The sequence below is a fragment of the Cyprinus carpio genome, chromosome B2, assembly GCF_018340385.1.
Source record: "Cyprinus carpio isolate SPL01 chromosome B2, ASM1834038v1, whole genome shotgun sequence".
Taxonomy (NCBI): Eukaryota; Metazoa; Chordata; class Actinopteri; order Cypriniformes; family Cyprinidae; genus Cyprinus; species Cyprinus carpio.
In genome coordinates this window covers 9,698,254-9,770,342 of record NC_056598.1, presented here as the reverse complement: position 1 = coordinate 9,770,342, position 72,089 = coordinate 9,698,254, and the positions used below count along the sequence as shown (strand labels likewise).

Sequence of the window (72,089 nt, the reverse complement as noted above, 5' to 3'; positions counted from 1 at the left end):
TCCCATGTTTACCAAAGTAAGAGATGCGAAAACAGTGATTAAAAGTGAAAAATAATAAAATAAACCTGCGAAATTAGAGGGTTAGACTGTGAAGATTTAGGAAAAGAAACAATGCCTATATGTTATTGAATTTGTGGAAATTCGTGACCAACTGGCAAACCAGAACAAAGCCGCGTAAATGAAGGCTATGGGCTGTAACGGCATCCAGAGGCATGCTCGCAATCTAACATTTCCTATTTTTCCTCTAATAAACAAAGCTTTTATACCACACTTGTCATAACCAGAGCTTATAATTTGTAAATGTGTTAATAGGCGCTGTGTGACAGACACAATACGTTTTCCCGGAGCATTCAGTGATGTCACTAAACGGTGACGCCGAGCATCGTTCACAAGTTTCTGCATGGACCTACAGTAACTAGGGCACATTCTCAAGCCCTGGGACAAAATGGAATGCTTTAAAGAAAATTTATAGCCTATGTAGCCTAAGTAATAGGCCCAACATAAAAATAACAATTTGTTTTCATAATTGTTTTAATATGCGAAATTTTTTTTTAAATGCGAAATATATCTGACTTAAATAATTAAGATAACGGATTTAAAACAGAATCCATAATGTGTTCACGGAAAGAAAAGAAAAAGGATGACAACGCATTCTGTTTGTTTCCTTTATTTTAAAAGAGCACAAACCTTCTGTTTTTATTGTGTGTGCGCACAAATGAAAGGAAACACTTTTGCGGAAAAGGTTTTTTTTAATGTCTCAGCTGTTTCGATCGCGCCGGAGCCTGCTGCACACGTATATTCTAGCGATTCGAACTTACATCGCAGTCTGTTCATTATCAAAATAAAATAGTCCACTAAAGATTTAAAGGGTTAGGTACACTTGTCAGTTTAAATAGACCGTGGTATACCGGTCCACTCTGCTGTTATGCCAAAGACGTTTTTGCTCATGTGAAGAGGATGATCTTTTCCGTCTATATGCGAATACGTGTAAAGTACAAGCCTAGTTTACATGATAAATAATAGTTTAACATTCAAATACATTGCGAATATAGAAACATTTGGATTTGTCCCGAATGAGACGTGAGCAATAACCTCCAAATAAATCTAGCCAAAGCCGCGCTCGCTCGTCCTCATGCACGCATGCACTGTCACGATCTAATGCACTGTATGTCGGATTATTAAAAACAAATAGCCTAACGGAACGCAAAAAATAAAAATCTGACATTTTCTAGGACAGAATCCAGCAGGATCGAATTCATGTGAGCAACAGTGTGTTTTGGTGCAGCAGCGCCGATGTAGTTCACTTAATTAATGTGCAGCGCAGTCACACGCGCGCCACAGTTACGTTTGGGATAATTTTATTTTAAATACCATAATGTCAGTTGAAAACATTGCAATTGTGTTTTAAAATACAACAACGAGCACCACAAAACCATTTAAAGAGGCGCGTTCAGCGGTCTCCGTGCGGGATAGAAAACAGTCAACAAACTAAAATGACCTCAAACGTATGGCGCGCTCTCTTCGTTTAATCAAATACTCATAATCACATCTATTCATTTTATAATCCTGCTACTAGCATTTTATTCAGACTAAAACCCATTTAATTCAAGTGAGAAAGCCTTTTGTGTGTGTGTGGCTTTTGCACATCCTGTCATGTCGGTGACTGCGTGCCTGCAATAGAGCGTTTTGCAGCATTATGGTTAACGATTAATCGATTAATTGATCGTTAATTTAAACGACGATCGATCATGGAAATAATCGAAATTTGACATCCCTAGTTTGCTGAAATAAATACCGGAAAAGACTGATTCGCAGCTTTTGAGAATCGATATCAAATCGATGTCATTTAAAAAAATTATTAATCGAAAAATCAGCTCTCAATAATTAATTTTTTCCCAGCCCTAGTTATTTGATTAAGAAATATGAATTGTACCTCACCTTCAGCATTATAATTATTTCACCCATGCCAGACAGAGACTGAGACGGCACCTGCTACATGTCATGCCAAACCTCTCACGGCAGGCACGACATCAGCTTGAGATCGGTTTATGCGATCGGTCTTTATAGAGACGGCCGATCAAACTCCCCAGAGTGATTATCGAATGATAGTAATCGGTAGCCGATCAATCAGAGCACCCCTACCTTCCAGGATAAACATTTCCTGATCATTTACTCACCCACATGTCATCCAACATGTTCATGTCTTTCTTTCTTCAGTCGCAAAGAAATTACATTTTTTTTTGAGGAAAACATTCCAGGATTTTTGTCCATACATGGACTTCAATGTGGCCAATGATTTGAAAGTTCAAAATGCAATTTCAACGATCCCAGCCGAGGAATAAGGGTTTTATCTAGCGAAACAATCAGTCATTTTCTGAAGAAAAAACAAACAAACAAAAAAAAAAATTAGCCTATATAAGGCTAAATGTATATTTATTCATTTTTTAACCACAAATGTTTGGCTTGCTCTCTGTGATGTGCAACGCATTAACCAATTTCATGCAAATCAATGTATTTATGTAATTAATGATGATTACATCTATTACGTTAGAGCATCTTGTATATATTCATAGACTGATGAACAGCAGTAGTATAAAATGCCAGTTATGTCAAACCACATTGTACAGACACCCCTTGTGATGAAAGCTAAGCACCAATACTGCTAATATCTGTGATACTCTTCGTACACACCATCCTTTTGTTCTGGATTAGTAAGGAGCTGCAGTTCTTCCAGGGTATGCAATAAGCCTGTAAATAATTTATGATGAGCGCAGATGCACCTGGGCAATGTGTTGTGCTCCTGGAGGTGTGTGGAGGGTGGTTGGGCTCGCATCAGAAAGCTGAAGGGTTCTGTTATTAGAAAGCAACAGTTGGATAAGCTATAATTTCCACAAGCTCATTCTCCAGGCTCCTGTCCTTCCAGAAATTTAGAATTATAGTCATGTAATGATAGCAGTGTGTTCAGCTGGACACGTCGCACAAGAGGTGCATCCAGAGGATAAGCATGAATACAAGCAGCACCTATAGGCTTGAAACAAGGGACTGGGTGACATCAGCAATGACAACCACTCAGAAAACTCAAACTAGAATGTCTGACATTCTCACACCAAACTGTTTAACATAGTAAAATATAGTATAATTTTAACATAATAAAAATAGTATAATTTTTACACAGTATACTTTTCCTATAATGTATTTTCTGTCATTACATGAGTCAGTGCTTATTCTTCCTAAATAAATAAACTCTAAATTAACTAAGAATGTCTGGCATGCTGTTCCTTTAAGGCATGAAGTGGTAGCTGGAACCAATTTGTCTTTCTCTATTGAATTGAGAATCTATTTTGCCTTCTGGCCGATGAGTTAATCATATGAAGATCTGTAACGGCTGTGAAATGGGAATAATCCAAAAGCTAAGAATGCTAAAACAAATACATATGACTTACTTCCATGTACATTCAGGTCAAGACTCAAACAATCTTGAAATATATAATCCAGAACATGCTCAGTATGAAGTGTTTATTGCTGGAACACTCATCCATTGTTTCTTGTAAATGAGTAAGTCATCCAGTAAAATTAAAGGATAGTCCACCCAAAAATAAAAATTCTTTCATCAAGATTACTCACCCTAAAGACCTTTTCACACTGAATGCGAAAATTCGCCGCAGGATTTTTTCATCCTGTGTGTAGATTTTATCCACGCTCCGTGACTAAACAGGCCGTCCAATTTATAAGTTTTGAAAACCAGTGAAAACAAACACTGAAGAAGAGTATCCCGAGAGTGATGATGTGTTCTTGTTATCATTGGTATCTGAGAACAGATTTATTCTCACAAGTTCTTTTTCAGAATATCATTTGTATTAATTCACCACTGAATTTGATCTGAAGAGCACTGTCCGTTTTCTTCCAGATGCTTGAGTGTTATGAGTCAGAGCGCTTTCACTCAAGATCTGCCAATCACGGGATAATATCTCCTGCCATTACATATGAAAAAATGAGAGAATAATTTTTCTATACATGAAATATGAAAGCAAATAGACCTATGATTATGAAGAAATGTTTTCTGTATGTGTTTTATGCAGCTCATGATATTTTTTATAACAATAAAGGATGTTAATGACGAATGAGAAGCAGGTGTCACATTCAATCCATTATAAAACATTCAGTCGGCGCCGATGACCTCGTGGGCAGTGCGCCAACATGTAGCACTGTTGCGCTTCAGGCATCCCGAGTTTGAGTCCCGGCTTGTGGACCTTTCCTGATCCCACCCCCCTCTCTCTCACCCACTTCACTTCCTGTCAACCTACTGTCCTATCTAAATAAAATGGCATAAAACGCCAAAAAATAAATAAATAAAAACACAGTACATGAGTACATATCTACCTATTATAGAATAAAAGTCCACTTAAGATCACAAACGGAAGTTATTACAAGCACTCGATGACGGTTTTAAAGTGGGTTTTAAGCAAAAACATAAATAATCACATGCATTTTCAAATGTAGCTTGATGCTAATTTTACCTCTATTTATATTTTAAGATGTATACTTGTAAGCATTATAGATAGCTTGTGTTTCTGGTGTAGAACCAAACTTTATTTGCCTTAATTTAGAGCTGTATATTGAGCAGCGGACCACATACAAGATACATATCGGAGGACAAATGCATTGCTGGTTGGTGCCACCTAGCGTGCAGGTGTGAATTAGCAGAAGCCGATCAATTGGTTCACACTCGGTGTGAAAGCACCGTCTGTCAGCAATTCACCTCACTTTTCTGCATCGCGCTCAGTGTGAAACAGCCGTAATACAGTTCCAAACTACATACATTTTCTTCAAAAATACATAAAAAAAAGGTTGTCCATATTATAAAAGTCATAGGTCACAAATTGTTTGGCTACCAACATTCTTCAAAATATCTTCTTAGTCCTGCAGACGAAAATTTTGGAACAACATAAGGGTGAGTAAATGAGGACACAATTTTCATTTGGATCAGCTAATCCTTTAATCCAGATTATGCTTAAATCAATTTTAATCAATGATACTTTTACACTAATAAACGCATTAAAATTAGTTATCCAATAGTGAAGTAGTAGGACTAGGAGGAAGCATTAGTCAAGCCCTCCAGTGTCGTTTTATTCAATGAGGAAACTGTGGTCAACCAGAAAATCAAGAAATGCCCGAAGCACCAAAACAGAATTTATAAACACATAAAGTGAGTTAGAGACCAGCTCCGCCTCCACCCAGCTCATTAATCTACTCAAAAATGCATTTCACAAGGAAATGGTCTTAACATTCGACAACAACAGGATGATGCCTATTAAAATATTTTTGTAAGAGTAAGTACTGAACCATCTACTCATTCTACTCAATTCTAGAAATGCAGAAAGACTCAACATTACTTTTTCACAAAAATGTATTCCCCATGTCCAGTAAATTCTGAGTTGGAAAGAGATGGGGATTTCCAGAGTTTCAAAAACAAACATTCTGTCAACATTTACTCACCTTTTTGTTATTCCAAACCTGTATGACTTTCATTGTTCCATGGAACACAACAAGAGAGGTTTTAATGAACCTCCTGGCTGAAGATTGTTTTCCATACAATAAAAACTATATCAAGACAACAGACTCAGTTTCCAAAACAACAGTCCAATTTACTGAAGCCTTGCCACATTTATATGTGAAACTAGGGCTGGGCGATATATTGCATGCGATTGTCACGCGCATTTCGTCAGTAAAGCCGGTTCCCTGATTACCGCTAAATCTCCATCACCTGCTTTCAAATGGAGCGGCATTTAATAGACAGAGCCGTAGATCACTGACAAGCAATATCGTGTTCATTATCGCAGATGAATCGCCTTCGATAATAAACGCGATATTGCGTAGCTTATCAGTGATCTACGGTGCAACATTAATTTCAACACCCCTAATGATGAGCTTTAAAACTCTGAAAATGAGTAACGGAGCACTGCAGGCCAATCACAATGAGGTAATATTATTTACACAGAGGACTGTCAATATAAAATGTGTCACTTGTGTAACAACCTAAACAGGAAAAAAGTTACTATTCAAAAAACAGTGTTACCACAGAGTTCCACATTTTAGTCTTCTATCAACATAGGTTCAGCTGAGCCATGTAAAACAAGCACTAAGCTAAACAAAAGACTTAAATCTTCCCATTCACACATTAAATCTTCAGCTCATCTAATCAACATGCAAGCAACAGGTTTCCTTTCCTCATCACGCAGTATGAAACTCCTAATGAAGACAGACCTACCACTGGCAGAAGAGAGACATCCTGTCCCTCTATTTCAGCAGAAAAACAGAGACAGTGCTGAATATTAGATTAAAGGGGAGGGCTGATGTGAGCACAAATCAGCAGATGCTATAAATAGATGACCTTCAACCCGCCTTGAATGCGTACAGAGGTCTATACAAAGGTCTTCATTCAGAAGGCCAGTGGAAAGATTCGGCAGGCTGAGCACAAAAATGTTGATTCATGGGAGTGAACTAATATCACAGCAGGATATCGATACCAGACATAAATCACTAGGACTTGCGTACCTTTTTTTCATTTAGCCCACTTCACTTTCTTCGGGGGCAGCCGTGGCCTAATGGTTAGAGATTTGGACTTGTAACCAGAAGGTCGCAGGTTCGAGTCTCGGTGCTGGCAGGAGTTGTAGGTGGGAGGGAGTGAATGAACAGCGCTCCCTTCCCACCCTCTACCCATGGCTGAAGTGCCCTTGAGCAAGGCACTGAACCCCCAATTGCTCCCCGGGCGCTGGATATATAGCTGCCCACTGCTCCGGGTGTGTGTTCACGGTGTGTTCACTTCTCACTGCTCTGTGTGTGCACTTGGATGGGTTAAATGCAGAGCACCAATTTCGAGTATGGGTTACCATACTTGACAAATGTCACGACTTTCACTTTTTCACTTTCACTTTCACTTTCTTTTTAAATGGGAAAACCCTGCTTATATGAGCAATACAAACTGAAATGAAAAACGAAACCAAATCACTGACCACATTCACGCCTGCAGGAAAAGATCCAGACCATGCCTGACTGCTCAAACTGAGAGCAAGACAAAAGAGGGTCAGTGTTACTACTTAACTTACAAAAAAAAAAAAACTAAACAAATCTTACTATTCAAGGTCAAGTCGGCACAACCCACGCTGAAAGCCATAAGTTAATACCCAACTACACAGCAAAAGAAATATTGCACATATTATTTGACAGAGTCAGCATTCAGATGGTCCCCACATTGACCATGTGTTTAAAGGAAGAGGTTTCACACCAGCTGTTTGCGTTGTAGCTGCACTGCGATCTGACTGTGTGGTTCAGACTGTTTAGAAAAGCTTCCCCCACAGCTCGCGCGCAGATAAACGGATGCTCCTCGCCTGCCAGGGAATTTCCTTCAAGAGCATCCAAAGAATTTCATTTCTTCTGAGGCACACACTTGTGATTACAGATTACAGTCCTTCATGTTTCTCTTGAAGTACAAAGGAATCTCAGACAGCAAATAAACTCCAGGCTGTGAAAAAGTATGGAAAAATCCAGCCTGGTTTCATGCCGAAATGCACATGCATCACATGGGTCCTGTTTGCAGAACAACAATGTTCATCATGAGTCAAAACATTAATGGAAATTAAAAACCTTCTAGACAAACTCCAGTCTGGACTTAAAAATAAAAAATTGATATACAAAGTCACCACATAAGAAAACAGGTTTAGCACACTTGGCTATGAACAAAACCTCAGTGATATATCCATCAAACAAAGTAGCTACTGCAATGCATGGATAATACCACATAACATAACTCTGGAAAAAAAGATAATTTCTTCAATTTGAGAGAAGAGGTAAGGCATTACTTTCACAGCTGGCATTCAGGAATAATGAGCAGATCTGGATGAGGAAGCAGCACAGCTCGTGCAGGCCGCACAACAGCACAACTTAATTCAATCTTATGACCCTAATAACATGTTGCTGCTAGGATTCTTCCAATTGAACTCTGTTAGTCAGAACAGTGTTTCCCATTAATTCCACTTTGGCGGACATTTTCATAATAAACCCGAAAATATATTTACCTTACACTTCTCATAAAAACATAAAAGACCTACGTTGCATTTGTTCAGTTGCTTTGGCTATGAACTAAAATCAAACTTAAGATATGGTTGTTTGCACTTGTTTAATCAAAAAGGCAGTGATTTAACTAGGTATATTGTCTGCTGCGCTGCACGTTTCACAGTGAATCAAGGCACTGTGTTCAGATGATTACAGAATTTCAAAATAGTAGTAATAATACTATAAAATAATTAGTTCTGTTATTATTTGTATTATTACATTCAAACTGTTTGAATTGCTAAAAACACCAATGTGAATGTGATGTGTACTGACAATTAAAAAGAGCTTTAGCTTTGAAGTCCAGGTACAAGTCATTGAATATTTACTCTGTTCACTTTCGGGGCTTGGAGGGGCTCTTAATTTTGCTTCCACAATGTGCATCAGATTGATGCCTGAAATCCCCTAGAAAGAACAAAGTCCATGACCAAAAGTCTCACAGAAGGGAAACAGAAGTAGAAATTCATCGTCTGTTTACATCTAAAATCATCTCACACCATACCTCATTTATGGCAAACTTCTGATGAATGACAGGGTGTGTTTCACTGAGGTTAATGACCTTTTAATAGTGTTTTTCCTGTACTCACTATATGACTAAAGTGAAGTCACACTCACTACAGATAATGTACACTCACTGATGTAAATCCAAATCAAAGACAAACTGTCTATTAAATAAAAACATCTTCTGTGTAACACAGGTCCTCTAACAACTTTTATGCCTATGACACTCCAGTTTCATAAAGTTTTTCTCCTCCAAACCAGTGCTACACGCGCCAACATAAGTGTGAAATATGGCTCCAACAAAAAAATAAATCCTACTTCTCTATTTAAGAAACATTAATGGATGGTAGATCACACAATTGGTATTAGCCCTATGTTCACAGTGGCAGATCTGGGCTGGTAACCCAAAGGATTATGATGATGATCCATGATCCATCACCACTGTGACCCTCCAGCAGGGATTTTTCTTCAATAAGCATCCAGTAGGATAAACCACGGGTCTCACCTCACAGTGCGGAGATGCGGCAGCATAATCCAGCTCTTCCTCATCACCTGAATTCCTCCAATGTGTTGCCATCATTTCACCGCTGCAGCCCACATCTAGAGAAATCTCCTCATATCAGCTCCAAGATCACACTTCAATATCCAACTGGATTTGGATTTCCACATGTTTGGGTAAAAGACCCTAGAGGATCAAATTTAAACACACACACACATTAAACATTTATTTACTTAAAAAAAAAATACTATTTGCCATTATCATACTATAGCACATTAATTTAATGTTTATATTTTTGACAGCAACTTTTACTTTACTTTTTTTTTTTTTTTTTTTTTTTTAGTTTTTAATCTTCAGAGTGAAAATTACATTATATCTGTAATCAATTCACAGTTCTCTGCACACTTTAAGATATCTAAAGACGTTCCGACGCGATTTCCGATTTGTTTTGGTTTATTTTTTTTGACAGGTGCCTTAAAGTAACCCCGTTAACCAATAGAATTCGGCCAATAAAAACACCCTAAAAATCACTTATTCCAGCAAAACGTGAGTCTTTCCCGTCTGCCACATTGTTACATGCGCCTCACATTTTCTTTATTCAAATCTCAGAGGTATCAAACTGTGAGGTATCGCGCACACGAGCTAATTAAACAAGTTTAATCTTGTTAAAAAATAAAATGATAACCCTGGGCAGAGAGTCTAATCGGATTGTAAGCGGAGACGTTTGATGTGGTGTGGTCAGACTCAACTGGTGTGTGTGTGAGCGGCTAACAGCCCAGGAAACTTTCTGCTGTGAATTGATGTCGTGTATTCAAACACGACCGACTCTTTTTATATACACTTTAAAAGTGTCGAACTTGATTTTAACGAGCGAACACATGAAGTCCGTCGCGTGTTGGGCGAAGTTTGAGTGTTTTGAGGAATATAAAAACCTTGGGCTCTGGTTAGCATGAGTAGCTAGCAAAACAAAGTAAAGGCTAACTGGTATTGTAATGGCTAGCCAGCACCTACCTGTTGGGAATAAAGCGCTGATGTAACGCCGTAAACGCCCATTGCGCACCAAAAAACTCATTAAGTCGTCAGAACTGTCAAAGCGACAGGATAGGTCCGTGTCTTGTCCTCAGTCCGAGTGTTTTTGGTGGATAAAAACTGTACGAAAGTTTCCCTGTTCCCCGGTCCAACTCGACGCACACGCGCGCGGCACTCGTTGGATGGGGCTTGAGCGCACTCGGAATCCTTGGAAACGCCACCCTTCTCTAGCTGAGGGAGCCCACGTCCAATCAGGTTCTTCCTAACACTTCACGTTTAAATTTCAGCCAATCATTTGCGTTGTTACAAATTCTATTTTCTTTAAACAATCTGTTATCGCTATCAAGACAATAAAAAAAAAATACAGTTTTCCTTTTATTTCTCACTTCTCAGTGTTTTTTTTTCCTTAACACATCTAGCGTTTTTATGAACAATACTGTTTTATAATTTTTGAAGTGCTTATTTGCAACAAAATAGGGACTTTTTGGAAATGTAACTGTAATGTTATCCATTCAGTATTATTTTAGGCCTATATATGATTTTCACAAATAATTTGAATTAAATTTTATTAGGTTTTATTTTAATTTCAGCTAATGTTTTAGCAAATTTGTTGTGTTTTGTCCATTTATTTATCCATTCATTCATTCGTTCATTTTGAATATGTCTTAGTTATAGTAATAGTTTTTATTCTTTTTTTCTTCTTCAGCTTTTTAATTATTTTTACTATATCAAGTTGAACCAGATAAAAAAAAATAGAAATGGAAATTAAAGTTTTTTATTTGTTTGTTTGTTTTAATGTTTTTAGTATTAGCAAAATAATAAATCTGTATCCATTATAGCAAGTTTTCAGTTTAGAGCTAATTTGGTCCCCAACAAAACACATTGCAGACAAAATAAAATAAAATAAAAATAAAAATAAAATAATAACTGAAACTGGACCACGACACTGTGTACACAAAACAAGAGAATCTTAGTAGAAATTCATAGCAATTTATTCATGTTTATTTGGGGTCTCTGAAACACTTGCTACATACTGGATGCATGTTATGAAATTGAAAGTTTGTTTAGAATCATTTCTCGTATAGGATTAGTAAAAGTCATGAAGTATCAACCCAGTACTTTATATATTAAATATGTTTTAGAATCAGACACTATACAGAAGATGAGGGTTAAAGTCGACAGACTCTATGCCTGTGGGGATGTGTTCTCCTCCCATCTTTGTTTAGTTGTCATATGCTACCAGTACAAATGGAGCAATGGTGTGGGATGGAACATCTTGTTAGGACGTTTTGTCTCCAAACACACACACACACACACACACACAAAAATGGACAGTGCTGCTGTTTATATCTCACCCTGTGACACAGTTTGACCAGACAATACAAAGAAACTGTTTGTGGTATCCTACTCTTCCCCCAAAACTAACCTAAATTACTGGACACTGTTAAATATTTGCTATTTATACTTGATATCCTATATTGGTTTTCATAAAGTCATAGATATAGATATTTTATGTATAGACTCCCAAGTCAGTCGGCTTTCATTCTATATAGAGCATTTTTCGATTCTATACATCTGTCAACAATTACATGGACAATGACAGTCTAGAATAATTATATACTTCTGTTCATGGACAAAATCCCTCAAATTCTTGCTCGCTCTCTCTCAAATACAACTGTTTGTCTGGATTACTGGAGTCACATGTTGGCCCGGTTCAAAGCAGGGTCGGGCAGTTTTGGCATGCGATTGGCAGTGGCTGTGGAATGTCTGCGCACACACACTGTGTCTCGCAAAGCAGACGCAAGAGGAGCGGCTGCTATGCTCACAATCTCACAGAGCTTCACCACACTGCATCCATCATCTAATTAAAATCCCAGTACACTTAAGTCAGTGTCAGTATTTAGCAGATTATAAGTGACATGCACAATTCATCTTGTAATATCGTACTACAATATTATTTTAAGAAGCATTTTTTTTAAGTATATAGATTAATACTTCTAAATATTAAACTATATATGGGTTTTAAAGAGTATTATAGTATAAACTACTAAAATACTATATATATATATATATATATATATATATATATATATATATATATATATATATATATATATATATATATATATATATATATATATATATATATATATATTATACACACACACATACTTCCAGCCAAAAGTTTTTGAACAGTAGGATACTTCATGCTTTTTAAAGAATTCTCTTCTGCTCACCAAGCCTGCATTTATTTGATCCAAAACATGGGGGGGGGGGTATTAAAGTATTAATTTCTAGTTATAGAAATTAATACTTTTATTTAGTAAGGATGCTGTAAATTGATCAAAAGGCATGTTAAAAGACATATATAATTTTACAAAAGATGTTCTTATGAACATTTTATTCATCAAAGAAACTTGAAAAAATTATACTCAGTTGTTTTCAACAATAATAATAAATGTTATTTTGAGCAGCAAATCAGAATATTAGAATGATTTCTGAAGGATCATGTGACTGGAGTAATGATGCTAAAAATTCAGCTTTGAAATCACAGGAATTACATTTTAAAATATATTCAACTGTAGTAAACATTCAAAGTCAAAAAAGTCTATAAAAGTTGTCCTAAGACAAGAACACATTTTGTTTTAGGTTTTAGGACAACTTTGATGAAAGGTTTAGATCCACTTCAAATGTTGACTACTGTGTATATATACTGAACTGAAGAAATTACAAATTTAGTATGGTACCACTTTTGTTTATATGATTTTACGAAAGTATAAAGATGAACAGACAGACAGACAGACAGACAAATGATAGATAGATAGATAGATAGATAGATAGATAGATAGATAGATAGATAGATAGATAGATAGATAGATAGATAGATAGATAGATAGATAGATAGATAGATAGATAGATAGATAGATAGATAGATAGATAGATAGATCACAAAGCGAGAAAGAGAGAGCGGGCGACAACTTGAAAAGAGAGGCCTGTGAAAAAGTGTTTAGTTTCTAGAGGCATGCACAAAAGTTCCTTTCATTCATGGCCAGCCGAAGGGGCCACCTGTTTCAGGGATTGGGTGGCCTTTGTTCCTGACCAGGGACTTTCACAATACTTCCCAGCCCAGGGAATTCCTCTCTCTCTGCAGTCGGATCTGAAATGGAGCCCGAGCCGTGGCAGACACTCTCTCGGGAAGCAGCCATCCCAGGAAGAATGTCAGTCAGCTGCATGTCCTCCTTATGACCAACTTGGATATACGCCTGCCAGTTATAACCGGAAAACAGAAACAGTGTCCATCTTTGTTTAGATGAAGTCTGTTCTAATTCATTGCATAAAAAGCAAGATTGTGTGCTTGGGAAGGTCTTTTTAGACATACGTGACTCCCACAGAGATTATATTACTAATATCATACTCAGATTAGCCTGCCTTTATTATAATGTGGAAGGTCACAGCTTTGTTTACTACAGATTTTTTTTGAGGCTGTGCACACAACATAACACAACATACACACCACAGACACCCCCTGCGCTGGGAAATAGTGAACAAACCCAACAAAAACTGTGGTTAAACAACCCAACAGAGAGAGGGACGCTTTGTTTTCACAGCACACTGAAACTCCCTCTTGCTATTTAAATGCTGGAGTCATATGTCAGGTGTATGAATCAGGCTCGACGGTGCCACCCATCTTCTATTGTGAATGTCCACTCACTCTACCAATGCCCCATTTTTATTTATCTGGCAAATCATGAGAACAAAACTAAAACATCAGGACAGCAGCTTCATGTTGCCTTTGTGTGCTCCTTTTTTCCTTTCTTGGTTTTGTGAAAGCCACGTAAATGAGGGTCCATATAAACTAGATTTTACAGTGTGAGTGGGGCTTGCTTGCCATGTGGCATTGCCATCGGCCATATGGTTGCTAAGGTATTGTGAGTGGTTTTTAGTGAGTTGCTATGCAGCTGTCTGACCGGCCCAGGTCAAAAGAGCCTGAAAAATATATGTATGTGTATTAATACTTTTATTCAGAAAAGATGCATTAAACCGATCAAAGGTGTCAGTAAAGACTTACGAAAATGTGCCACCCCTGCACTATGCTTTTTATTGTATTGAAATAAGCATATTTAAAATGAATGTTTAGTTGATCATTATTACTAATTACACTGTAATAAAGACTACAATGCTTTAGAAGCCTAATACTTCTGAGGTATTATTGCCTATATTGTCAGTGTGTGTTATTTGAGTAGTAAAGCATCTTTTTGTAGGGGGACTATATTTTAAAATAAATGTTGTCTATATGTTACTAATGTGAAGCCTAGTTTTGGATCTACATTCTTTTTTAATGTCCTTGCATACGCAAACAGGTTTGCTGGTTTTACATAATCACAGCAGGAGTTATTTGCACAGACAAGAGTGATTTTAGGGTGAAGGAAAATACATATTTATAGTCTGTTTGTTGAGTTTCGGCCTCTTCTTTTGTCTGTGCATCTCTCTGCGTAGCTATCAGACATTCAAGGAGGCAACATGAATTACTTTTGTCATTTCCTGAAGTATCCAGTCTAGACAGAGAACCTTCCAACCTCCAGCAGAGTCAGTCGAATACACAATACACTGTCTATCTTTAACTAGAGGCCAGAACTGACACATTACAGAAATGCACCACTTCTACACCACTGTAACAGGAAGCTCACAGGCTTAAACATATGCCATGACTCAATTCCTTGAAACCAACTTTACAGATGGTGGTAGTGTACTTTAATTTGGGTGGAAACTCAACACAAAGTAGGAGTTGACCTTAAATGCTTATTTGAGCTTTAACTAGTTCCACATGGTCACATAACAGATAGTAACATTGCCTGATACTGTAGTAACTCTATAGGGTAAAAGATGTGAGAGATTCATTGTATGAAACTCTGGGCCAAAAGAAAGTGTCTTAGAAGTCTGCACAATTTTGTGCATCTGTGCTTTTTGGCACAGTTTTTGTGACCCGAATATGCCTATGATGCCCTGAAATGTAGGCAGTTCATTAAACTTTGCTCGATTTGAATCCATTTTTAGCTTATTCTATAGATTTTGGATCAGGTATTGTAGGCCCTGATTTACAGTTGCTCTGCAATAGGAACATCGACATCAACACATTTTTCACCGGCACTGAACACGAGCAGCAGTCAGACGAGCAGAAGAGGCTAGGCAGAGAAAACAATGAGCAACAGACGCGCTTACATAACACACACCCAGGCAAACTTTGTTCCACTTCATCCCATTGTGTGTGTGTGTACAGGTGTGTGGCATGTTTGAGTCGTCTTCTGAAGTAACAATACCACAGAAAGTGATCCATAACCAAACAAGCAGTCTTTCATCACTATTGTTCAAAACAGATCAACGAAAAATTATGTAAGTGATGAATACAAATGCATAAAATTTTAATGTCGTTACATGGAAATATTATAAAATGTATAAAATTCACATAAATGTAAACTTCCACAAAAGTTGCCCAACAGTTTCTTAAGCTGTAGTTCATATTTAGCTTCTGCTGGTGAATAATCAGTGTAAACAGCTTTCCATTACTGAATGGAACACAATTCATATTTGCATTAAAACAACACCCTATTATGATGGCCACTTGTTAAAATGAGACACATTTAGTCTTAAAGGGACAGTTTACTCAAAAATGTTCATTCTGTTATCATTCACTCACCCTCATGTCATTCCAAACCTATAAAACTTCTGGTCAACTATCCCTTTAATGTCTAAATAGCTTACATATATATATATGTATATATATATATATATATATATATATATATATATATATATATATATATATATTACAGCGAGAGTATGTTAGGATGTTATGTACTGTTTACTTCTGCATACAGAGAGATCATGTAACCCAGTACTTAATTTCTAACCAGTGAAACCGTTCCATATTGAACGTAAGGAGAACAGGAGATATTCTTTTGATAAAGGTGCTTGATAACACATATGTGAGATCCACGGATATCTTCCATCCTCCAGTCAGCCTTCAGACACTCATATACGAGTGAGATCATCTTCTTCAGATCTCGTATTTCTGTTTCCCTCTCGTAGTAAGCTCTCAATAGAACCACTGCACACTAAACACATCACAAGCGCAACAATGGACAAAGATAGCTAGATGAAAACAGAAATTAAACAGAAATCCATTAAACAAATATTCCAAGCAGGCTTGGTTATCAGGGGAAAGACAGTCTCTACAGACATCAGTTCTGTCTCACACAAAAAGCACTCCTCACATGAAGATCCTCCACTCTTGGTTGATTTTTTTTGTCACCTGAACCCCTTTGACCTAACATATTTACTTGAAGTTCCCCCTGAGAAATATTTCCATAATTGAACACATCTGTTGTCAGTTAATGGTCAAATGACGCAGTTAAACAAATAAAAAAATTATATTATTAAACTAATAAAATATTCCACTTCTTCACCAAGTGTTTTATTTTGATTATTTTTTATTTTAAAATGAATTTACATTTTAAAGTTTGCAGTCAGTAAGGTTTTTCCCCCCTTTTTAATGATAATCTAGTATTTAAATATACATAAGGCCCATTTTTAATATATTTTTTGTGCATTTTATTACATGCCAAGTATGTATTTATTTAATTTTTTAAATAAATGATTTATTAGAAATTATTAGCAAAATCTATTTTAATTGAAAAACTGTTCTTTTGAACATTCCATTTGTGCACAACATTGATAATGATCAACAATGTTCTTGAGCAGCAAATCAGCATATTGGAATGACTTTTTTGAACAATCATGTGACATATGCTAAAAATTCAAATGGTGACATCAAAATATAAATAACATTTTAAAATACATTAAAATAATTAAGTTATTGTAATAATATTTCATAATATTACTGGATTCACTTCGAAAATACATTATGTTGTGAGTGTGCCTATGATGCCTGAAAATGCTGTCTATGTAGGCAGCTCACTAGATTTCAGAGCGGCACTACTGTCTGTGACGTACGCATGTGAGAGATAGATTCTAGATTGTTGGATAATTGAGTTGAACAGCCCAGGGCATTCTCTGAAGTGGGTGTCATTTTTCACAACAGCTCACTTACCCCTAGCAACCAGGCCTCCAAATGGAGACAGATGGACAACTGTGCAGCTGCAGAGAGACTTTTCTTCCCTAATTCTCACAGTGCTAATGCTGTCTGTCATTTCACGCTTTGAGTAGACATTACAGGCTCGGCTCAGTAATACGTCACCGCAGTTCAAGCAAACAAACTAGAGAAGTTCTGCACACGCTGATCTCACAGCAGTTGTCACGTCCAGACTGTGGAATATGTTGACACAAGGGGCGAGTCCTTCATCTGGGGATATTCTCACATTAAGCTTCATAAAGCTCTTTGACAGAAGTGACTAACAACATTTGCGTACACTTTTACAGCCCGAATGAAGCCATCAAGGTGTCAATTTCAGTCAGTGTAACAGTTTAAATGTTCATAAACAGGCTCTTACATTGATATCTCTGAAGTATTCGTTTTAATCCAAAGCATAGCCGACCACAAAACAATTGGGGATCTCAAATCCAACATCTGGAACAAATATGACATATGAATGAAATGGATATGTTCATCTGTGTTTGGGACATCTTGGTGTTTCAGACTATTGTTTTCGAGGGAAAAATCAGACAACAGGGCTCTTAACCCTGTAAAGCCTGAAATATGAAATAATAGTAAAAAAAAATCACTTTTTTTTTTAAATGGAACAGTCTACTGAACCTGTAAAAAAAAGTGTTGAATATCATATCTGATACATCCGTCTTTTACAGCTCATACAGAGAGAATATGGAGCTGAAACTGGAGGAGGATAAACCCTCAGTTGTATACAGATATTGATTTAAAAATATGCCGTTTGGGACAGTTGTTGATATTTACATGAACAAAAACAAAGTGAGATTAATTTCTGAGTGTAGTGTAAATTAAGGAGATCTTATTACAGTATGGCAGAATACTTCTATAAAATGCATATTAATATCAGTTGTCACTCTATATCTCCTAATCAAATGTCTTAGTTAGAGGATATGAGCAAAAAACATATTATGTAATGAGATAAAATGACGATTAAGAGATGAACAAATAAATGTTTCTCAAAAGCCTGATGGATCATATTTGATACTTGCATTTTAATATGATTTTCTAAAAAAATATATATGGATATTAAAGTAAATGTAAGTTGCTTCAATCCAGTAATTTTCTTTCTGAAATATATTAACAATATAAAAGTTATTATGCTTACTTTATAACAATTAGTAAAGATTTCACAGCAGGTGGACATTTTTACAATTATTCTAAAATTCTTTAGTATAGGGACCAATTCTCACTATTAACTAGTCGCTTATTAGAATGCCTATTATCAACATATTGGCTGTTTATTAATATTTGTGACCCTGGAGCACAAAAGCAGTCTTAAGTCTCTGGGGTATATTTGTAGCAATGGCCAAAAAAACATTGTATGGGTCAAAATTACCGAGTTTCTTTAATTCCATAAATCACTAGTATATTAAGTAAAGATCATGTTCCATGAAGATATTTTGTAAATTTCCTACCGTAAATATATCAAAACTTCATTTATGATTAGTAATATGCATTGCTAAGAATTCATTTGAACAATTTTAAAGGTGATTTTCTCGGTATTTTTATTTTTTTGCACCCTCAGATTCCAGATTTTCAAATAGTTGTATCTCGGCCAAATATTGTCCTATATTGCTTTCAGCTTTCAGATGATGTATAAATCTCAATTTCCAAAAATTGACACTTAAGTCCAGGGTTACATTTATAAAGCACATATTCTGCATGACCATATTCTACATCCTTAATCCTACACAATACCTAAACTACAACTACCTTACTAACTACCTTACAGGGTTAAAAGTATATTATCCATTTTATTAATACAATATTATTCACATACATTTGCATTAGTTTAGATGATGTATGTAATCATCACTTACAGTCTGGCAGATATCCGGTCCCACTGGGCACCCGTTTGACCAGCAAACTGTGACAGACACAAAATGAGCCCCACAAAAACACTAGTTGTGTTGGTAATATGTGCAAGTTTTCTGCAAACAATATTCATACACTCCTGCACTGACTGGCTAAAGAAGGTGAGCTCAGGCCTGTACTGGTCTATCTCTCTGTGGACTCACCCAGCTACTTTGATCATCTTGGGCCTGAAGGCTTCAACGTGATCCAGCAGAGTCTTCATGGTCTTTCATGTGGGAGGCTGTCGCTCACTTTCAGCTTAAGAAGCACACTTGACAGGACTTCAGTCATCTTGGTATTGCATGAAATCATCATATCTCAGAGGCACAAAATAAACACTAAAATGCATGAGTTAGCTGTTATGTACTGCAATGTGTCTTATCAAATATTACTGTACTCCATAAGAAAATCATCATCATTTATAAATCACAAACAAGTTTAATTCATTGATATAATAGCAAACATATTATATTATATTATATTATATTATATTATATTATATTATATTATATTATATTATATTATATTATATTATATTATATTATATTATATTATATTATATTATATTATATTATATTGTGTTGTATTGTATTGTGTTGTTACATTATATTATGTTATATTGTAATTATATTATATTATATTATATTATATTATATTATATTATATTATATTATATTATATTATATTATATTATATTATTCAAAAGTTTGGGCTCGGTAAGGTTTAAAATTCTCTTTTGCTCACCCATGTTGGATTTTATTCAAAAAGAATAGTGATATTTCACAATTCTTATTATATTGTTGGTGAAAATAATTTTGATGCTAAAATATTTAATATTTAAATTTTTTCCGGATCCTCAAAAGAACAGCATTTATTTGAAATAAAAATCCTTTGTAACACAGAGTCTTTACTGTCACTTTGGATCAATTTACTGCATAAAAGTTTTATTTCTTTAGTTACACTTTTTAAGGTTCAATTCCTGTTATTAACAAACCATTAACTACAACTTTTCCCTCAGACTCCTAATTGGCTGCTTATTAATAGTTAGTAAGGTAGTTGTAGTTTAGGTATTGTGTAGTATTGGGGTGTAGAATATGTGCTTTATAAATACTAATAAACAGCCAATATGTTAATAACAGGCATGCTAGCTAATAGTGCGAATCGGTCTGTATACTAAAGTGTTACCATTTCCTTTAACAAATAATAAAAAATAAGTAAGTAATAATGCACACTTTTGAACAGTATTATATGTTTACAAATACAAACATAATTGATTTAATGTAAGCCCCTGATTTTGCAGAACTTTTGCACTTGTATCAGACTGTGTACAAAGAAAATCAAATGCATTAAAAACAAATGTAGAAAAGAAAATGTAGGGCACGTATGGCATCATTAAAAGCAGCAAGTTAGCAAAAATAGACATTAAGACTAAAAACAATCCTCTGGCTTCTTGCTGCTTCTTGATGCAGTTTTCTTGCTTGAATAAACAGGGGCACAAAATGGTACATGATTGACTGACCTCTAAAATGTTCAAGCATATTGAGAGAGAGGGGCAGTAAGCGGAGGAATCTTCTATAAAGCATCTGAAAGGCCTTTCTTCATTTGAAAGGTTATTAAAGTGACTGAGAGAGTGAGTTTATCCAGACAGACAGCAGATGTACCTCCACAATCAGGATGTTCTTCAGGACATGTGAAGAAAGACAAAACGCTCCGAATATATATAACAGAATACTAACTATAAAAATAACTCACATAGACAAACAACAACAAAATCAGCACTGTACTCAGACTAGGTCAGTATAATTGTGGGAAAATACAAAAACAACTCGGAAGTAAACCATCCGGATGCACTGCGCTAATGAGAATTTGTGGGATTGTGCTTAAATATTTTTTAAATAATTTATTTTGGGGTAAAACATTCCCTGTTTCCAGTAGATTTAACCATGGGCTAGGTTAGAGACTTTTTTTAACAACATGTAACTTTAAAAAAAAAAATGATAATAATGAAAATTTATAAATTTAAATTATTATAAATTCTAAAATCTTTATTATGGTGTGTATCCCATCACATGAGCAAAAAAAAAAAAAAAAAAAAAATTATTGACTATGATTATTTCCCAGGATTCAATTTCCAAGTTAAAACAGAGGGAACTCATATTCAGGGAAGAATAAAAAGACAAAAGACGCTTTAATGAACTGTGTCTGTATCACAATCCTGAGCTCTGCTGGGAAATCCAATTACCTGAGCATCTGAGCAGATCAATCCTCTTACTGAAGATTATACATCATAAAACGATGACAAACTCTCTCAGTCATGTCTATCACAAGACACACGCACACATCTCTCAGTGCTCCTAACTAACACATTTGGCCTAGTTAAATTAAATTAACTTCAAAAGGTGAATCTTAAAAAACATGTCCAGGTCAAATTTCACATGAAAAAAACATGATATTTCTCATAAAGAAATTAATGTCACTTTTTGCATAGTGACATTAATTGGCCAGTTTTCATGTGAAGTTTGTTTTTACTTTATCACTCAGCACAGACAGGTTTTCCACTCCTTCTATGTGAAGAACTTGAGCTGACTGGTCATACTTGTGTGAAAACAGAAGTCAAATATTATTAGTATTTCATTTAATATTTCATTAAAAGGGAAAAACAAATCAACACACACACACACATGTTGGTATATGTGGTTTATGGGGACTCTCCATAGGCGTAATGGTTTTTATTCTGTACAAACTGTATTTTCTATTGCCCTACCCCAACCCTACACCTAACTCTACCCCTCACAGGAAACTTTGTGCATTTTTGGATTTTTAAAAAAAACTCATTCTGAATGACTTATAAGCCTTTTGAATTACGGGGACACTGGAAATGTCCTCATAAATCACCTCCTCATTGTAATACCTATGTCATAACCATGTCATTATACAAATTTGTGTCCTCATAAACCACATAAACACACTCACTCACACACACACACACACACACACACACACACACACACACACACACACACACACACACACACACACACACACACACAAAAACATTTAGTTCATATTTACTGGGACCAATGTGTCTGAAAAGATTATTACCATTTACTATAAAAGAGTTAAGACATCAGATCAAGTTAGTGTCATAAGTTAGTGTCTGTTATTATTAAATTAAGTGGATGCTTTCCAGACAAAGTGATTTAGTAAATGACAGTTAACCTAGATTCACATGGGTTCAACAAACATAGGCTTTATTTGAAAAATGTCAGCAGAGCTGGAAAAAAAGCCCTCAAAGCTGATATGGAAATCAACTGACTTCACAGTCTGAGATACAGAGCATGCCAAATATAAAGTCATGACGCCCTCTGTTGACTAAATACATACAATACACTCAAACAAAGTGGCATTTGTAAAAGAAAATCTTTGTGTCCACATGCACGATCGCCTGGTCGAAGCAGTTTCATGCTGTTTCAGCGTGTAAAACGCTTAGGAAAAACATTTTCAATTCACTCTACATTCAAATTCGGAGGAAAATGGAAAAACAGCATCTATGGAACAAGATATCAAAGAAACAAAGAAACTCCATGCGTGCTCACCTGGTAGCTCTTGAGCCAGATGGAGTCCACCCCACATGGGAAGGGTCTTGTTGGAGCTTCGGCACTAGACTTTGATGGAGTCCAGCAGGTCAGCGCAGAGCTGATAGCCTCCCTGCACACAGCACCACGATGTCATGATCGCCAAGATCATCCATGATATTTCTGGCCAGTCTCTCTGTCCTGAAAAATCCCAAGACAGCACAAAAAAGTCTAACTGTCCACTTTGTTCCAAAAAGTGAAAACATTAACACTATATCTACATGCTTCATAGTCATACCGGTAAAACAATCCTTCTTGTCATCATAAATTAAAAATATTATTTACAAACCCGATTCCAAAAAAGTTGGGACACTGTACAAATTGTGAATAAAAACAGAATGCAATGATGTGGAAGTTTCAAATTTCAATATTTTATTCAGAATACAACATAGATGACATATCAAATGATTAAACTGAGAAAATGTATAATTTTAAGAGAAAAATAAGTTGATTTTAAATTTCATGGCATCAACACATCTCAAAAAAGTTGGGACAAGGCCATGTTTACCACTGTGTGGCATCCCCTCTTCTTTTTATAACAGTCTGCAAACGTCTGGGGATTGAGGAGACAAGTTGCTCAAGTTTAGGAATAGGAATGTTGTCCCATTCTTGTCCAATACAGACTTCTAGTTGCTCAACTGTCTTAGGTCTTCTTTGTCACATCTTCCTCTTTATGATGCGCCAAATGTTTTCTATGGATGAAAGATCTGGACTGCAGGCTGGACATTTCAGTACCCGGATCCTTCTTCTACGCAGCCATGATGTTGTAATTGATGCAGTATGTGGTCTGGCATTGTCATGTTTGAAAATGCAAGTTCTTCCCTTACAGAGACGACGTCTGGATGGGAGCATATGTTGTTCTAGAACTTGGATATACCTTTCAGCATTGATGGTGCCTTTCCAGATGTGTAAGCTGCCCATGCCACACGCACTCATGCAACCCCATACCATCAGAGATGCAGGCTTCTGAACTGAGCGCTGATAACAACTTGGGATGTCCTTGTCCTCTTTAGTCTGGATGACATGGCGTCTCAGTTTACCAAAAAGAACTTAAAATTTTGATTCGTCTGACCACAGAACAGTTTTCCACTTTGCCACAGTCCATTTTAAATGAGCCTTGGCCCAGAGAAAACGCCTGCGCTTCTGGATCATGTTTAGATATGGCTTCTTTTTTGACCTATAGAATTTTAGCCGGCAACAGCTAATGACACGGTGGATTGTGTTCACCGACAATGTTTTCTGGAAGTATTCCTGAGCCCATGTTGTGATTTCCATTACAGTAGCATTCCTGTATGTGATGCAGTGCTGTCTAAGGGCCCGAAGATCACGGGCATCCAGTATGGTTTTCTGGCCTTGACCCTTACCCACAGAGATTGTTCCAGATTCTCTGAATCTTTGGATGATATTATACACTGTAGGTGATGATAACTTCAAACTCTTTGCAATTTTTCTCTGAGAAACTCCTTTCTGATATTGCTCCACTATTTTTCGCCACAGCATTGGGGGAATTGGTGATCCTCTGCCCATCTTGACTTCTGAGAGACACTGCCACTCTGAGAGGCTCTTTTTATACCTAATCATGTTGCCAATTGATCCTCCAGCTGTTCAATATGTGATATGTTATCTATATTCTATTGTGAATAAAATATAAGTTTATGAGATTTGTAAATTATTCCATTCCTTTTTTACTCACAATTTGTACAGTGTCCCAACTTTTTTGGAATCGGGTTTGTACTATCATTTCCTGTGAGATGTAATTTAACTGCAGTACAAAGACATTATTCCTACAGAACAAGTATTGGCACTAGGCTAATAAAGATTCACTGGTAAATCCTAAAGTGGCATCTAACTCGTCTCATATAATTATGATCTTTTAATATGGGTATCAAATTCTGATAGAAATTCCATCTATAAAGCTGATTTTTCATTTCACTGTTAAAACTGATCAATACTAAAAACAAGAAGCTAACAAGCGTGTTATGTAAACACATCCAAAGTCAGTGATAATTGTAGTGTCATTTCAAAATGAATCCACATGCAAATTGATTGCCATTAACTTCTCAAAAGGAAAGGCAATTCATTGCATTGCTCGCATATATACATTTCCCACACAATTTAGCATAAATTTGCTTGCATAAAAATAAAAAGATGTTAATCTCAAAACTACTTTAGCAGGTCCAGGAAACATCGTTTTCAGTATAAATTAGGCACTATGCTGTAAATGACTGTATTGCTGATAAAGTATTTAAAATCTAAAAAAGTACATCTTTACAAACTCAAATGCATTGCTGATTTTTTAAAAATAGATTATATGAATATACAGTACAAAATAAAGTGAGTTTATATTACTATAATAAAATATGCATTTACTTTTGTTCATATGCAATGGGGTCCTAAAATCACATGCAAACCTGTATAAGCATAATGATCTAGTCAGTCTGCATGGTGGACGTCATCACTGAGTGGTTCGATGACTCTTTAATTTAATTTGGGCTCAAGTGAGAAAGTTTGGGTTCAGTGCATTCCCTAGCACTTGTTCATTACATGTCTATCTGTAGTTAAATTATTTCCCCAACAATACCAATAATATTCTCGGCTGCAAAAGGTTTGTTTTTTTTCTTTTTTTTTTTTTTTGCCTGTTGACTGTCTCAACTTCACTGTTCAGCTTAAGCTCTGCAAAATCCCACATGAAAAGTCGTGCAATACAGATGAGATGCGTGTAATGAATGCAATCCACTTTAAAACATAATATACATCATATCATTTATTATAGACAACTTATTGTTGATGTTTTTTTTTACTTTCCATAATAAAATAAAGGCTCTATTGCTTGACTGCTAAAATTTGTCTTCAACAAAAATGACTAGAAGCCGAACCTGCAAAGTTACACATACTTCTGGCCATACATATTATAAAAATTAAATAATATGTTAATAAATATATGCATTAGTAATCAAAATTGTAGTAACAGATTTCACAAGCAATTACAAAGCAATAGCACGTAATACACTGAATTAAACTTGAAATTTTAAAGTAAAAAAAAAAAAATATTTATAATGAAATGCAATCCAATAATCTTTTTTTTAACAACTTAGAAAAACAACATTTATTTACAGATTTACAGTACTTATAGGTTTTAGTTGTATGATCACATGAAAAGTTTTTTTTTTTATTTTGTTATGCAATTGCATGTCTATTTAAACAGTTATAGATTTTTCATTAAAAATCATCAACTTGCAAATAATAAGAACGTAATGATTTAAGTATTGGGTTTGGATGTTCAAAACATGACAACAAAACCTTTTTAGTGTTAGTGTATATGCTTGTAATCTTTGTTGTAATGTAGATTGTTGTGTTTCTGTTTTGGTTTGCAATAAATTTCTTTAGACAATAACTTTTCCTCCATGATCAGAACCACAACACCTCCTCCACCTTGGTTTTTCAGTTGAGATTCTTTTTCTCAAATGTTTGGTTTTAATCATGAGGTTTTTTGAGGACCATTGTAGACCAAATCTGTAGGTGAGTTTTAAACAGCTTGAAATTGATTCGACAGACTTATAAGTCTCAATAACCCTTCTTCTGAGGGGCTCTGATCTTGGCTTGGTACCATGTACTCCAATGCTTATGACGAAATCAGACCAATTTACTCAGATTTACATTAGGCCTATAAGTGTAGCCTTAATCATAATTTGCAGTTAGCTCAAATTTTAGGCACTTTGTGTAGTGATAAATGTAGCGTGTACAAAAAATGTCCATTTCTGCTTATTAAAGCTGTACAAAACACTAGTGTCATTTGTTATTCCCTTTATTTTTGTTTTATTTATTTATTTATTTATTTTTTTTTGTGGTAAAATACCAGTCTCAAATAAGTGTCATAATGTGCTCAAAAAACAAAACAAAAAACTGCAGTATACATAAGGGTGTACTACATTCACATTATTGTATGTATAGTTAATAATATATGACTTCTGTTGCATTTATCCTGAGCCAATGCTATTTTTTAAAGATACTGTTTAGTGTCTAATAAGCCATTTTCCTCACTGAGATCATTTACTGGTCCTGGTAATAGATGATTTCAGATTGTACAGTCCTTGTGGGATTATTTTGGTATCTTTTAATATCCCACAATAAAGACATAAATACCAGAACAGAGTTGAAGAAGTGTAGCATTGCATCACTTGCTCACCAACAGATCCTCTGCAGTGAATGGGTTCCGTCAGAATGAGAGTCCAAACAGCTGATAAACACATCACAATAATCTACAAATAATCCACACCACTCCAGTCCATCAGTTAACATTTTGAAGTGAAAAACTGAATGCTTGTAGAAACAATTGCATTAAGACATTTCAACTTTAAACCTTTGCTTGAGTCTTTAATCTATAATAACACTTCCTTCAGTAAAAACAAAACAAACAAACAAACAAACAAACAAAACAACCTCTGTTGTCCCCTAACATCAAAACCACTTATTTGTTTAGCACTCTTTTATTTTTTAACAGTGCTTGATCTGTCATTTCTTTCCTGATTCAGACAAGAAGACTTTTTCAAAGAAGGCAACAGATAAAGGACTCAATGATTTGAGAATTGAGCTGAATAATGCCAATTGACACTATTCTCTTCTGTAGAGCTGCTTTACAATTCAAATTTAATGTTTCATAACTGATGAATATTTAAGAAATGAACAGTTATTTTCTGCATATTATCATGAAGCTGATTTAAAACAAATGTTATGCAACAAACAAAATGCCACATAAACATCTCAACGCACATATCAGATAAAAAGAATAAATCCACATACAAGTCCATTTGTTCTTTACTTTCTATTCAGAAAAATATATTTTTAACAATAGTCATATTGTACAGAAAAGGTGTTTTAATTATTCGTCTGTTATAAAATTATAAACGTTTTTGTAGTACAACATTTTTCAGGTGCATTTTTTTTTTTTACAGTGCAGCTTCATAAAGGGTTAATGTTACCCTAATAATGTAACATTTAGCATAGCAAACAATGCATCTTTAATATCAATGAGATTATGGAGGAGAAGAATGGACAAGGAGTGCTTAATATGCCCATGAGAACATCCCGTCCCAACATCCCTTGTCTGTTGTCTCTCTTCACCCCACCCAAGTACCAAAGACTGACAGGAGCGATGGCCATTCACAAGTCTCCAGTACAGTAACGAGGGAAAGATGCTTTTGGAAACAATCAGCCCCCCGCCAGCTCCGAGCGAGCATTCGTTACTGATGGGAGCAGTGAACGCTGCAGTAACCCACAGCAGAAACGATGCGGTAGATATTTGCCACAGTCGCTCCAAGATCTACGAGGCTTGACGCGTCAGATCCACAGATGTGGGTGTTGTGGTCGGTGTGTGGATGTGTCTGATTGAACCATTAGGTTTGAGTAACTTTTGACAATGCACGTCTGTTTACGTTGAGCTGAGGAATGGACGCACTTAGGAAGTGAATGTCAATGGAGAACGTTCACGGTCCTCGTTGGCGTCGAGGCATGGATGCATTCCTGCTCTACCTTCTTCTGCTAATGGGAATTTCGAAGGGATCAAACTATGGCTACGTGGAATGGTCCGAAAACGACAAAGATCCTGAAATCAAGGCTAAATATCCGCTTTACAGCACCATGGAGACGATGCACCAGGAGCCGACCATCTCCAGCACCGAGCGGACGGCGGTGGCGCATAAGCTCGAGGAGGATCTGCCGCGGGTGGTCACCGCTTTCCTGCACACGGGGGACTCGTCCACCCTGGAGCATGTCAACTGCTCTCGGAGGTACGAGCTGAGCAGCCTCCGCGGTGGAGCTCACGCCGCTTCGCACTCCTCCCTCCACGCCGTCCTCGACACCATGGCGCACGCCACCAACTTCCTAAACATGCTCCTGCAGTCCAACAGCTCCAGGGAGCAGCACCTGAGGAGGGATGTCCAGTGGTACCACGCGCTGGTGACGAGCATGTTGGAAGGGAATCCTAAAATCCACCGGGCGGTGCTCACATTTCACACGGAGTCTCCCGAGGCGCCCGGTCCGCAGGTGTTCCTTCAGGCGACCAGAGGCGAGGAGCGCATAGTGCTTCAAGATCTGTCCAACACCGCGCGCCATCGCCTTAAAAACAGGACGCATGAGTCCGACTGGTACAACGAGTTCCGGGACCGCAAGAGACCCCAGAGGCTGGCCAAAAGTCGAGGGTTTCCAGCAGCGCAGGGCGGATATTTTCTGGACAGAAGTCGTGTCAAGTGGTCTGCGCCCTATCTAGAGTGCGAGCGCGGCAGTTTTGTGCCGCACTGGCTGCTGACGCTCTCCGCCGGTTTCTATGGTTTGAAGAATACCACGGCGCCGGAGTTCAGGTAAGACACTCTTAATGCAGAACTTTAGAAGAAGTCAACACAGACTGAACAAGAATTAAACTGAACTCACAATCTCCAAATTCATGTTTTTGTAAGACAAGCACGTTTTAGTTTGAACACTATGAAGTAGCTTATATGTTTAACGCGAGATCAGTTGTTCACGTACTCGATATGATTGTAGGGGAGACCGGGGCAAGTTGTCACTCACATTTGTAAGGCCAAAACTGTTAGAACACTAGTATTTCAGTCAGTGTTGCCAACTTCTTTCAATGGAAAGTAGCTAAACCCCGCCTGAAAAGTCGCTAAATGTCGATAGATGACGTCATACGTTAATTAGCATATTCATGACGTAAGTGCGTCGTATTTTCTTGCCTCCCTGTGCTTACATACTGCATTTTAATGCAGCCAAATTCGCAATAAAACTGTTTTTATTATTATATTTTAATGTTTCTGTTTACAAACAACGGAATTAATATTATAATGACTGAAACGCGGTCCATTAACAACACATAACCCACTCTTAAAGATATTAATCTGCACTAAAATCCTATTCACGACATTGTCTAATGAAATCAAATACACATATGATTAAGACAATGGTTGTGCTGTGATTTCGGCTATACTCGCATGTAAAAGAGTTAGAAGCAACAGTATATATTTTTTTAACTGAAAGTGCTGCTCCTCTCTGCGCTCGCTGAACAGAGCAAATGAAGAGAGAGAGGCGCGCGCTGGGAAAGAGAGACCTCGCGCTCGTGCGGCAGTACCAGACAGTCTCAGAGACTAAATAAGATTTGTCCAAGAAAGTCGCTAGATTTGTCGCTAGTCGCTTTTTCCGAAAAATGTCGCTAAGGGGGTCTGAAAAGTCGCTAAATCTAGCGACAAAGTCGCTAAGTTGGCAACACTGATTTCAGTGTGTGTCAGTGTGTCAAATGTAACCTGATAATTCTGACTCACTAAAGCAAAAGATAGAAATGACTGACTTAAATCCATTTTTAGCTGGTGAAAATACTACTGTTGTAATAATTTTAATGATCTATTTCAGAATTATTTGTAAAAGTCCATTTCTGTTGGTACGTATCTTAAAGGTTTGGCTACAAAAACATATAAACATTTCCTTAAGAATGAACGATTAGTTTAGTGAACACATGCCAAGTTGTTATGTGGGGTCAGTTGTCATAAAACAGGAATACCATTAATTAGTCTTTTATAAAGGCAGCAAAATTTAAACAGTAAAACAATGAAACACAAAACATAGTAGTTAAGCAGCGAGTTACATTGTTGTATGGGAAACACATCCTAAGTCTAAAACAACTTGAAAGTAGGTAAATGATGACAAAATTGTCCTCTTTAATTTTCAGGTCATTGTGCAGCTCTTCTTTAGTTGTATTCCCTTTCTTTCATTTTTTAGAAGCACATTACATAAAGACAATGAAGCAAATTAAGTGTTTTACATAAGGTCTGTATAGCCTACTTAGACTTATATGGTTAGTGCTGTTTTATTTAATGGTCTGCTGCATAAATTGGCATGCTTCAGTGGTGGATATTTTAGTCTAGCGCCAGACATGTGGGGTTCATTGCTGTCAATCAAACTGAAAACAAACCAACTCCTTCCAAAGCTATATTTTTGTCTCCTTTGGAAAAAGCATGCTGACCCTCCTGGAACAAAACATTCAGCTGAAAATTCATGCAGCTGTTTGCCAAAACCTGGTAAAACTCTTATATGTGAGCTGTTAAATGGATAGTTCACCCAAAATGAAAATTCATGTCATCATTTACTCACTTTCATGTTGTTCCAAACCTATAAGACATTTATGCAAGAATTCAGTATCTTTATTTGTGTTCCAGAAGTCTCAACAGCTTAGAACAACCGAGGATGTGTAAATGATGACAGAATCGTCATTTTGTAAATCATTTTAAGTCTTGAAGTGTTAAAAGTGCTTGTTGTTCCTGGTCAAAGATAGCTTGTAAATTTCACCAAATATCGGATTCAGTCTTTTTGTCAACTTGTTTTCTTTGAATTATCACCGGTATTGTATTTGGAAATGAGTGATCTGAGCTGATGCACCTCAATTTTTGAGTCAAAAAAACATTATTTTGAATAATTTTGGCATTAAATTTTCAGGAAAAAAAAAATCCTCTCTGGGTCAAATTTACTGGAACGCAACACAAGGATTAAAACAACAACATGGCAACATTTTCCTCCCTACTCTTCAGGTTATTGACCACTAAGTAATTGGGATTGAAAACTTTGTAAGCTTTCAACATTAGCTGAATGTAGCTGATACTTCTGCAGCAAAACTCAAAGCTGAGAATAGTGTGGCTAAGAATGGTCTTATTTTATGATGGGATGTCATTTTTATGTCAGAATATTGTGAGGATTTCCAATCTGTCAACAATCCGGATTTTCAAGCCTCTGAAATTAAAAACATATTTGGCTGGCAATGCATTGTATGTTATAAATAGCTATAACTGTCAGTGAAATGCAAAATAGTTTTGTAAATTGCAAGCATAATGCTTTTGTTTGGAGCTTTGTTACTTGCAGTATGCATCACGTCAGAGTAGATTTTGGTTTGTCATTGTGTTTTAATGTGAAAACCTATGATTGCTGTTCTCATTTTTCTTGCAGTATGTTTCACATCAGTTTTTTTATCCTTATGTAAGTTATTTATACATTTGATCATCAAGACATTGTAATAGAGTTTGAGAACAGGATTGTAAACATAGTTAACAATCCCCCGACTTGAAAGAGCAGTGCGTTGGGCAGATAATTCTCACATTTCTCTGTGACTCTTTCTCTTTCTCTTTCTCTCTCTCGCGCTCATGCTCCATTTTCTTTGCCTAAAGATAAGAGAGAGAGCGCTGGCAGCTCCAGCTATCTGCAGGTGTTTGTTTCATATCTCAGCAGACAGATGGCTTCTGCCTTTGGGCCTTCGCTGGAGTCGAAAATGAAACGGGAAGAAATGAGCAGAGAGGAGTGATTTGGGGGCTCATGCACATAACAATCAGTGTCATTCCCCTGCGGCTCCAGACTCTGCCACCAAATGAAAAGAAAATCAAAAAATAGAACTAGGAACAAATGTATCCATTCATAAGAATGAAACCTTTAATTAAAGCCTGCAGTGTGAAACTGTTGTTGAAGTTTCAGAGGAACAAGCACATAAACTGTTCAAAATAACACCAGAAAATTAATAACAATATTTACTGTATATAAAAAGTTTGAAATATGTAAAATTGTTTAATTTATTGAAGACTCTTATGCTCACTAAGCCTGCAATTATTTGATCAAAAATGCAATAGAAACAGAATATTGTGAAAGATTATTACAATTTCAAATAACTGTTTTCTATTTGAATATACAGGTGCATCTAAATAAATTAGAATGTCATGGAAAATTTCATCACTTTCTGAACTTGTCTTCAGTGTCACATGATCCTTCAGAAATCATTCTTATTGCAGCTCAAGAAACATTTCTGATTATTATCAATGTTTAACATAGTTGTGCTGCTTAGTATTTTTGAGAAAACCAAGAAACATTGAATTTTGACATTCGGTGCATCCTTGCAGAACAGAAGTATCTTATGCTGTGTTCCAGGCAGGCTTTTGAGCCCGTAAATCACAACTTCAAACCACTACTCACGACTTTGTTGCGTTCCAGGCAAGTCACGCCAAACTGCCTGAGCGCAAGGAATTGTAGCTACTGTAGATTATTAAATTTATTGCAACGTTATATTGTCCTAAAGTCTATTTCTCAGCGTGTACCACTTGCATAAACACCACATCCGTAGGCAATATTATCCGTAGGGGCTGGCATAGTTGTTTCAGGGGCTATGTGACGGAGCCCGGAACTGGGAGTACATCGATCTAGTACGAGTTCACGGGTGGGAAGTGACGGGTTTGACTGCCCATCTGGTGCACTTTCACAGGTAGAAGGTTGGTAAAACACGGGTTATGGGTTGCCTGGAACACGGCATAACTTGCTGAAACTTTCAAACTTTTCAGTGGTTGTGTTCTATACATAAATAGTGCTTAAATGTCTAGACCGGATGTCATAATAAAGAGAACACACAAATATTTTATGAATATGTTTAAAACTACAAATTGTATTGTCATTCATTAGGCAAATAATACAGTAAATGGGGTTATTTTCTTACAATCTCTATATTTCATAATTCTTTATTGATTGAATACATTGATAATGTCAATCTAAATTCTTTAACTCGAAATTGCATGTTTACATCTCACAATTCTTATTTTCAGAATTGTGAGATATAAACTCACAATTGCGAGAGAAAAAGCAGATCTGCGAGTTAATATCTTGCATTTCTGACTTCATAACACACACTTGCACGTTTATGTCTCACAATTCTGAGAAAAAAGTCAGAATACCTTTTTTATTTATTATTCAGCTTCGGAAACAGACATGTGTTGTGCTGTCTCTCATTTTGCGGCACATACTCTTCAGGTCTCATCTTTCATGCTGTTGTCAGGCAGGAAATGGAAAGGAGAGGTTCATTTACAGCAACGCATTGATTCTAGAGTTAGTTGAATTAGATGCTGGAGACTGATGTGGTTCTTCATTCATTTCAACAGGGACATAGAAAGTATGTTAGTTTTGTGTTACATTGTGCCTTTATAACAGACACCACCATCTTTGTGATATAAAAAAGTGGTAAGATTATGAGAGAACATCGATATGGAACAGCCTGGTCCACGGGTCTCAGATAACATGGCTTATGGGATGTTGAAAGAGAAGCCCCTCTAATGGACCTCTATCTGGAGTAAAAGCCAACAACTCTCATTTTCACGTAATGAACCGGAGGGCTGGCTTTTCCCTCCAAATCAGAAAGTGAGAATGCTTACATGAAAATCTTACATCATATAACCAGCTGCATTTGCAAATCAGATTGAATATGGCCTCGCAGAGTTTATAAAAACACTTTTCTTTTTGCAATCTAAAAAGTGGGATTCTGTTCAGTCTAATGATGTCATTCCCTGGGGAAGAGCAATTGAAATGCCCTTGCAAAGTGTAGCGTGCAGCTCATAATGAGACTGTGTTTTGCACCAAAGAAAAGTGAAACTGCAGAAGCTATTGGATGCATTGAGGTTTGTTTTGTATCTAGAAATTGCTGTAGATTTCAAATTTTCTGAAGAATGTTTTCATAACATCCTGAGAAGCATTAAAAAAAGCTTCTTTTTTAACATTACATTGTTTGGAGCATTATAAACAAATAGTAGGGAAAAAATGTCTTTTTAAATTCATATTTTATGATATTTTCTATGTAGAGGACACCAAGAAACTGCAAACAAGACTCTATTGCAAAACCCCCCCCCAAATTTTTTTTAAATTTTTTTTTTAATGTTCTATTTTTAGTCAATATACTAGTCAATTTGTAGGTTAAAAAAAGGTAAAAAAAAAAAAAACAAGTAGTAACCTGCAATTATTTCAAGGACCTATTTATACTGATCTTTTTTTTTTTTTTTTTACTATTTCCTGTGATTGTAAATATGCAGTAATTATTCTATGAAATGTGTATTTTGATTTCAGACCATATTTGACACTTCAGCTTCATTCCTCTGTGTGTTGAAAAAATTATATATTTATAAGTTATGATATTATAATATTTATTATAATAAAGACAGTGTAGTTATGGTAAACTAAAAAAATTGTGTAGGATTTACTTTAAAAAAAAGATTTTTTATTTTTTCAAATTTACTTTGGAAAATGTTGTTTAATTTTAAATTGTGAATACATTTCTGAAATTATTACAAAGAATTGGTAGGTAACACTTTTAATTAAACAGAATTTTCAAGTAGAAAGTAGAAAATATTTTATTGTAAAACGCACTCCAATAGTGTTTGTTTCATTTACTCCTTTGCTACTATATACACACACTCTAGAAACTGCTGGGTTTAAAACAACCCAATTTGGGTTATTTTGGCAACCCAGCGCTGGGTCAAAAAGGGTTGGTAGCGCTGGTAGCTTTTTTATGGTTTAAAATTACTACATTGCGAGGCTGAAATGAGCCCAAATCGAGCTAGGAATTAAACCTACAAATCTTTTTAATTTTAAAATCACTTTTACACACAAATAATAACTATCAAAAGGTAAATATTTATTAAAAACAAGAAAAAGCAGTTAAAAAGTAACATGAATGCAAGATGAAATGCGGAAAAGTATGGCATTAACAGCTACAGAGTTTATAAATAAAGCATTGAACATTTGTTGAATATAACTTTTAAGATCAAATTGGACTTCTCTTGTAAATTTGATATATTGTATAAAAATATACAAAAACACTATTATACAATAATTGTACAATTAGTTAAGTTCTTTACAAACTATTCTGGCATGGCAGTATACACAAATAAACCACAACATTAACACTGATATTATAACATTTAACAGACGCATGTGTGTGTGAAAGAAATTTATAATAAACATGAATGACAGAGTGTAAACTCCATTTCTACTAAAAAACACAGAACAAGTATTTAACATTTTGTTTTTACAAATTATACACTTACAGTTTAATTCATAGTCCATGGATACAGATCATGCATCAATGTGACTACTTTCACGATCTCTTTAGCATAATTGATGTAGTCATGAAGAAGCCCCATCAGCACATGTGACATCTTTTACATCATCCAGGGCAGCGTCCTCCTTTAAAACCACTGCTGCATCAGTTTAGAGGAAATAACATTCTCTTCTTTGACCAGCATTCATCCCAGTCACCGCCTGTTCTTCATCAGTGGCCTAAAAAGAGAAAAACATTTGAAAAAATAAAACATTTAATTAAACTATCCATTTTCAGGTATTCACATCTGTAAGGATAGGTAAATAATCTGCTTTATAATTTCAACACTTTGTGTGGTTGTTTAATGTCTCTGTCTACCACAGCGCTCCAGAATGCTATAATGGCAGCACTAGTGTGAGGGCATGTGATATTGTTTGAATAAATATATTGCTTTCAGAAAGCTAATTCTTTACTGAAACATTCAAACAGACATGACATTCACATACCTCATGAATGTTCATGTACATGCAGGGCTGCTCTTCAAAGGGTTAGTTCACCAAAAAATTAAAATGGTCATAATTTACTCTCCCCCATGTTGTTCCAGACCCATACAAACTCTGCTTATTTTTGGAACACAAATAAATATATTTAATATTCTCTTAATATTTGTCCTCCAATGCTAGTCTGGGAGACCAATATTTACTTTTGAACAGACATGTTCACATATAATTTAAGATTTATTCATATATAAATATTGGAATGGATTACTTCTAAAATACCATAGAGTGTATTATTACCAACATTAGAAAATACCAATTATCTTGACTCTCAATGGATTACCAAAAAATTGTGAGAAAATTTAAAATATATTCATTTGTGTTGTAAAGACAGACAAAAGTCTTAAAGGTTTGGAATGACATGAGGGCAAGCAAATGTGTTTTTTGTTTCTTAGTAAAAAAACAACAAAAAAACAAAAAACAAAATTGATAACATGGAATTATGATTTACGCGCCTTAAACTGTATTTCCCTCTCTTCCAAAGAAGCTGAGAAAACCGCCTCCTCCTCACACAAGCAGACTTCTAAGTGTCCTTAACTCCAAAGTTAGTTTCATTCTCAAAAGAATGAAGTTATCTTGTCTCTGGCTTTCAACATCTACAAAAACTAACATTCTTTTAGTCTTAGTAAAAAAAGAAATTATAACATGATGGAATTATGAAGTTTAATGTTACTTGCCTTAAACCCGTCTTTCCCTCTCTTCTGAAGAAGCTGAGAAAACCGCCTCCTCCTCACAGAAGCAGGACTCCCGGCGCGGGCACAATGAAGACACAAGCTCAACAAGTCTGAAATATTACATGCAAAACATTACTTTTAACAATTAACACTTCAACAGCCTCAAAATAATTATGCTAGTCTTTATTATATAACGCCGTTTCCTTTAGGAAACTAACCTACATTCAGTTTAACCGCGAAAAATAAGATAACAAATTAACACGAGTGTAACCGTAACCATAACCGTCTATTAACACCTCAAAAAGTGCAGATATTGTAAAATCTTATGTAAATATGACATAAGACACTCACAGACATTATATTAAAAGTACCTCTTCCGTTCAGTAAAGACCTCCGTTTCTGAGACGAAAACCTTGTCTGCGTATTTTTCAAAATAAGCTCTTTTATTTCTGTCTTTCATGAAACCTCAAAATACTCCCGGACATAAACAATGAATGATAACTTTACATTTTGAATCTTTACTTACTATAATGTCTTTCACTTGCTTCTCGCTTCTTTCACGTTGAGAAAATGGCGGCTTCTCGCACTGACGTTGTCTGATGTTAACGTGGCGTGCATGCTCTCTTTCACGTCCGCATTCCCAACCCCTTATGATCGAGACCAATTTTCAACCCAAAATTGTGTTAAAACAACCCAACCATTTGGGTTGAAAAAACAACCCAGTGTTTTTTAGAGTGTAAATGTTCCCTCCTGGTGGAGTGACCTGCTCAACTCAATCCGAGCAGCTGAGTCATTAGCCATCTTCAAGAATTGGCTTAAAACACATCTCTTCCATCTTTATTTGACCCTCTAACTTTAGCACTCACTATTCTAATTCTATTTAAAAAAAATAAAATAAAAAATAACTAGCTTTCTAATCTTTTTGTATTCTATCTGTTTTCTTTTCATTTATTATACAATTAACAGAAGCAAAAAAACAAAAAAAGACCTCTAACACTAGCTTGCTCTATTCTTTTTCTATTCTATCTGTTTTCTTTTTATTTATTATATTATCTAAAAGCCCTTGCTACGTGTACTGTGTTTAAGCTAACTGAGACTTGTTATAGCTCTTGTATATAACATATCTTTCAATAAAATTAAAATATACCATTTACCTAAAATCAAAAACTCTAAATAAAAAGTCCTATAATAAACTACTAAATTTAATTCGATAATGTCATTTGCAATGTGTCATATATATATATATATATATATATATAGTATATATATATTATATGATTATATATATATATATATTTTACAGAGGGTGAAACCATTCAAGAGTGATTGGGAAACAATAACTTTTAATTCATTTAAAAATGAATTAAAATGTAACATATTCAGCTTTTTCTTCCTATATATATCAGTTTTTCTATTTTGAATTTCAGAGAGTTAAGCTCTTAAGGTTGACCTGGGCAGACTACAATTCTCATCTCCTTTACAAGTGAAGTAAAACATGGTGAAATATGTTATATACATGCTTGCTTGTGAGTTTTGTCTGTTTCAAGTTCAAAGCGATCCTCCCATGAACAATGAAGTACTGTTAAAGTGTTGTGCTTATGCAGGCATATATGAGTTTGAGCTTAAATATAAATAATACATTAGCAATGTATTTGAGTTTTTTTTTTATCTTTAGATTAATATGTATAGCAAGTCTTAGAATATGCACCTTAATATTTAAATTCACTGATCTTCATTCTTGCATATATTTGCATGATAATTTGTGCTCATCGATAGCTCTCTTCACACTGCAAAGGTGGTACAGAAGCCACACTATGTGTTGATTTTCATGTCGCCTGAAATCAAAGTGTCATGTTTTCATTTAAATCTCTCGGTCTCTGTCTCTTTCTGTGGTGGTGTAGAGGAGTTGTGCGTGTGGATGTTAATCTGCAGGATGTGGACATTGACCAGTGCTCCAGCAGCGGCTGGTTTGCAGGAACTCACCGCTGTAACTTGACAACTATGGAGGTGAGTGTTCGGTCTCATCACTAACACACAAAACATGCAAAATGTTTGCTTCTGCACCCAGATTTACTTTAGGCACAAGTAAAGAAGTAAACAAAAAATGTAATTAAAATTAAATATTGAAATTAAATGAAAAATTAAAAAAAGCACTTTATGATCATCACAAAAACCATATTAATGTAATTAATGTAATTAATGTTTTGGTGTAGAAATGCAAGTGGCTTGACATTAATCACAGATAGATAATGACCTGCGTGCACTGTGTATTGTGAGCATATGAAACATTTGAACGTTTTGTTTTGTGCAATGTTTGCATTTAACATAATTTTTCCCTGCTGTGTGTGACCTTATCAAAGCAGACCTGCATGTTTAAAGCTTTCTAACATCATAATATCCCTGATCATCTGAAACTTTTCATTTTAGCAGCATCAATTCTCCATTCCAGTTAATTGGAAAGAGCGCACTGATATTTTTGTTTGCTCAAGTGGGATTGCTTTCATGGTTAATTTTTTTCCCTCTGTGAAGCTTCTCTTTCCCTCCAGATTGGTTCATTATCTTTGTTTGTATTTTAGATGAATTAAATGGGGGATTTATCACATCCTTGACTGGAGTCTGTAGTAAGCTGGAAGTTGCTCTGCGAGAGCTAATTAGACCATCCGAGCTGTTCTGCCCGGGTGCCAGTGAGAGTTTGGGCTGGATGTTTCTGGAAGGCACACTCATACGCTAAATCACATCACTGTGTGGGTTTATGCATTTTTTGCAATTCTGCAAGCAACATATTAGTATGTAACATGGTATTTCTTTAAAAATGTGCCAGTTAAACACAACATACATGAAACAGTGTTCAGAAGCTGTCTGCTCTTTCACTCTTTCTCAGTCTAAAGTGAGATTTGTTCTCCATCTGTGTGTGTGTGCTGGATAGGGGTAGGTGATATGACCAAAATATTACTGTATGTGATAATGTCGTTGTTTTTTTACTAGGATTTCAATGACAATGATTTATATTTAATAACTAAATGATAATGCATATATCTTTAAATAATTTAGTGAATCTTGGACACCATTCAAAAGATATGATTATTCATAACAAATAAAAACTCAAAGCAGTAAAACTAACATCACGAACCAAATGCTTCAGACTAAGTCTTGATTAAATGAGCCACATTTGAAGTCGTTGCAAAATCATCACTGGAATTCTGTTGAATGTGACAAGTTGCAATGTTGTTTAGTAGTGCCAAAATTTCAGTTTTCAGTAAAATTACATGGTTCTCTGTATAAATTTTAGTTACATAGTAAAAACTATTGTTACTATTTTATTTCAATATTTTTATTTAAATTCAATAAATAAAAGTTTGTTCATTTTTAATGCTATCAATAATTTTAAGTAAATAATATGCTAGCATGTAGCCTTAGCCTGTCCTGCATTTTAAAACAGTCGTCACTCTCAAAACTACATGGTGTGTATTTAGCAGCAAGAAAAATAAAACTTTTATACAAATTACGAATGGTTTATATAAAGATAGTGAGGAAAGTTTGAACAGAATTGTCATTAACTACAATGCTCAAGTACCAGGGGGGTATTCCAGAAAGCAGGTTATGTGACATACCCGGGTATGTTTAAGAGTAAGTAAGTGGATAACCTCAACTTTCGGTTCCAAAAATGGAGGTAACTTTCAGGGTATGTTAGTAGTCATAGCAACTCACTCTCTGAACTTAACCTGCTCCGGAGCAGGTTATGTTCCAGGGTTAGTTCACTTCAGCGAGCCTTCAGTGGCGTGACAGATAGCACACAACATTATATAATATTACAATATGTAATATAGCTTATTATATATATATATATTTTTTTTATATGTTAATGAGGAAGCACTAATATAAGTAATAAATAAGGTAACATTATTCTAATATGATTATTTCTTTTATTGCCATATATAAGAGTTAACTGTATAATAATGTTTAACTTATAAATATTTATTTATTTTATTTATTACATGTTATATTATCTCACACATGGATTTTCTATAATGTCTAAATTCTAAATCAAAATACATATCTGATATGACTTAATATATAATTAGCATAAAACAAAAAATATAATTCACATTCTCAAGGATTAAAGATTACATGGAAAAAAAATCACGGTCATCAATTAGGTGGCGATATGCACTAAGCATGTAAACAACTAATGAACAAAAGAAGAAGAAAGAAACAGCTTGGCGCGCTTTTTCTTAGCGTCCCTTTCCATAGTGACTCGTCGATTCGTCGCTCTGTTGAGAATGTCTTGAGTCTTAATCAGGAACATACTCTGAGCTGAATGAACTTACTCCCGGACGCTTTTTTGGAACCACATACCTCGAGTAAGCAAGGTTTGGGGTTAATCAACCGAGAGTTCAGGGTTTAGTTCACAGTAAGTTAACCCTGCTTTCTGGAATACACCCCAGTACTTTTGACGACAACTCTACATAAACGCGTACTGCTTTGTAACTCTAAAATTTAAAAAAAAATCGAATGTAAAGTAAAATCTTTTACTAAAGCATGGTATAGTAAGTTTATTGATTGCCAGCCTACAATGTTTTATTATATTTTATAATACTGTTGAACATTAAAAAAACAAAACAAAAACAGAACAGATATGTGTTGAAAATGTAACATAAAGGAATCTGTGAGGACTAGCTAATTTGTGAGTAAATGTTGCTTTGTAATTACTGCTAAATTTATATAGTAATAATTTTAAAAATATATGAGAAGACTGTAATTGGAAACTTTCAAAAATCCATGTAACTAACAAAAATTTGACTGTTCAGAAAGTAATAAAGCTTTTTGTAAGATGAAATATAAACAATACAATTTTGTCATGTAATATTAATATCAAATAAATAGAAATGTATATAAAATTATCTAAAAACATTGGAAAATACAGTAGTACATTTTGGTATGTTCAATGCCGTTTACAATCCATCTGCACTGTTTTTAAATTATTCTTATATTAAAATGTCTTTTCAGCATCTTCTGCCATGAGTGCCATGTTTTTAAGATGCTGTGTCACGTTAAAGAGTGCTTTTGGGAATGCTGCATTCTGTTACATTGCATTTTGCTAAGTAGAAGTATGGGATTTGCACCTTTAATGCTAAAAAAAAAAAGGTTTAATGCAAAAAAAAAAATAAGGATATATCAGTCAGTCATCTATATGATGTGATGGAATATTGCGTGGACTGGACCGGGTTTGCAAGGCCAAGTTGTTGTCTTGTGTTGAGGAGAATTTGCCAGTAAGCTGTGATCCATTATAAATGCAGTATAATGGATTTTGGTGGGCTTACTAAATTATTGACCATGTTCCGTGTCCGTGTGGTCCCACTCATGGGAACACTAGAGGAAAAGCAGCAAGGAAAAGCACAGCAGCCTTCATAACCATGACGCCTGCTCCTGGCCACAGCAACTGAAGCAAAGCGATATTCGGAAGGGCTTCCTGTGTTTATGAGAGAGAAGAAGTGTGTGTGTGTGTGTGTGTGTGTCACTCCCTGTGTGCCAGTGTGAATCTATTTATAGCCTCATCTCTACCTAAGACAGCAGGACTATGCCTCTTAAAGTCTGTCCTGTCATTCAAGATGAGCAACATAAGCCCGGGGCTTGACAGGAGCGCATCCCGAATCATATGCACTAAATGTCCTGCAATGACTTTGTTCCTGAGGTGGATTAACCTGAGTGGATGTTAGACTCTATTTCTCTCCATTACAACTCTAGAAAAGAGCTCTGGAGCTTTGTCACACGAAGGCAGCATTTTCCTTTCTGGTTTCCCAAGGGTTGTAAGTCTTTTCTACTGCTGTGCCATTTCTTCCACTCCATTAGTTGTAATGGTAATGTTGTGTTATGGTGGAACTCATTGGCTGTCAGTAGAAAGCTTTTGTTTCTGAGTGTAATCAGTGAGCGTGTCGCATAAACTCTCATGCATCATTAGTAGTAGAATCTAAAACTGAAGATGAAAGACTTTAAATGGATAGTTCACCCAAAATGAAAATTTTGTAATTTTTTTTAAAAAAATGTGTACTTCCTTTTATCTGCAGAACACAACCCTTTGTGTTCCACATTTCACAGATAAAAGGAAGTACACGGTTTTTATGAAAAATGATGACAGAATTTTCAATTTTGGGGGAACTAGATCATTTATTGAATATCTAGCGCATGCATCCATAATAAAACGTGCCTCACAAGGCTCTGAAGGGGTGAATAAAGGCCTCCTGTAATGAATTCATGCATTTTTGTAAGAAAAACATCCATTTTTTTAACATTATAAACAGAGAGAGAAAAGTGTTTAAAAAGAGAAAAGTGTTAAGTCCATGTGAGGCACATTTTATTATGGATCTGCACGCTTTATTTGTCAGTCTTTTGGACTGTTGAACAGAAACACCTGCCCACTGCAATGATAGAGCTTGGAATAGCCAGGACAATTTTTAATTTAACTGTGATTGGATTTGTCTAAAAGAAGAAAGTTATATACTGTACACCTAGGATGCCTCGAGGCTGAGTAAAACACAGGCTAATTTTCATTTTTGGGTGAACTAACCCTTTAAATGGTTAATGCAACACCTATGCGCATCAGCCAAAAAGTGTACAACTTGATATTTATGTTGTGAAAGTGAAATCTTGTTTTGTTGGCAGGTTTATTTGCTGCTTCTGTTATTTCTTTGCATAACTATAAAAGGTGCATTTCTTTACCTTGTTTACATTATACATTTTATTGTTATATATAATGCTATATACAATATACTTTATATACCACATGTAGGCAACGTCGGTCCTGGAATGCCGATGTCCTGCAGAGTTTAGCTCCAACCCTGACAAAAAACCTCACTTGTCTGTAGCCTAGTAATCCTGAAGACCTTTATTGGCTTGTTCAGGTATGTTTGATTAGGTTTAGTACTAAACTCTGCAGAATAGTGGCACTCCACGACCGACGTTGCCTACTCCTGTTATATACTGTATATATCTTTCAAAATATATCTATTTAAGATCTAATGCATCTTAAATATGTGGCATTAATAGCAGAAGATGCTGAACAGACACGAGACACATCATAGCTGTTAATGGCACTAACTTTAAAAAGGGGACGTATTACTAACACTTTTTAAAGAGATGGTAATTTAAAATCATATATTAATAAAACACATTTATTGTACCATGATAAATAAAAAGAGCTCAAAACTTTAATTTTGATAACAATGACATCAAATAAACAGAAAAAGAATAACAAATAATAAAAAAAATTGTTTTCCCATGTAAACATTCACTAGATTGGCCTCTTTAACAGTTGCAATGAATCTCGCTGTCTCTCCAGCATCTCATGCCATGAGTGCTATGTTTTGAGAACCATACATTCTGCTTCATTTAGTTTCGCTCTGGTCCAGATTTAATGTTTATATAGACAGAGCAACAGGCGTCATAATCTGAAAACCACACCCACTGGGGGGAACAATCCAACGCTCTCCATTGACGTTGTATTGTGGGAAGCTGCCTCCTTGTCAGTTCTGACAGAACAATGCCTAAAAGCTGTTGTGTGACAAGGTGTACAGAAAACAAGCTAAAAAACACAGAACTACGTTTTTATAAGCTGCCGACCCAAAAACGAGCATTTAAGGACACAAAAGCATGTGTACCCCCGGTGTGGACATGGCCTAAATGCGCTCCGTGTCTATATGTATATAGGAAGTAGCCTATAAATGTGACTGGTGGAAATTAACAATATTTTAAGATTATATTCATGTTCTTCATACTGTAGATAAAGACTGTATGATTCTTGAATAATTCATGAATCTCTACACAGATGCAAAAAAAAATGCAGACAATACTAAAAAAACATCAAATCAGACCAGCAACAAAAAATCAACACCTTCTGAACTTTGATTCATGATATGTGCTTTGACCACTCAGAATCATTTCTCCACAAAAATTTGATAAAAAACAGATATATTTTTATATCTCTTTTTAACAAACACTAAATAAATATTCCCAGTGCAGGGTGGAAGAAGTATGTGAAAGCTTGGATAGTTTTTAATTCCTCTTTATAAAACTCAGTATTCTTGGATGTCTGTTGTGAATGCCAAAGCATCTCAGGTTAAGGTCAAGCTACTCCAGAAGGCGTATATTTTCTTCTGTTAAGGCCATTGTGTTGTTGATTCACTCCTGTGCTTTGGATCGTTGTCCTCAACTTCTGTTGAGCTACAGATGGCCTTACATTCTCAGGCAAAATGTCCTGCTACATCACGTTTTATCACCAATTTATGCAGAAATGGAAATTGTGCAACCAGAGTTTGTCTGTCCACTGATTCTGAAGCCAATGCTTTAAAATTTGAATAAAAAGCTGAAATGTCACAAGAAGCAGTTAACAGGTAGCTGATAAACACGCAGAAACAGTGTTGATGAACTGAACTGAAGGTGTGCTGTCACGGATACACACGTAAATCCAAATATATCCTGTTGCAGGCGTGTTATGTCGGCAGCGTACAGCAGGAGGTTGAGCGCCGCTGTCTTCAGTGACAGATTGATCTTCTAACTCTGCTCACTCCTGAAGATTTTCAAGCATGAATTCATATTTTCAAATGTCTCAGGTCGCCCACATTTATCTGCACTGGAAAGCAGTAAGGCTGGTATTATTAAATCATATTCATATAGAGCATGCTCAGAGGGGAACAGCTAATATACTGAAAATCATGTTCTGGTGCCTAGGATAGAGGAGAGTATTGAATCACAGGGGTGTATATATCAACATTCAGCCCTCATCAAAGCTTTGCCCTCTGGAAATTAATTGGCATTAACGATCGGGTGAATCTCACAAGAACAAATCCTTTTAGACCTTTTAGAATTTTTTTGCATTATTACATTAATTTCATGATAATTAAGAACATATACCCATAAACATTCTCATTAAGTCATGTATATGGACATTATCATTCACAGTTTTGATCAAACACAACTGCTATCATCTTACACCTCAGTTATCAACTGTATTTACTGTTAACCAGAAGACTTAAGCATTAACAGCAGACCTGCTGTTATATTTATGAAATGTTTATCTTGATTGTTTTGTACACTGGATTTTAAGATAATGTACACATAAGATTTTAAAATACCTTCATCTCAAATAACATTTTATGTCCTCGTCTTTATTAATATGGTGAAAAGCTGTGTAATTAGTCATACGACTGTACATTATATGCCGTAAATTTCATCCAAGCTGTTTGGAACTGTTTTTCTTTGCAGAAGCTTTGGATTTAAAGAGCTAATAAAGTATTTCAACTCAAATTGATATTTCATATTTAATCATTTACTTATGCAGCAAGTAGCCATGTAATAAGCAGGATAATGCACATCCACCTGGTTGTTATTGCAGAGTAAATAGAAATAATATCCACTTCACGTCGGGGTCCTGATCACCCCGTCGAGGTTTATTATGTGATAACAACCTGCTGGATGCACATTATCCTACATTTTTTTTTACAATGAATTTTAAAAACATTGAATATTTGTAAATTAGAAGCAGTACCATGATGTACAAATACATATTATTTATATTATTGTCTTTAAATAAGCTAGATAGATATCAATATATCTTTCAATAATGGCAATGTTTTTGATTGTATTTATAGTATTGAGAATTTGAGGGGAATCTGATCTGTAGCATTATTCTGGAAGAGCAACACATAAAACCTGTAAATGTAATGTAAAAATGTAATGTAAAAATGTTTCATTGTCTCTGAGAATGTAGCATTTGGCACCTATGTTCTCGCTGAAGATTTGGTGCATTTAGTAAACCAAGTGCATAAATCTAAAATGGAGGTAATTATCTTCTAGAAAAATCTTTACCTCATTAAGACTTGACACATTGAATCTTGCTAAAATAAAGATGACAAAATGAGAACTAATTTAACCTGAAACCTTTCTCTGAGATCTGCCTCCAGCCCATTCGCTTCATTAGATTTCCTCCGGGCTTCATGGCACTTTCCAGATTATTTATAGAGTCTTGTGAACTTGGTGTGACTTTTTCAAACCTAGTTGACAGTACAACTATTTATTTCTCTTTCTGGAATACAGCAATCTAAAAAGCTGAAGCTCACAAGTCTCTTTTGCACTTAAAACAGGCACCAGTGGTGGCTCGTGGGTTTTAAAATAGAGGAGGCAAACTAATAGCATGAAATTTACGTCTCTATGATTGGTTGATACCAGAAGGGAGGCTAGCCTCCTTTACGAGGTTTCTTTTCTCAACACTTCTCAGCGCTGAAAGTGAACATTCGATGCTGATTGGGACATTTTTTTTACCAACTGAGGCACGAGAGCTCAACTCTCCCCCGGCCTCCCACCCCCCTTCTCTGTCACCTAGCGGTTGTAATTACATCAGCAGATGCGGCACATTTGCGATAGACAAGCGGCGCTTTCCAACTTCAGTAACATGTTATTACAGCAAAAAATACACATTCTGAGTTATTAACTGAAATGAATTGTACATTTTATTAAGTTTAAATAGTCCTCTTCTCATTTTCACCTCAAAATTTTGGGGAGGCTGGGCCTCCCCTGACGAGCCGCCACTGACAGGCACAAAATTGCATGGTTGTTACAGCAGTGTGAAATGTGCATCTTGTGCACATCTTTCTTGATGCACTGTATGCATTGTTCTATACATAAACTCTTTCAATTTCAAGCTTAGCAGTCATTTTAAAGGGCCTTTAAGGAGAAAGCTGCTGTGAGCCCATCTGTTTGCACGCTCATGTGAGCTTTACCATGATGTTGCCAGAATATGAGTAAAAATAAATTGCTGCACATGTATCGACTGTCATAATAACTCATAAAACTGACATTTTCATGCCTGGCAATGTGATAAATGAAAGTGACACCACTGTCACTGATGGACTATTAGCAGAGACGATTTCTGCAGGAAGTTCCTTGCTCAAACAGTGAGTTGTGTTGAAAAAATATATATATAATTTCTAGCATTTCTAGCATCTATTTCTAGCATCTAGCATTTCAGTGCTTAAAAATGGAGAAAGAGGTAGTGGAACTGGTACTTGTTGCTTAATTGTGTCTCCTAATACATACTGTACACTTACATAATGCTTATTATTTTTTATTTTATTTTTTGCTAGTGTAAACCGATCACAGGCCATGGATTTGTGCTGGACAAGTACAAGTGCCAATGCAAGAGTGGTTTCTATCACCAAAGCCAAGTGGCACTCAATGGCTTCTCAAGTAAGTACAAATCTGAACTGGTGGGACTTTGGATTTATAGTGTGAATCGTTTTTGAGGTAAACTGTATAGGAACCTCTAACATCATACTTTAAATCTATTATGGTATTGATATTAAAAACTATACTTGCGGTTAATATGAAGAGATAAATATGAGTAGTTAAAACTGGGTCATCCTTCAATGGAAGACAATTAGATTATTCCACAGTTTTATTGTCTGTGAACATTGAATGTGAATGTAAAATGTACATAAATAAAGTAACGGGTCTTGTTTGAACAGAACTAGTCTGGATTTAATTTATCTTTCTGACAGAAACGGATACACAAACATAGAGTTACATCCTTCCACCAGATAATTTATGATCTCAAACTAGGCACGAATACCCCAGAGACAGAGTTTATATCTATTTAATGCAGAGAGTCCTAGTTGTTAAGAGCAATATTCCTCTCTCACACGCTCAGATATAAACTGATGTAAAAATAGCTCCTTTGAAATGAGTCTTTTCTACTTTTAAAGCAGAAATCTATAGGCAAAACTAGTGTTTTTTGACACTGGTAAAGTCCATTTTGCTGATTTCAGACTATAAGGAAACATCCAAAATACACATTTGAGTGTTTATTATTTATTTACATATGTAGATTTTAATCACAGTATTTTTTGCTCATGTATTAAATCAGAAATCTCCTATTTAAACAGAAGGGTTTTGTTTATATAACATTCGACTGATTTATATAACATTTTATTCTTAAAAATAAATGTATTCTTTTTTTGTCAGTTGACAGTATTTTCTGATTTATGGAGTAATAAAAAAGAGATAAAGAGAGATGCAAAATCCCCTTTGTAAAAGTCTCTAACTCAAATAATTTTAACCTGGCTTTATCCAATATTCAGATGTATGTTCTGAAAATTATGCAAATTAGTGTCTCTTTAATTAGATAATACCTCATTTACATGTTTAAACATAACATTTCAGAAAACTTGTAATACAATGTACTGTGATTAATCAGCTGGGGGAAGTGTGGTGATATCTATTCTTTTGCCTGATTCTTTTGGCTGATTCATAAAGTAACATAAACTTGGAGACAGTACTTGCTAATTTACATACAGGCCAATGTGGACTAATTACAGAAAGCTGCAGCTCTGTTCAAACACGTGGCAGATATATGCTGTCACTATCATGAACTTCTGTTCTTACTTAGTTTCCTTATTTGGTCATGTTCCTGTTCTTGTTTAGTTAATTAATTAGCCCCACACCTGTTTCTGTTTCCCACTGATTACGTTCACTATTTAAAGTCTGTCTTCTCCTTTATTTCTTTGTCTGCTATTAATGTTTGAAGATTTGGATTTGTTTGTTTGGTTGTGCCCTTTTCCTCCTGTAGATCATTAAAAGCCTTATTTGTTATCTTCTTCGTTGAGCGTTTTACTTAGCACACTAGCATGTGTTACATAATAGCGGACTGAAAAAGTGAGTTTAGCGGCATTTTTCTTTCCTTTCCTTTTCGTTTTTTCTCCCTCTCCCGGAATTGCAATCCCGGCAGTCCGACTCCTGTGCCTGGAGCAATGGGACCGTTCGCTGGAGGACCATACCAGGGACTTTCTCGATCTGGCGTGCCTTACGGACTTCCCTGACCGCTCGCTCTGTGCTTTCTACTATGCCGGCCTGAGCGAGCGGTGTAAGGCATGCCTACCAGTGAACAGTCCCAGGGAGGATTTTGCCGCTTTCGTGGAGTGGGTGCTGGAGAATAACGGATGAGGAGGATATCTCCAGCCCCACTCCTGAACCAGAGACCAGCCAGCTGTCATCCTGCTGCACGGAGCTAAAGCCAGAGCCCACCGCAGAGCCTGAGCCGGCCATGAAAACAGAGCCAATCATTGTTCCGGAGCTTGGACTCGAGAGTGCGACTGACCAGGTGTGAGCTGGCAACATCGTGCCTCGTGGGATTACAGGTGGAGATCATGGGCTTGGAGGAAAGCCCTGCCCACACTCCTGCAACTGAGGGTGAGCTGCAACTGGTTTCTGGACATTATATGGAGGAATTAATGAATTTTTAAAATGGACCTTATAGACTGGTTTGGGGAGGTAATTCCTAATTCTCCTGTATCTCCGCTGGTTCTGTCCAGCCCTAATCTGCCTGTGTTCCCTCCCAGCCTCCCTCTCCCGCCTGCTCCTAGACCAGTCAGTTCCTCTGCTCCATCTCTGCTGGTGCCTGTCAGTCCTTCGGCTCACCCTCAGTCAGCACCATCTGGGTGCTCTGGTCTGCCTCGGGACTTCCAGTCTCCAGCTCCACCTTGGTGTGAGGATCCCCCATCTCCGCTTCCAGCCTGTGAGTCCTGGACTCCACCTTGGACCTCCGACCCATCAGCTCCGCCTTGGCTCTTAGCTCCCTCGGCTCCACCTGTGCCCGGCATCCCACCAGCTCCACCGGGTTCCCTCGTCCCTCCGGCTCCACCTTGGTCAGTCGTCGACCATCCGCCGCCTCGGGACTCCACTCCTCTGGCTTCACCTCGTCACTACATCCTCCGGCTCTGTCAGGCTCCTCCTTCCCTCCGGCTCCACCTCCATCCTCAGTTACTCCGGCCCTGCAGCGGTCTTCCAGTGCCCTGCCTCCGCCTTGGTCACCTGAGCCTTCTGCTCCGCCTTGGGCCTCCGGATCCTCTGCATCACTCTGGCCCTGCAGCTGCTCTGCTCCATCTTGGGCTCCTAATCCAACGGTTCAGTCTCCGTCAGTCAGCCCCCTGGTGTTGTTGGCTCCTCCTCCACCATGGCTCCTCCCACCATCAACTCCACCATGGGACGCTATTCTCTGGGTGACCATCTGGCTCCTCCTGCTCTGGGCTCCTCCATCCACTCCACCCTGGTACTATGGTCCATGCTCCCTCTCCATTGCCTGCCCCACGCCCGCCTCCTGAACCCCCACCCTCCCTCTGCTGGACTATCTTTTGGTGCGAGGATGCACCGTTCCGGGAGGGGGCGAACTGTCACTATCATGGACTTCTGTTCCTAGTTTCCTTATTTGGTCATGTTCTTGTTTAATTAACCCCACACCTGTTTCTGTTTCACACTTGATTACGTTCACTATTTAAAATCTGTCTTCTCTTTTATTCCTTTGTCCGCTATTAGTGTTTGAGGATTTGTGTTTGGTTGTGCCCTTTTCCTCCCGTGGATCATTAAAGGCCTTGTTATTTCTTTCGTCGAGCATTTTACTTGGCACACCAGCACGTGTTACATATACATTTACCTTAGTTCATATTTGTACATATTTCACAAGCCCAGGGACTCTCTGAAAATCATCCAATCTAAGTTTAGTGAATTGTGTTGAGCCTCTGCAGTTATAGTCTGTTATCTGCTCTGTCATTGTGTGTGCTCTGCATTATTAGGTTACTACTGTACTGTTACATCAGTTTATTCTTGACTTCACTCCCTCAGGAGAAATCACTTTGGACAAAACCAGGTTAAGAAGGTTCTTAGTAGAAGCTAGTGCAGGTCAGCCATAATGTTCTTTGGAAGAACTCCATATTAACTTTAACAGAGATTTTATTCCATGTTTTTGATACCTTATGGACCAATAAATCCATAAAAAAACCCTAGTAAAGTAATATTTAAAATTTGTTTCATGCTAATTCAAATCTATTACCATATTTATTGACATTGCTTGAAACTTGTGTTTCTGTAGCTCAAGTGGTAGAGCGTTAACAAGCGCAAAGTTGGGGGTTCGATCCCTGGAAACACATGATAGGTAAAAATTGATAGTCTGAATGCACTGTAAGTCGCTTTGGATAAAAGCGTCTGCTAAATGCATAAATTTATTTATTTAACTTATAAATAAAATTTTATTTGGAGTACTACTGGTGCACAATGCACATTTCTTAAAATTAAGAATAAAATACATTTTAATGTCACTATTGATGAGGATTGTATGGTCTTTGAATAATATCGGTCTTTAAATGCAAGCTATTTAAAGTGACCTTAAAGGTGCTGTATGTAGGATTGACACAGAGTGGTTGAACTAGGTGTTGCAGTCCAAATTTAAAATATTGGAGACCGGTCCCTCCTCCTCAGACTTGATGCATACGCAGGTTGCCAGATGGATGACACAAAGAGGAACGAACGCACTTGATGATGAATGAAATGAAATACGCTGTGTTTTCCTGCACCTGGCAACCCGGGGTGCTGAAATACAATTGAGTAAACTGGCAGTGGGTGGGTTTTACAAACCAAAACAGAGGCCAACATTCCGGCCTCTGAACACACATTTTCAAAGGAGAATAACTGACTGTATCATTGTTTTTCAGGTAAACAAGTATGTTAACTTAGCATGTTTCTTAAATATCTGCAAACATATTATGGTATTTTTATGCTTTAGTAGAGTCAAAATCTTACATACAGCACCTTTAAGTATACTTGCAATAGCTCAACTTTAGTACAATCTAATATACTTCAGTATATCCTTAGTTGGATTTCAGCACTACTTCCGCACAATTCAAAATTGCTTTAAGTACAAAATTAGTTGTTCTAATTTAGCAGACTTTTAGCAGTCAATTTCTCTTCAGCAGTTTTAGGAGAACCATCTGAAAGAAAGTTGATACTTTGGGTTTATAAATAACATTCCTTCCTGGTATAAAATTCCCGTTAACCAATTATAAATTGGTCATCAATCCACGTTTAATAGTTTAATGAGATTTGAGTTGTTTTTGGATAAATCCTTCAGTCACAATGCTGTATATAATCCAAACACATTAACAGACATGTCATAGTATGGTTCCTTGTCGTTTACCTGTTGTTAGAATCAGACCGGGAAACGTACACGGATCAATCCTGGGAACCATCTGGGAGGTGTTTGCCCTGCCGAGAAGGCTGTCCGTTCTGCACAGCCGACACACCGTGTGTGGCTCAGGAGGACACGGCCCTCCGCCTCGCCATGGTCTCCTTTCAGGGCTTCTGCATGCTCCTGGATCTCATCAGCATGGTGGTCGTCTACCACTTCCGTCGCAACAAAGTAAGAACATTTACTGCTGGTTATCTCGCCTGGAAAGACTTTGTACTCTGCTTTTATTCTGCTAGAGTTACCTGAAAGATAAACTAGAGCTTGATTTCTTCTTGAGCAGGTTAATTGGGCTGAAGGGCAAATACTGCTTTTCAAAATTTCATAGTTCAGGATTCTCTCCTATTACTTCTCTCTCTCTTGTTTTTCAGAGAATCAAAGCATCTGGTCTTATACTTCTTGAAGCGATACTTTCAGGATCTGTACTTCTCTACTTCCCTGTAAGTTCTAACACTTCAAAATAAAAGAGAAAAAGAGAAATATCTGTTTTCCTCTCTTTCAGTCCTGCATCTGTCACTATTTAAGAAAAAAACTAATATTTGAACACCATTTTACTGCAATAACCTGGCATATTTCTAGGCAAACCATTATAATAAAATAAAAAATAAAAAAAGGCAATGAATTATTCCCAATGTTTCCACCTGGTTTTAAAGGGATGGTTCACCCAAAAAGGTAAATTTGCTATTAATATACTCATCCTCAGATGTAATGATTATTTGTGTAATTTTTCGCTGTGAATGACACTTCGATCAAACACAATGGGAGATGCCCTATATTTGATCACATCTCATTTGTAAATGCTTTTTCCATCTTGTGTAAATGTAAAATTGAATCTGTCAAAGCTGTATTCCTCAGCCACAGTGATTCTGTGTTCCCGTTCGATTAAAAACAGGCATGTCGTCTGTTGTGCTCCTGTCTCTGTGGTATTTTTCTCTGTTCTTAAGTGAAATACACCTCCCAGACCATCTGTGATAGTCAGCAGCTCCTGCATTTCTATGAGAGATGAGGGAGGATGAAACAGGGTAGGGATGGCAGCTTCTAAATAGGGGATTTGAGGAATGGATCGCACCCACTGACAGTGTCTAGATTCACTACAGGAATAATGAAAACCAGATAATGTCACAAACATATGAAAATGTATGAAAAATCTCCCCTAGGAAAGCTCTGAGTGTGAGGTTGTGGAGGATGCAGCAGACTGATGCAATCTGTTTATGACTGTACAGCATCACTCTGTTCAGACACCTCTTGAAGAAGAAAGCGTGCTTGACTACATCACACGTATGGATATGTTTTATTGGAATGCTTATCTCCTTTATTTGATCATATTTTGATTAATCGATCAACATTGAATCATGTTAACCTAACTGATCTCAATATAATGACACAATTGTCTTCTTTAGAGCTCTTTATGGCTGGATAGAATTAGTTTCGCACTGCAACTGAAGAACTTTGTAACATTGAACTTTGTCTTCTGTAGAGCTGTTTTACAGCAGTTTGTCAGCTGTTTTAATTTAGTCAGCCCTTTTTTGGTTTTAACTACACAGTCTCATCTTTTTTAATCAGCTATATTGGCTAATATGTAGGCTATTGTATAAAGCGCTATGTAAATTAAGGTGATTTAATAACACAATTTTATATGAAGAGTTGCTCTGCTCTGGCTGTCTATACATAAAGGCATCATTGTCATTAAAAAGATCACTGGTTTAGTGATCTTCATCCCTAAATGATACAAAAATTTGTATTTGCAATAACTAAAAATGAAGCAGGGAATTTTCTTTATTGTAAGATGAAGTCATGCTTTAATGAAAAGCATTCACAGCATCATAAAGGCTCATAAATTATGAACCTTTGTAGTATAGTAATAATGCATTTTATCATAAAAATCCCTTATAAATATAATCTGCTCCATCTCTTAAAGTTAACATAAAAAAAAAAAAAAAAAAAAAAAAAAAATGATCCATGTACGTGTATTGCCCCTAAAACATATTTTATTATACATTTTTATTTTTTCAATTTCTCTCTTCCAACCACCTGGCTCTATTCAAATCTTTAACATTTACTTTTCACATAAAGTGGGCTTCAGGTAAAGCCACCTTGAATCTTCACTAGTTCCACTCACATTAGCTAATTATTTTAACTGACATGTAAAATAAACATTTTAGAAAGCAGAAATGAGTGTGCAGTCAGAAAATTCAAGTCAGATACGATAGAAAAGAAAAGAGCAGAAGGGCAGGGAGGAAGCTGAAATGAAGGCAAAGCATGAAGATGAATTTGGAGTGAAAATATGATGAGAAGTATAAAGATTTAAAATATGATCACAATTAAAGTTAATATAAAGCGTTTAATGTTAAATATCCTTTTCCATGCCACATTACATAAGTCAGGGTTGCAAAAGGTGTTTCATGTTCCCTATTTCTAACAAATTCAGTTTTCATTGCACAGCAAATTGATTTGGAGCTCTGCATGGGACAGAAGACAGTTGTCAGTGATCAAATATGTGCATGCACTTGGATGCTCTATGGCTGCATGTGTTTTCTATGGTGACATGCTCTGCCATATGCTGCTGTTCTGCTGTGGAGCACTATGCATTATTAATGAGTCCATCTAGTTCTAGTGCAACTTGTTAAAAATAAATCCACTGATTAATTAATGGCAGAGTGTTGTGGGAAAAGGGGGCCACCTATTTGTCTCCAGTCTGATGTTACAAACATGTCGCTTCGTTTCTGTTGCCATCCTTGACTCCCTGCCCTACAGTAATGACAGTACAGCTACGGACCAGTTTTACAATGAAATTTAACAACAGTATTTGACTGCCAGGATCTGTTGTGTCAAAACAGCAGCTAACCTCTAAAACAGTTTGAAGCCTTGCATTTCTAGTGCCTTGCTGAGCGTTACCGTGTGAAAGTTTCCTATATTTTTGACAAATAAAATTTTGCCTATATGTGAATTTCTTTAGTACAAAATACTCAAATGAAAATAAAAAATCCCTTCCTAATGTCCATCTTGATGTAAAACCAGCATAACTTCAGTTGCATTCACTCCAAACAAGCCACATAACAAGTTTAACAATATTTAACCAATCACAGGAATGCATGCATCCCTGCTTGAAAAAGAAAAACATATACTAAATATATACATATTTCATAAATTACTAATAGCATATGTTATACCGGGGTTGTATGCCAACTTTAGCTTTCATTTTTTGTCTTATTTTTAATCATTTGAAAAAAAATTGCTGCTTTTACCTGAAGATGGACTTGATGAACGTAGTGCACAGTTGTTCTTAGCAAGTTTCTGGAAACTAACGGTGGCACCTTCTACTAAAAATGGCTGCATGAGTATTTTGCCAAATTGGACAGCATTTCCAACCAGAATGCACCTGGTAAAGATTTCCAGTGAACATTTCTGTGCCTTTCTGTGTCTAGTATAAAGCAGGTTTGTAAGATGAAAACCTAACAGAGCTAGGACTATCAAATAACAAAGGCATTTTTCCCAATTTGGTTGTAGTGTTGGAGTAGTTTCTTGTGTGGACAGTTCAAATATGAACTGCCTTACTGTACATCAAGCTTTTCACTTTCCTAATGAGTGTAAAAGGCATGTGCTCATTTATTTATCTGAGAGGAGAAGTCCTGCTAATTGAGTCTTCCTCATGATTAGAAGCTCCACATGGAGAGCTCTTTGATTATACTGGAGGGGGTGTTTTGCTGTTTGCACATTTAAGAGGGCGACTGTGGATTGGAAAGCTGTACTGGTGATTCTCCTTCGAGACATAAGAACAGATGCATCTTTCCATCAGTCCGTGCTGATATTCATTTAATTCTGCTGCTTTAAATAAGACAGGCACAGAAGAAAAGAGACAGCAGGCTTGACAGATAATGAAGAATTCGGGGAGCACTTTACAGGCTCGGTAGGATAAAGAACAAGGATTAAACTAAGACAATCTGGAAAGCTTGTACTTATACTTCATTTACTTGCATAATAACATGAGTATATTTGTGCATATTTGCATAGTTTTGAAGGATATGTCAATGTGTTTCATTTGCATCAAGAAAATTGAGCCTATTTTTAAGGCCATTAACACTGTTGCATTGTGAAACATGTAACAATTAAGAGTAGTCACCCAAAAAAATGAAAATTTGCTGAAAATGTACTCACCCTCAGGCCATCTAAGATGTAGATGAGTTTGTTTCTTCATCATATTTGGAGAAATGTATCACTTGCTCACCAATGGATCCTCTGCAGTGAATGAGTGAAAAAAAAAAAAAACAGCTGAAAAGAAAAAAAAGCCTCACAGTAATCCACAAGAAATCCACACCACTCCAGGCCATCAATTACCATCTTGTGAAGCGAACAGCTGTGTTTGTAAGAAAAAAAATCTATCATAAAGGTGTTTTAACTTTAAACCGTTGCCAAAATGCAAGTCCATTAACCATAATAACGCTTCCTCCAGTGAAAAAGTCCATCTCCTGTTGTCTCTCACATCAGAATCCACACATATTTGTTAAAAATGATTTTGGACTGCTTTGTCTTGTAAATGGTGCTTGGTGCAGATTTCTCTCCTTATTCAGACCAGATGACTTTTTCACTGGGGAGAGCAATATTCTGGCCAGAAGTTAAAAATGTCTTAATAGTGAATGAGTTTCTTACAAACACACAATTTTTGGCTTCTCGAGATGGTAACTGCCAGACTGGTGTGGATTTCTTATGAATTATTGTGATGTTTTTATCAGTTGTTTGGACATTCATTCTGACGGCACCCATTCACTGCAGAGGATCCACTGGTGAGCAAGTGATGGAATGCTACATTTCTCCAAATCTGATGCTCTGAGAGTGAGTGAATTTCAGCAAATTGTCATTTCATGTACTTTAATTCCTTACTACTTTCTTTTGATTTTAATGTGAAATATGACATATTCTTGACAGGTCTCAAAAGACTGAGCCAGCTACCTTCTGTTTCCTGAAGAGCATCAGTGAAACTGTGAAACTCATGCGTTCTTCTTATCACAATTACAGAACTGGATGCAAAAGAAATTCAGTGATTAGTCAACTTACTAACTTTTCATTTTTATTTTTGTCTCATCAGGTTATGATACAGTATTTTAATCCAAGTGTTTTCCGGTGTATTCTCCTGAGATGGGTCCGTTTGCTTGGATTTGCTATCGTCTACGGAACAGTGATTCTCAAACTGTACAGGTACAGATAATGCTGCCAACTTCACAGTAAACAATCATGTTTCTGCTGAAGTCTGCATAAACTAAAACAACACTTTTTTCCTTACCACTTTTATATTTGTGTCTTGTCCTTGTTTCTCATAACAAGGGTTTTAAAGGTGTTCCTGTCCCGCACCGCCCAGCGGATCCCGTACATGACCAGCTGGAGGGTTCTGCGTCTGCTTGCTGTAATTTTGCTGGTGGTCGTGTGGTTCCTCGTGGCCTGGACCTCAGCCATATGCCAGAGCCCTGACATCCATCACGCCCTCATTGACATCGGTTTCACCCCAGAGGACCTGCAGTTCAGGGTGTGCCTGCTGGACAGCTGGGACTACATGATGGCTGCTGGTCAGTTCTAATGCTTAATGTTATACTACCATAACCAGCACTGGAGAGCAAAATACAGACAGCGACACACTCAAACCACAATTAAAAATGTCATTAGATGAGATGCAGATTTAAAAACCAGAAATAATTATGATATGATATCATATATGCTTTATATATTTTATAATAATATTATAAATAAGTATATCATGAAGAAGTAGATTGCAGAGGTCAATATCTCACACACCTGCTGCCTTTCATTTGTGCTACCAGCAGCCTCAAACAAAAGGAAAATGAGGCAAGAATGCCAAAGTCTCAGGGTTATGGATGCAACTTTGACAGAAGAGATGTGGGATGTATAATCGGATCATCTGAGTGTGGCTAGACATCCTTTAAGGCATGAGGGTGTGAGACGTGGCCAGTGATGCAGAGACGGCTCTCTCTGACAGCTCCAGTAACTTCTGCTTACAGTGTGAAGCACAGCGTGAACTGCATGGAGACAGCCCAGAAACTCATATCCATTCATGCACACAAACAAAGGCATTCTCACTTGTAATATTTCAATGGTGGAAGGACAAAGATATAAGCTATACTTATTGTACTTTTTGGTTCTTTTTGAAGACACAAAATAGTCTCAGTTTTCTCATTTCTTATTTATTCAGTTTTCCTTTTGGAGGGGGGGGGGTGACGATGCAGAATAGTTAACTCAGTATAGTCAGTATAGTTAACTAAAACTATAATCATAAAAAAATTATAATAAAAGAACTTGTTACTTGAAATAAAAAAATAAAAAAACTTTTATTGTAATTTAACTAGTTGCCAAGTAAGTATTCAGTAGAAGCAGTTCAAATAAATGCAAGAAAATGCAGCTTTAAAATAGCACATATATTATTCAGTACACTGTAAATAAAAAGATTTAATCAGTCATGGCAACTTATGTTTATTATTTTAACTCATCAAAATAAGTTAAATGAAATATCAAATTCAACCTGATTTTTAAATTCGGTTTAATGTAATTTAAATGGTTAGTTTACACCAAAATTTTGTCATTAATTACTCATCCTCATGTTTTTCGAAACCTATGAAACCTTCGTCCATCTTCGGAATACAAATTAAGATATTTATGATGAAATCCAAGAGATGACATATAAAGACGAATGCACTTCACCTTGTTTACAAGCAGAGGAAAGCAATGCGCATTTTTCGATAATGGTGGAGAAAAGGAATTGTTGAATAAAGTTAAATTTGTTTTCTTTGCACACAAAAAGTATTCTCGTAGCTTCGTAAAATTATGGTTAAACCACTGATGTCAGATGGACCATTTTAACAATGTCCATACTGCGTTTCTTTGCATTGACCGTGGTAAGACCCTTGCTGTCTATGGAGGGTCAGAAAGCTCTCGGATTTCATCAAAAATATCTTAATTTGTGTTCTGAAGATTAATGAAGATCTTACAGGTTTGGATCGACATAAGGGTGAGAAATTAATGACAGAATTTTCATTTTGGGTGAACTAACCCTTCAAGTTGATACTTGCACAACCAAGTTGATTATACTTAAAAAATTAAGACAGCAACTGAACTTAAGTTTTTTAATTAAAGTAGGTAGAAATTGTACTGAATATTATTAACAGAAAATTGATATGTTTATGAATGATTGGTTGCAAAGTCTAGTTTCTTTTATAGTTTACAAGTAGAGACTGACAAAACAACAACAACAAAATCTACAAAGATCCACTGCTTCCAGAGATATAAGAATAACATGTTGAAACTAAATTAAGGAATTTAGCGATTCGGAGTAGTTTCCATTTAGTGATTTTAGTTCTTGTAGCAATTCCATTAATAAAGTACCTTTGATGACTTGAGTGATTAATTCAAACCTGTAGCATATGTCTTGAGTTTGAGACCAGTGGTTGCATCCTAAAATCATCCGAAACCACAGTATGTCACAAAAAATGTCATAGTACTCATAGAAGAGTAGGCAAAAAGTACCCAGATGACCTGCTACTCCCGGCGTGATCCTGATGTGTATATATGATGGACACATTACTATCCCATGAGGCCACAGTAGAGGATTTATGAATGGCAGTGACTTGACGCAGATGACACTTATAGGTCACACGACAATAACAACATGGTGAATGTAGCACATCCAGATTACATTCATTCTACACACATTCATACTATATATACTCTGTTTGTGGTCACAAAGTAATTACTTATTCAAAAAGGTACATGTGATTCAGACGCAGACATACTCTCTGAGTAGACACTTTTTTGAATTAGTACCAGTAACTACCAGCGTCATTTGCTTTTCTTCACTGCCATTTACAGATCTTCTCCCGTGGCCTTATGGGATAGTAAAGTGTCCATCAGATGCACACTTCAGAAACTTCCTGGGAGTAGTCAGTGATCTGGAAACTTATCGCCTGCTCTTAATACTGTGAATCTGGACTTACTACTCTTTCACATACTATTTTTTATTTAGTATAGGGAAGTATGATAATTCAGATGCAGCCTCTTTTTGAATCTTTTAGGCCGATTCATTAAAATGAACCATTTTATGTTGGCATGCAACCATTGAGTTGGGTTGTCTATTTATAGTCATTCTCTCTCATTATACTCACATCAAACTGCAAATTCCACAAATCAGCTAAAACAAATGATTTTGCTGTGGAACTGTACATTGAGTAGCTATGCAGCAAACATGTCATAGTATTTTTCTATGGTCTTCAGTCCATGTGGTAAAAGAATACAGAAACATCATAAAAATCATTTGATTAAATTTTTCTTTCTTTTTTAAAGAAACTGATTCTGAATGAGAAACAGTTCTCAATTCCTAATCTCAGTTTACAAATTAATGTGAATGCTTAAAGTAGGAAAAAAACTAATATTAACTTCATTCAAATACTAAAATATATTTAGTTTTTTAAGTTTTATAAAATATATGGTCATTTTAATTTGGTGACCAATTTAACTCTTACTTTTCCCTCAATTAACTCCTTATTTGCAACTTAATAGCCAGGTTGTTAAATTTAGGTATGGGTTAAGGCATCTAGAATATTCTCATGCACTTAATAGTAAGAATTAATCAATAGTAAGTATGGTCTGATTATGGAGTTTAGAGATTAAGCAAATTCCATTTAATGTTGTTTCAAATGTCGCCTTCAGGATGTTCATGCACTGTCGACTTGGTGTTACTTTGAGTGATGCGGCAAAGGAGAGAAGGAGGGGAAATAGCCTTTCAGGCCGTGTGAAATCACATCTTCTCAGCCGGTATTCCCAGACTTGACACACTAAATAATTAGTGACGGCACTGTGCTGTGTCTCCTTGTGTTCCTGTTCCAGCGGAGTTCCTGTTCCTGCTGTGGGGCGTCTATTTGTGCTATGCAGTGAGGACCGTTCCCTCCGCTTTCCACGAGCCTCGCTACTTGGCCATCGCCATTTATAATGAACTCCTCATCTCTGCAATATTTCACATCATTAGGTGAGCAATATGCATTAGTTATGAGTAGCAACAGCAGAAGCATGATTAAGATGTCATGCTTTCCATGTTTATTCAAAACTGAAAAAATGGTCACATTCTACCATATTTTTGTTATGTGGGTTATGTGCAACAAAACATCACATATGTAGATGGATATCTCATAGTCTATATTTTTTCTTCTCATTAACATTTGGATATTAAAATCGAATAAAATGGCAACAATAAATAGAACTAGGCAGGTTTGCTGATTAATAGCTGATTAATAGTCCATAGATATTTCCATCAGTTCATGCTGCAATTAGCAATTTTTTGAGATGCAATGAGACCTTTTTTCTGGTTTGTTCCTCCATGAAGCCTATAAACTTGCACAGAAACACATCTTGTTCCTAGGAGACTCGTGACAAATGAGTACATGCACAACATGCATTCTAAAATCAGCTCAAAATACAAATGCAAAAAATACAAAAACATGTTTGAAATCCTCAGGCTGGATGAAATCATAGCCTGAAGATAAAAATATGTACCCATCATACATGCAAATCTGAAAATCTACAGACTGTCTCTGACTTTTAGCAACTCACCCAAAACAGGTTGGAAAATTAAATCACACACAGAATAACTATAGTAACAACACAGGCAGCAGTAATAATCAAAAGGTGAAAATTTACTGATAAGCTAGAATGACCAGAAATAGACAAATATTGACAAAAGTAAAAATGAACACACTTTATTTTAAGGACTTCTGTTTTTAGTTGAAAATGGTGTCGTGTACACACTACTTACTGCAGTCAGCTTCAAATTTCTCTCTCCTCTCTTTGTCTGTTAGCTTTCTTGTTTTTTCCACATATATTCCTATCATGAGCACTGCAAACACAGATTAGCATAGTAGTATTGGCACGCAAAACTGCTCTCTTTCATGTCTGCATTCCCAACCCAGCACCATTGGGTTACTGATTATAAATCATTTTCATTCCAAACTGGGTCAAATCAAACCAAATTCCTCACCCATCTCAATCCCAGTGTTTTTAGAGTGTAGCGTACTATAGCGGTAATTGATTAAAGGGGTCCTACTATGCTCTTTTACAAAGTCTCGATTTTGTTTTGGGGGTGTACTAGAACATGCTCTCATGCTCGGTGGTGTGAAGAACACATTATTTTTCACATAATTTACATTATTACAATACCTCTCTCCCCAGCCTGTCACAAGTGACTCGATTAGTTCCAGGTTGGATGAAGGCCCGCCTTCCGAAAAAACAAAAAGTGTTGTGAATGGTTAGCTGCCCTAGTGCGTTGTGATTGGCAAACAGCTTAGAAATGTTTCAGTACTGCCATGCCCCTTACCAAAGCAGCAAGTTCCATCTGCTCTGGTATAGTTAAGGATGGCGTCAATATTCCCATATCAGTTTAAGCCAGATTCAGACTCCAAGAATATTGAACAAGAGGATCAGAATCAGAACCTTTGCACGCATGGGCCTTTCTCTTGTGAGCCTCCTCACAGCCCTCCTCCCATGCCACAGTCAGCTCAATTAAGATGATTTCATGGTCTTTGGCTGACCACAAGACAATGTCTGGGCGAAATGCTGTGTGAACCACTTCCGGGAACTGCAGCTTCCTTCCTATATCGACTGCAGCAAGTTTGATTTTGCTAATGCCCTAATTGCAAATGGTCTGGCTCCCTCCTTGATCAAAGTGATAATTTCCTTGCCTGTACTCTGCCCATGTGATCTTACGCTTGGGCACTTCCTATTTTGTCCATGCTTCCTGGGATGCTTGTTCCACTGCTCTGGACATACACCTGTGCTCCTCTTGAGCTCTGATTTCTGCCTGAATGATGCCTCGCCTGATCATAGTACTTGGATTCCCAAACTGTTGGAAATGTGTCGACCCCAGGCCTTGACATCGTGTGCAGGTGTTGCCAATGATGTTGCACAACTTCAATGAGCTTTTTGCCTGTTCAGAAAGTATAGTTGGCTCCTGTTTGTTCTGCATGACTGCTGGTTTTTCTGGTCTATGAATATTCTGATTGGCTCCAAGACCCTGGCCCCTGATGGGGTCTTCATGAGCTTCTTTATGGAACTCCTGTACTTCCTTGCTCACGCTGGTTAATATGACAGACTTGGGCTGGCCGAGAAGAGTCCTTGTGAAACCATATGGGTCTTTTAGGAACTGTTCTCGACTCTTTTTTTTCATCCTCCTCTGCTGTCTAAGGTATTCAGCCCTGCAAAGCTTACACAGCTGTTCCCGCAGCTTGCTTGTAAAGTCTTTAATCCCTTCCTTTTCATTCTGCGTAACAACTTGTAAAAGTGCATGTCGCATCCGATGACCCTTTTAACATGAATCGTGTAACCAAGCCCCCTATAATGACTGAAAGTTGTCTGGGTCCCAATTAGAAAGTAAAAACCAGATCACATCAGCAGAACTTTGCACTAGACTTGTAAAAAAGGTGAAGAGAGCTGGCCTCAGCTAAATGACACGCATCATGAAGACAGCACTGATAAGCCACTTGAGAGAAGGTTCATGAAATATGCCTGCTGCAGACAGCTCATGCATAAAACTACTAAAGCCTAAAATAAACCCATTCACCCTGTTCCTGTCTCACCGTCAGTCTGCCATCTTTCAGACTGCTCTGGTGCTCCTTCATTTCACTCTCTTTGACCACAGAATTCTTTTCATTTATTTCTCCTATAAATAATAAATATAAGACGTAGATCTAGCAAATGGAAGTTTTTGAAATACTGTATTTCAGAATTTGTTACAAATAGCCATGAGCTCTCTTGAGCTTTGGTTTTCAACTAGTAGGTTACGACCCAAAAATAGGTCACATGCTGCGTCATGTCTTGTCAGAATGAATGTATGTATGGGTATGACAACACCATAAAGTTGTTATTACCAGTGTGATTTTGTATTTTCCTTATCTATCAGTGAGCAGAAAGCAATTTGTAGTGAATTATAATAATTTTTGTGAGTTAATCAACTTTTGAGGTTTGCTCTATGTAACACGTTTAGTTTTGATATGCATAAATAAGTGATAGAATAATAATTGTCATAATTCCGATGTAGCTGTTATGTGGCATGTTGAAATAACAAATGCTCTGAGGTACTCTGAGGTGCACTTGAAGGCAGTATAAGTCTAAACTTTTTGTGAAATAAAGAATTATGGCAGAATCAAATGGGTATTATTCATGATAAATTGTACTTGTGAATGTTGATGCCACTATTCAGTTTGTAGACCTTCTGTGTGTTGCTGAAGATTCTGTTCATTTAACTGATTTATGAGGAGACAGACTTGAATGACCAACAGAATTTCCCATCATTCTCTGTGGCAACATGAGAATGAAAAAAATACACAGATAAAACACTAATTATACACTTAATGTGAATTCTTTGCTCTTCATTTTGTTAGGTTACTGATAAAATCCTTTCTGGTTTTGTGAAAAGGAAAGAAGGAAATTGATGGGTCATTTGAAAACAGTGGTAATTGCAATTTTCTATGTAAGTCTGAACTTCTCATGAGAACAGATCTGTTCACAGTCAGTAAATACAACTAGCAATGCATGTATAGATAGAACAGAAACATGAATAAGATCAAAAATCTGTATGCATTCTGCATTTCTAATATTCTGCAGCTTTACTTGAAGCTTTACTTGAAAGTTTTCATTATATTGTTGCATTAAACCATTGATAAACACTGCATTGATATGTTAAGGCACTTATTGACTGTGCATTTCTCATATTCAGAAGCCTAATAAAATTATTTGCTCAGTGTTTGTTGTTTTATGCAGTAATCTGTAGAACAAAACATCTGTATTGGTCTGTAGGTGTATGCATTTACAAAAATGTCAGTACTCTGCCTGTTAAAAATGTTGCATATTTTTGGGTCTATGCAATTAATGTCAATACATTTAAGGATATTTTTTTAAGACAACTGCATTATTTTTGAATGATAAACAGTTTTGGTAGTTCATTGGGCTGCTCCTTAATGCAGTTATATTCCAGAACCTCTGCCCTAGAAAATACTTGTGGAGTAAAAATGCACTGGTGTTATTTATGATGGAGGTATCACAATGTCTAGCAGTTTTAGTAGAATCTGTTTCTCCACACTCTGCTTCTTTGCCGATGTCTGCAACCCCTGCTGGTTCTAGCAGATAAGCTCTGTTTGTCTGAAAAGTGGTGATGCCCTGTTTTGATGCTTTGCCAAAGCAGCTCTTGAAAGGTGGTGTGATTAATGAGCCAGAATATCATTACTCTTTGCATAACGAAAGAACAGTGAACTCTGTTGCTTCTAAAACCATCAGGATACCTAACCCTGTTGACTAAACACTGTTTAAATAAACAGAGCAAGCCCTTAGATGCCACACCACTTTAAATTACATTTGCCCTCATTATGCTGTTTGAAGCTGTTTTCCTGATTTTGAAGCTCTCACTTGTTGTGAAATTTGCTCCTGATGCTAAAAGGTTTCCCCTTTTTATTTAGCTTTGATCTGCCATTTGTGATTCTCTGTCAAAAAAAAAAAAAAAGTCAGAGAAGGAACCTGCATGTGGTGAAGAAAGTTAGCAAAATGGCTAAATTTCACTTTTGGCACCTTTAACAAGCTTTGGTCTGATCTACAGGTTCTCTCTCGGCAGTGGGCTGCATCCAGATTGGATGCTAATGTTATTTTTTGTTCACACACACCTGACAGTGACGGTTACTCTGGGATTGCTTCTCATTCCAAAGGTGATTATTATCCTTCTCATTAAATCTATAGAATGCATGCAAACAGCCTATGGAGATTAATACAGTGTTGTTTTTGAGAAAGGGTCATAGATTGTTTCGTCCTTCACTGCAGTTCTTGTTCACTGGAACTCACACACGGGAAGATATAACCACAGAGGCTTATGAAGATGAGTTGGATATGGGTCACTCAGGCTCCTGCCTGAACAGCAGCATAACATCTGCCTGGAGCGAACACAGTCTGGATCCCGAGGACATAAGGGTAAGACATTTTCACTGGCTCTCTGAACTTTTAGATACACAAACAATATCCTAAAAATCTGACAAACATTTGCAATGTTTGAACCCCATTGTTCAAAATTTTCTAGTGTTGATTAGATTTATGTTTAAATTTCAGTGAACTGTCTTGTTAGTGATATCTCTGTGTTTTAAATACTCTTATCATGTTTCAGACTAGGTGCATTTTAGGGATTTCATAGCAGATGCAAGTTTTTATAGCCCCAACTTACAGGACCTTGAACTTGAGAAAACTGTACTTCTTAGCAGAAAATTCTTAGCATAGCTCTGAATATTACTAATAATTTTAGCCATCATATGTTACCTGTAAAAAATGATGATGAGCATGGCAGAGGAAGCGTTCATTTTTATTCAGTCTTCCCATGGTAATGGGATTATTAATATTGAACTGTTTTCTCTGAAATACTTGTTCTTTATGAGTGCCATCTCTCTTTCATACTGTATGTATCCAGTAATCAAGAACTTTCCATTGTGTGTTGATTCGCAGACTTCTAAATTATTGATGGAGACCAGATCACTTTAAGATCTGAGTTCACTTTAATGTCAAAAATCTGGTGCCCTGACATTTAGTGCGGTTGTGCTTCTGGCAACTGGAGTTCAAATCCCAGTTTTTGGTCCTTTGCAAACCCGTCTTTCTTCTTTTCTGTGTTCACTACACTCTTCACTTTCACTATCTACTTGCAAAAATGCTTAACATAAATGTAAATGCAAAGAAAATTGGGTTCTTTTTCACTTAATTCATATTTTGATCAGTTTAGACTAGAGGGGTCTGAGTTTGTTTCTTCTACAAGAGTGAAAACCTTAACTATGTTTTGTGTGTCAGTTTTATGTGTTCTTTGCCTTCATCAGGAGGAGCTCAAGAAACTCTACGCCCAACTGGAGATCTATAAAAGAAAGAAGATGCTGGCCAATAACCCTCATTTACAGAAAAAACGCAGTTCCAAGAGAGGACTTGGACGGACACTAATGCGCCGCATCACAGAAATACCTGAGACAGTGACTCGGCAATATAGCCGGGAAGATCGAGATGCAAGTGACCATGGGAGTAACAGAGGCACTCTGAGGAGAAACCCATTTGACCCGTCTCACTCTGGGAAGTCAAGGGAAGAATCGTTAAAGAGCAAGATGTTCTCATTGAAGAGATCTCACAGCTATGACCATACGCATGATCAAGGTGGGGAAACCAATGGAGTGCATGAAGATAAAATGGAGAACTCTACTACTGAGACTTCTCTGCTTGACACCTTGATGGGCCGGAGGTCCAACAAGAAGAACCCTGAGGTGCCAAAGGTCGAGTTAGCCGAATCTACCGAGTCAGTGCCCTTAGTGTGCAAGTCAGCCAGTGCACATAACCTAGCAGCAGAAAAAAAGCCTGTACATCTTCGGACCTCTATGTTACAGAAGTCACTGTCTGTCATTGCTAGTGCCAGAGAAAGGACACTGGGCATTGCTGGGAAGACCCACAGTGTGGAAGATGCCAGTAAAAAGGGTCTCAAAGTAAGGGACAGCACAGCGCTTTCGGAAGTCAACGAATCTCCTGAGTGTTTACCAAAAATGATCATCAGCCAGTCGGTTGAGTACACCAAAACGCCTAGTAAGATGGGCATCATGAAGCAGCAAGTGAGTGGCAGTCAGCCCTCCATTTGTTCAGAACCAGGGAAGAGCAAGGACCTGTACGACCTCTCTGAGGTGTGCCCTTGGGAAATGGAGGAGTTACCCACTCCAACGGAGGGCAAGTCCCAGAAGCATGTTTCCATTGCACCCACCGAAACCAATACAATCCATGAGAGCAGTGCAAAAAGTGGACACAAGTCTCAACACAAACAAAAAGGATTGGGCCAATCGCCGTCAAACCGGCGCCGCTCCAGAGATAAGACTGGGGACAGGGATGAAGGGAGGAAACCCAAATCACCTCTCAACCTCAATGCCCACAAAGACGCAAGTCCATGGAACTTCGAGGATCTACCGGTGCAACAAATGGAGCCTGTAGGACTATCCCCCAAGAGAACAAGCCACAAGAAAAGTGTCACTCCCACAGATGGAAAGCCCAAGATCATCCTCTCAGACATCTCCAAGTCCACAGGAAGCCTTTTGCAACCTCCATCTCTCATGGTGGATATCTGCCCTTGGGATTACGATCCCCCTCTTTCCCCCAACCAGGACAAGACTTGCAGCCCCACACATCATTCAAAGAGAAGAGATTCTTGCTCAAAAAGAAAAGGATCCTGTTCTTCCAAAGACAAAGCTAAGGATAAAGAAGATGACAAACGAATTTCCAAGAGTAAGGAGCGGAGAAGCTCCTCAAGCAAACCCTCTGAGAAGCGTCGCACAAGTCAATCATCGGAGGGAGACCAAGTTCCCACAATGGCATCTGGAAGGAGGAGGAGCTCTACTAGAGACTCTGCCATCAGTAAGCGTGCTGACGTTTGCCCCTGGGAGACAGAGGTATTGCCAAATGTTACCTCAAATGATAAACAGCCTGCAACGACTGAGAACCACACAACTCCAACACCCTCCACTTACCTCAACATGGCTGACGTTTGTCCATGGGACTTTGATGAGAAGCTGTCAGGGAAAAGTGCATGACACAGCAATCACAAAATTAGACCACTCCAGTAGGGTTTATAAGATGAAAGTTAAGGCCCATTCACACCAAGAAAGCTTACTGTAATGTTAACTGGCTTCCACACCAACAATAATGTGCGCTGCAGTTATATCGTCTGCCACTTTAAACGCTCCTTGAAGTTGGGTGGATTCTTTTTGGCGGTCAATGTTTTTTCTCATTCATCAGCTGATAAAATATAATTCTAAAATACTATTTTCATATATTTAAAATGATAATAAAAACTTTATATTTATAGTTGTCATCCTTGGTTTGAATGGGCCTTTAGCCTTATTTTCACACTTACTTGCTTTAAGGTTTCAATAAGTTTCCATATATACAAAATAAAACACTTTTTCAGAAGTTTTCAATTCTTGTCAATGTAAAATGTAAAAGTTTCATCCACAAAAATTGCCTTCCAGTTGAAATAAAATGGATATGGCTCCCAACTAAAATAAAAACATAGTGCCTTGCAAAAGTATTTAAACCCCACTCATTTTCAGTTTCAAGCTTTATATTTTATGTATTTATTTAAATATTTTTATGTGACTTTTCTTTCATCACATTTTAATATTTCCTTAAAAAAATCTGAAGGGCAAAAACATAACACAGTGGATGTCCCAGTGGCACTTCTGTTTCAGTTATCAGGAAGTGTTCAAACAATGCAGTGTTCAACCCCTGAATAATACCATCAATCTCCTTGAAGAATTAGTTTATTATTGTTTTCTCACAACCCTTTATGAAAATGAATACTGCTGTTTTTCAAATCAGAAAATAAGAGAATTTGTTTTGGGTGTTTGAAGACTTTCACAAGGCACAGTTAGAGAAGGTGGGGTAAGATGAGACATCCTGTATCTAGAAAACTGCACAGTTTTTATACAATTAATTTTTAAGCTGTAATATTTGGCTATTTGTGATGGAATAAACCACACAATCCTAACTCTAACTCCAGTAAGTAATTCTCTGGGCAGGCTTATTATTAATAATTTTGAAGGTCAGTATATATATCTGTATATTATGGCTGCACAAAGTTAAAAATGAAAGATTTCCACTGTTATTGCCCAGGAAAACAGTAATTCAATTTGAATTATAGGTATTAATTTTTTTTTTTTAAACTAACAGAAAACAATCATTTGTGTAACATTTAAAATATAGCTGTTAAAATATTTCTATGTGAAAACTACCTCCAGTCTCTGCTGTATTTTATACATGTTGGTGACTTGATAGATGTAAATGTATATCTATGATTAGGCTAAATAATACAACTAAAAAATAGCATATAGCCCTTCTTTTTTTCTTTTTTTCAAAAAATGGTGGTGGGGAAAATTACTTAAGGGCATTATTTCATTGGCGCTATGCTGTAAATGGTTTCTTATAATAGCAGTTAATAGGAGGCTCATCATACCCTATTCTTGTCTACATTTTTAAATTAATTGTAAACTGCAAAAAATATATAAAAACATTTCTTTAAAACTTTTATTAACAACATTCACTTCATGACCACTTGAAATGCAAGTGATGAATAATTAAGGTCAGTCTTTTAAAAATATATTTCTCAAAAAACTTCAGTTTACCAAATATATTTAGGGACATTTTTTTTATATTCATGGGTACTATTTTAGACATGGTCTACAATGTTTTCAACATTAATTTATTTCATCAAAGAGAACCAACGAATGGTAAACTGTACACCAGCAGGTTGCAATGTAAATCAGTTGTTTCATAATTCTGTGTAAAACATTTGTATCAGTAAATTGCATGAATGCGAGTAAACCAAGATACATTTTTAATCTATGTTGAATATTGACAAAGAACTAAAGTTCAAAGCATTTGTTTGATCATTGCATGTGCACACTTATCTGTTGCATTGTTGCTGGTACAGTATTGTTATTTATTATTATTTTTATTTATTTTTTTCGTTTTACAGAACCCCTTCTGTTCTGTTGTGATTTGTATCAGTATCAACTACTGGCTTAAAGCATAATCAGTGATGTCACCCTATTGATGATTGTTGCATCAATGTATACAAATTCACATTGGCTCTTGCATGACAGTGAGTAGGTCTGTCTTTTAACTGCACATGAAATTCCAAATCAGCAGGAGTGTTGTGTGTCTATTGAATATCTATAGTTACATTCCCAACTTCAGTATTATGCAGTTGTTATGCTCAATAGCAATCCAAATGGGAACATTTCTACTGTAAATAGATATTGTCTGCTTCTTTGTGATAGCATGTACATACAATACTTCCTTAAATAAACATATTGTGTTCTGATTTTACTTGTCTCATGATCCTCATCATACACTTATATGATGATTTTTTTAAAAGTAGTCCCAATGGAATACTTTTCTTGGGTTTGCTTTATGTCTACCAAAAAAAAAAAAAAAAAAAAAACCCCAGAGAAATTTAGCATTGCATCACTTGATCACCAATGGATTCACTGCAGTGAATGAGTGCCGTCAGAATGAGAGTCCAAAC

The 72,089-nt window shown here is 36.5% G+C and overlaps 2 protein-coding genes and 1 pseudogene across 2 annotated transcripts in view; 1 reads left to right on the top strand and 2 right to left on the bottom strand.

The window, feature by feature from the left end:
- LOC109098309 (rho GTPase-activating protein 21-like) overlaps positions 1-10,353 on the bottom strand; it is a 73,493-nt gene extending 63,140 nt beyond the window's left edge. The window contains exons 1-2 of the mRNA XM_042717952.1: positions 10,121-10,353; positions 9,116-9,295 (exon numbers count right to left, since the gene is read on the bottom strand). Coding sequence (XP_042573886.1) covers positions 9,116-9,190 — 75 coding nt within the window. The 5' untranslated portion in view covers positions 9,191-9,295; positions 10,121-10,353. The remainder of the gene's footprint in view (positions 1-9,115; positions 9,296-10,120) is intronic.
- A 2,856-nt stretch (positions 10,354-13,209) lies between these two features.
- LOC109054803 lies at positions 13,210-23,046 on the bottom strand (annotated as a pseudogene).
- Positions 23,047-27,693: 4,647 nt separating this feature from the next.
- LOC109058800 (probable G-protein coupled receptor 158) lies at positions 27,694-71,883 on the top strand. The gene is made up of 11 exons (XM_042717951.1): positions 27,694-29,166; positions 38,817-38,922; positions 48,051-48,153; positions 52,938-53,149; positions 53,347-53,415; positions 58,059-58,168; positions 58,295-58,533; positions 61,859-61,997; positions 66,609-66,714; positions 66,827-66,973; positions 67,858-71,883. Exons 1-11 carry the CDS (start codon positions 28,277-28,279, stop codon positions 69,592-69,594), a joined length of 3,858 nt encoding a protein of 1,285 aa, XP_042573885.1. The 5' UTR covers positions 27,694-28,276; the 3' UTR covers positions 69,595-71,883.
- The last annotated feature ends 206 nt before the right edge of the window (positions 71,884-72,089 follow it).

Excerpts from the sequence above, each read along its gene's own strand:
- LOC109058800 (XM_042717951.1), top strand. The coding sequence starts at position 28,277 with ATGTCAATGGAGAACGTTCACGGTCCTCGTTGGCGTCGAGGCATGGAT. Across the intron at positions 29,167-38,816 it reads ACCACGGCGCCGGAGTTCAG|AGGAGTTGTGCGTGTGGATG; the intron begins GTAAGACACTCT and ends GTGGTGGTGTAG. Across the intron at positions 58,534-61,858 it reads GGACTACATGATGGCTGCTG|CGGAGTTCCTGTTCCTGCTG; the intron begins GTCAGTTCTAAT and ends TTCCTGTTCCAG.